The following is a 72,089-nucleotide window of genomic DNA, read 5'->3' as shown; positions in this document are numbered from 1 at the left end:
ATTCATCTATCCTAAACATTTATAATATAAGTAAGAATAAATTTTTATCGGGTCTAAAAAGAATGTAGTTATTGAGATCATTTTGTTTTAATAATATTGAATGCTTATAGCATTTGTTTAGTTAAATTTTACATTCTCTTAGAACCTTATTACCAAAACATCAGTCTGAATAAGGAATTCGTAACAAGGCCGTGCCAGCTTTGCAGTAATCCATTCTCTTCCTAAATTAATTATTTAGAATTTCCTTGATGGCTAAATAAACGCAATTAAAACTTTTAGATTTAGCAAGCGACTGATTTCTTTTTTAATTTTCCCTGAGCCCTGCTAATTTCGTCAGCACTGCGGGAGTCTGACGGACCCTCTGATTCAAGTCCACCCTTTGTTCTATTGAAAAAAGTCGAAGTATGCAAGGAAAAAACAGTAATTATTCTTTTCATTTTAACTTGTCTATTATTAAACGAAACAAAAATAACTTTGAATGTTTAGTATATCTATTATATATACCTATATATTTATAACTTTGTTTCTGTCCACATAAAATATAAAAGAGGATTAAAATGCCCTTCTAAGTAATCCGTAATTAAAAACAAAATAATAAATTATATGTTTAATATAATAATTATTGTTAATTACTTTTTTAATTAATTTCGACGGGTAACATAATTTCTTGGAGAATGATTGTCGTATACAAAAGGTACTAAAACTCTTTATATGTCTTGCGTTTCCCATTATTCCGGGATATCTTCACGACTCGTTAACTTGGAGCTGACGGGGCAGTGACACCTCAAATGCGATCGCGGCTTCAGATGCGTGGGGGACATAAAATTTTTTATAGACAAAATAAGCCTTCGGGGGATTATCACGAACAGTAGGCCGCGCCGGCGATCGCAAAACGATGGGACTCCACTTTATTGCTTGTTACGCACCATAAACACGACCGGGCCGATAGTGCCCGCCGAATTTATTTTTGATGTTCTGCATAAAAGTTGCTTAATGGTTGATACAGTGCGTAACGATATGTGTTTACGAATTGCCGTATAACGTTGTTCATGTTGTTACAAATTTAATGAGGGCCGACAGGAAAAATGTTGATAACCTTTTCATATTAAAAAAAAAAAAGTTTTTCATGTCATGTTTTCATTTTCTATGTCCATGTATTCTGAAGTTTTCTGAAGAACTAACCGCGTGAGGAGCGCCTCTCTTACACTTCTGGATAATCTTGTCACTTTATACAGTCAGATTCTGGCTTAGAAGTCTTCGAGCAGTTAAGAAACGATGCAATAATTAGTTCATTTGTTTTTTTAAGTTGTTAAAATTCTCTTACCAAATAAACATGACTTCTTTCATTAAGTGTCTTCAATAACAAACACAATTTCAATTAAGATGTCCAGACCAACATTCAATATTCTAGCAACACTAAAAATATAAATGCATTAGATAAATAAAAAGCGGCACGAATCCAATCAAGTTAGTAAACAAGGTGTAGGGTGGGGAGGTAGGGGGAGAGTGGACAGTGCATAAAAACATATTACGTACACGCATCCCGCAACGCAATAAAACTGTTTTATGTACCCTGTAAGTTCAGATAAAACATCCTAAAGTCCCCTGCCCGCTGACCAGTTTCCCATCCACTTTAGGGTCCTCAAATTTCTATAAACTCACTTTTATTTACGGAATGTATTAGGGAAAGGTTTTTATAAGTTTGACATGAAATATGTCCAGACCATAAATATGTACACTAGCGGTCGCCTGCGACTCCGTTCGCGCGGAATAAAAAAACGTAATTAGTAGCCTATGTGTTCTATCACACTATATTCTTTATCTATGACAAATTTAGTCGAGATTCGTTCAGCCGTTCTGGAGATATCTGCATACAAACATCCATCCATCAAAACATTCGTATTTATAATCTTAGTAAGATATAAAATGTAGCAGCGGTCGCTTCGCTATTTTAGCGAATCCGGGGTTACAAATTATATTTTTGCTTTTAATTTTGTGTGGCTATATTTTTGTCACTTTCTTTTAATTATTGTTTTGGTGCAGTTTCTCAGCCATCAAATTTAGTTTTTCGCCAATTTTGATAGTCTTGTCATTTATATAATATTATTGCAACTAATTATTATATAATATCGCAACATAACAACGTTAGTGTAAACAAAATAATTAAAACTGTTATAAATAAGCTTCATTTATGTAAATTTTATCAAAGGAAATTTAAATTGTTATCAGTTACAAACAACGACAATGTTGCATTGATTATTATACTTACATATGCGCTTTGATAAAGAGCATTATCATAGGTCAGTATTGTGCCTAAGAAAAAAAAGGTTATCGTGTAAATAAAGACTGAATTAACTATAGTATTAACTCTTATAGATATTTGTTTCGAACTTTAAGTAAAATACATGTCTTATGAAAATTAGCCATGTTAGAAATAATAGAAAAAGAAGATTCATGTTTTCGTTATTATTGATTCTGCTGGTAAAAGTTTTGCAACATTTATTGGATCTTCCTTGATTTGTCTGCCCCCAAAATTAACACAAAAAACAGTTAATTTTAAGTTTTAAGTTTGCGCACACTAAAAATATGCATTAATCTGCATACAGCAACACAGCGTTCAGTGTCTGTAAACCAAGCTGGGAGAATCTCAAACAATATAACATAAAATGAAGTCTTTGAATATCCCATGTTACGTAACTCCGTGCATTATCGGAAGCAGTACATCTCTTTAATGCTCGCATTAAACAGGAGGGCTTATGCGCTGATGGTTAATAAATATCGCAAACCTTTCGCCGAAGCAAATAATGGCTCCTTCCAAATACAAGGTATATCTCAAAAGCCCTTGCGTAGGATTAACAACGACCCAAGTTTCAAGTGCTACAACCAATACTGTCTGCTAATCCCAATGCTACTAATTTAGAGATAAGGGAAGGTTTAGATAGCGTATGTAGACTGTTATATAGGGAAGTGGGTTTAACAGAAGATTTAATTTGTTTAATCGTATAAGATGCGAACGAATTCGTTGACAGCCAGTTATAAATTACAAGATTGGTTTTAGTAGCTTGGAATTAATAAATTTAATGTAGGGTTTTTAGTGTTAAATATTTTTCTTGGAATTTTTACTATTATAGACCAAGTGATTCTTGTAATATATAGCCTGGAGATTCTGATCATATAAAATCTTAACTGGAAGTTTTAAGATGATTAAGTTAAGTAAGAGAGCGTTGGTAGCTCGGAGGTTAAGCACTTAACTTGCAATCTGCAGTTGCTGGGTTCAAATCCCGCCATGTAATGTGTTTTTCGATTTTTGATTTACATATACATTTATCCGACTTTCTTACGGTGGAGAAATTCAAATATATGCCTGAAGTTAATCAACCCGCACTGGGCTACTGTGGTTGACTATGGCCTAGTCACCCCTAACTTAAGGTAGGCTCCGAGCCTCTCGGTGAGGACGTAAAGTAAGCTGATGACGATTAGAAATAGATTAGACTATGTTACTCGTATCTAAGAAATAGATGGATTAAGACTCCTATGATGTTAAATTTTTTAATATGGCGAATAAGCTATCACCTGGTCAAATTACAATTAATCATTCAAATTGAATGTATCGCTGGAAGGTTTGCCGACATGTTGGTAATCGCGTCATTAACGCGAGTGCAATTTCAAATAATATCGAGCTGTCGGTCGAACGTGATTAATGTTCGCTTTGTGTAACAACTAACACTAGTTCTGACCGAGTACACGTCATCGTGATATTTGCTCTGCCTCGTTAGTCGTCTAAGACACTCCCACAACTTATTACTATGTATGACCAATTAACACGACCCACCAACTAGTTTAGCGAATTTAGTCGCAAAGAACGTGTTAACTTTTATTATATGAGATATAAATAGGTTTATGTCAACCTGGTAAGTTTGTTTATCAGTTTATATCACATGTTAGATTTTATATTGATATACACGTAATTTGATACTGGCTTGCTAATAATTATTGGTACAGCTGTCGGCCGCGCTGATAAAAAAAAAACTTAATTTGCCTTTGTTTTGACAGACCATGTTCTATATCCATGTCAAATTTCATCGAGATCCGAGATGCATTTTAGTTGTTGGTAGTTGACGACGCTTGCATGTCATTCTGGACGAACAGTTTAGAGATGATTCGAGAAGTAAAATGAAGTTGCTGCAAATTTTATGGTCAAGGACTTAGAGGATGGATTCTGCTTGAATGGGAACGATCTCTTATGTTCTTTTGTTTTAAGGTCCGAGGTTAAACCACAGGTTTCTTATATTGTAAAATAATTGGGGGGTACTTAATCTAGAAAATGAAAAACCGTTGTAATTTTTCAACTCTTTATTTATTTTTATAAATGTTTCATTGTATTTATCGTAGGTATAGTGTCATTTGTAATATATTTGAACGCTAATTAGCTTTCGAATTAGATAATGTGTAGTAGGCGTAAACGTACATAACTAAAACTGTAAGTAAAACAAAGAATAATAATTATTTATCGCTGCGTATGCGCAAGACTATAAAAAAAATCAAACAAAAAACTTAAAACTAAACAATGTAAGTTTAATGCGGTAAAGAATTAGTGAAAATTAAACGTAACTAAGTATTGGGGTTATTAATTGTGCATAAACTAAATAAAGGTAAATTATTACAAAATAAAAATCTTAACTGATACTTAAGTTAGAAGCTGCTAAACATAAAATTTGACGCACCAACATCGGCCTTACGCGGCGTGCGGTTTGCGATTTCAGGTTACACTGTTATGTTGGTAGACTACAATAATTATCATCTTGTCTTGTGAACCATTACTCATAATGTGGCCGAACAAGTGGACAAGTGTTGTGTTATACATTTAATCTATTTACCATATAGATAAATCGTAAAATTACAAGTTCTTATTTGTTCCAAAAGTGTATCTTATATGTCACATAATTGGTTTTTGGAGCAAATTAGAATGACAAAAGATTTAATAATAGGAAGTCGACAATTTGCACAATGCCGGCGATATGCGCCGCGGCGCATCGACGAGGCGACTGATTTTTAAAATAATTTCCAGTCGATAACATTCAAAACAAAATTGGACTAAACAACAAGGAATTTGTACTTTGGGAGATGTGATATTATAGAGAATCGACTAGGTCCTCATCAAATGAATATTAAAATACTTAATAAACATTGTATTCATAATATATAATATAAGCAATATAAAACATAACATAATCGGAAATACTAGACGATAATATAATTCTGCTAAATAACTGAATAATTCAGGTCCATCGCCAGAGTTGTAATGGCGGAGTCACTGTGCCGGAGCAGTGCCGCACGACTGCACCGCGTGACGTCCACTACAATACTGACAATACAGAATTGTCTAACAATATATCATTAATCGAATAGAATTAAAAAACTTGGCTAAATTTTGTACCGAAAAAACGTATCTAGCGTTAGTTATCAAAATGATATGCCTGCGAACAGCAACACTTTGGTAAAGATCACAATTGCAGAAACGCCGCCCGCTCCCGACCTTAAAGAAAAACAACGAAATGTTCATCCGTCGCGTTCGCGTACCCACTACACATTCTGCTATTGATCAGTGTTGGCCGCTTGTTCGGTATTCTGCCTTTATCCGTTATACATTAATTATAAATGTCACAACATCAAGCCGGTATAAAAAACACTAAGCCTAATATAACTACTACCTGCGAAAACTCTTTCAGAGCAAACTTACAGACTACATTCGTAAAGTAACACGCAGCCCGAGGGCGCAATATCAGGATCCGTATAAAATATAACATGTTTTTTTTTACCTCCTTAGTTTTATTACAATTTTCCGAAACAACTTTATATTTAGTCACGCTTTTCCAACATTACAATATAGACAATACAACGCTCGCTTTCCTTATCGATTATTCTCCTTTCCAATATCAATATCTTTGCGAAATGAAACTTTCCATTAAATACTTTCTTATATGCCAGTATATCATACTCAATCTTAAATACTACATTCTATTTGTGCCAATTCCTTTTGCATCGACAGCAATTGTACAAAAATATACGTTGAAACGTATCAAAGACTTTAGAAATTATATTTTTTTCAATGGTACATTAATTTTAACATATATAATGAATATTTTAAAACGTCCCTTACAATTAATTCAAGCACTTAATCCATACTTAAAATTATCCAATTGGCGTTTCCTTACTGAGCATTTCCCCGCGCATCGATTCCTCCTCATACGATCCATATTTCAGAAAAATTGTAAGTAAACAAGAAGAGATCATTGTAGTAAAAAAAACTTATATTAAACCACACTCACGTTAATATTAAAGTCTGTATATAATTAAAGATATACCTACTTAAGAAAAAAAGGGAAAATCCAGTACGCTAAAGTTTTCATTCATTCATGCATACTCTGCTAAAAAGAGGAAAAGTTAATTGATTTATGTTCGCAAAATAGATTTTGATACGGTAATTTTAAGCCGTAAATTTATGTTTAAGCAATTCTGAATTACCCAAACTTGCAATCAGGGAACCTTTTTTAATTATTATCTTTAAGGGCGAATAGAAAATGTTCGTTTTTATTTAGAGATATAACATGAAGATTAAAGTAATACTAAGCATCATCATAAACTCACGATAGGCATTAAGTTCTTAAATCTAGTTATACAAAACCTCGTCTTCTGCGTCAAATTAAAAGAGATATCTCGGTGAAGTTATTCCCCTACAGGACTCTGACCAACAAGTCAAGGGTTGGTTCTGATCGAGATATCCTAATCAACGCAGAGACGGCCACTCAATAGATTATCGCTGTGATACACGTGCGAGATCAAGTCTCGATTGTTTCTTATAAAAATACTACACCTACGATTCCAGTAAAAAACTTATATTGATGTTTACGATTATGAATTACACATATAATATCAATAGAAAAAGTTATTACTAAATTACTTGTTATCATTACGAAAGTACAAAAGTTATTTCCCTTCTCCGTCGTTATTACAAATTATGACACTCATACCCTGATGCACCCCGCGCTTTACGTAGTAAACGTTACACTAATTGCCACGCAATAACTTAATTATTATCATTAACCAATTCGTTAGTTTATCACCGATATAAACCAAGCCGTACAAAACTCTTCGTGTCATTTCATTCCAGATTAAATGAAGCTTTGTTCTTTTTAATGAAATTGCTTTAATAGCATTTCGACGGTTCCCGATGTTATATTTACGATAACATTTCGAATTCTGTAATTACATTGAACGCTTACTTCGCATTTTGTTAAGGTTTCAACGTGTAAGTACGTTTTAAGCTGGCAATGTAAAACCGAAATCTGAAAGCGTCGGCATCAAATTCGATCTGATCGGTTACTACATCGATCGAGCGCTACATTAAGCCTACAAACTACACGTGTTTTAATACAAAAGGTTAATTATACGTACTTACTACAATATGTGTAGAAAACATCGAGTATCAAAATATAATTAACACGATTTCGATTTGCATCTTTCACTAACCAACAACAGCCGTATACTATAATCAGCCAATGCGTTATTTTTGAAAATTTTGAGCTTCTAATTACGCTGGGTATCATTTCGGATGTTGAATGCCATATTGACAATAACTAGGCGAGCTTCATTTGCCAACTACGCCATGTTTCAACAGACTTGTTTTACGAACCTACACTTATTCTGTTCCGAATGCAGCCTTCATCGATATCTATCACATCAATTTACGCGCCGAATATTCCCAACGCCGTAATAATAACGCTAATAGTTATGGTACAATTTATGTGGCGTTTTAATGATCAACATAATGTTAAAAAATGGAATTATTGTTCCATACGAATAATATCACTTTGGCGCTCTAAACGTACGATGTTTTGAGTGTTGCAATTTTATGTAACAAAAAATTTCTTGCGATGATAATTTAATTTCAAAAATGTTTTCAGTGTGTAAAGTTTCAAAAATATCTGTTATTTTTTTTAATCTATTTTTTGTATAGAAAACTTTAGAGCGTTAAAGTAAAATTATTCATATTTCATGATTTAAATGAATAAAAGGAAGTACATATTAATTTGACGTAATTATACGCGTCGCATCGCTTCGCGCCTATGACCAGACCGTACACGATATTATAAAATATCTCGTCTTAAACGAGATCGATTAGCAATAAGTAATAAGACAATGAAAAGAATGCTACGATGATTTAAATTGTGACGTCACTCATACATTCCCATTCATACATTATTATTAAAGAAAACACTACGAATCTAATAGAGGAAGTAGGGGAAATAAGGTCGTTATCCTACACTCATAAGCGATAGAAAAACAGATTATTATGCCCGATGGCAGGCCTACGTCTTCTGCGTTCCTAGTACACTAATAGTAATTAAAGATACGAGATAAAGTAAATATATTAAAATTAAATACAAGATATAGTTTATACTTATAATAATTAACAATTTTCGCTCCTAAATTTATCAACGAAAGACAAAATTTCTTTTAAAAGCAATAAAACTTAGTTTAGGAGAATCATTCGAGGATTATGATTAGGATTTACAGCGACTATTTTGTAAAGATTATCTAGGTCAGTGTTATTTTTTTATATGTATTTTATTGTTTTATTTTTTTTTAATTATAAAATTTGCAAAAGTAACGAATTGTTTCTTTGTACTTTTAAGCAATTCACTAAATAACACCATATTAATTCAACACGTAATTCGAACGTTGGCATCTAAATAAATTGTTATTAATTACAAAATTTAACAAATTATGTGCAAATAAACTAAGAAATTTGCAACGTTCGTGTAATTACATTTAAAACTGAACAAATAACTCATTGGTTAAAATATGAAGAATCAAACATATTCGTATATCATTGCATAGTAGACTTTGGGGATTAAATAAGAACTATTGTGGGATAACATCCCGTCTAGAATCTACGTAACCCATTGTGCATAGGAGACATGAATTAGAAAATTAGGTAACGAAACTGGAAGAAATGTACCTTGACAAACCGCATGCAATAAAAACGTCCTTAGGGTTAAAGCGTGATGTTTCATAACCCTTAACTGAATCAGTTTTTTCCAAGCTATTTGACGACGCTATAATATCGATACGGACTACAGAAAAAGGATAAAAAAAATCTGTACCGTTACATGTTAATATTGCTGCTTAGTAGAAAACGGAAAACAAATTCACGAGACTTCTAGACCACGCTGCGCATCTCACAGGTTGAAAAACGCTGAAGGAAACTGTCAAATGGTGAGTTTCTGGGACCAAAATCTCCGTTTAAAGCACATTGTTATCTCTGTTTTGTTGATGACAGGGATATTTTTATATAGAGATTTTCGTCTCAGAAATTAGGTTTGATGTATGACAATAATAAAGGTATCAATGCACTGGTTTGTCAAGTTACTCGCAGAATAGGCGAATATAAACAATATAGTTTTGAATCCTGTTGAATGTAAACTAACTTACAATTACACGATAAAATTTGTAAGAAAAAGGTACTTTAAATAATCAAATAGCAATCTTGTGCCGCTATTATTTCTATTTGTAGTATCTAAAGAGGTATTGATAAATATTTTATTTTTTTAAGGTTACCAAATATTATTCGAATTTGTACCGGAGTGAGGGGAAGGTCATCGACCTGATATTTTATAAGGGCAAATGTAAACACGCCTTATGATAATGTCTACTTATTTGACTCTGTATTTGACTATTAAACAATTATGTCTCTATAATATGTGTCTTGTCTAAATTGCCGAATTGTAATGTCGTTTCACTTACTCATTTGTACATGGCCACCATCAGATGATCTGGTTCTTTTTTTTTAATATTTTCCTAAATATACCAACAACAGCTCGTTTAATTTTCTCAAATACTTTGTTTACATTTAATTAAATGCATATATACATTAAACTTCTTTTTTTTAAATATAATTCTATTTACGAACGAGCAAACTCCGATAAAATTAAAATTGTTTAACATATGAAATGTCATTACAATTCGGCGGTATTTCTTTTTTTTTTTTAAATAATTAGGGTAATCTTTGATAATGTTGAATTTATGTACTATCGATTTATGGCTAATCTAGAAAATATGCAATAATATATCTTCATTAAACATCTTCATCAACTATTAGGTAAGCGTCTGTGTTAAATGCATATTTACAATAGGGGTATGTATCAAATCTTAAAAGTTATTTTTAAGCAAAGGATACTAATAAAAATATTTATAAGGGTTACTACAACCACACTCGAAGAACTGGCCATCATGGTTTCACGTTAAATAGTTGTCCTACCATGCCTTTTATATACAGTATAGATATATATAAACAACTCTTTATAAATGTTGTCTGTATTATAAAATATTTTTTAATAAACTTTTGAAATTCGATCGTGATAATGATATATTTTCTTTTAATTTTAATTTAGTGAAACCATTGTTAGCCAGTTCGACTCCCACTCAAACAGTGCTGGATGATAAAGATGGTAAATGAGGTGTGATGCGGATGATGACGTATGACGAATGACGTGTCTATGATTAACTTAAACTGGTATACAAGAGGAGAAGGGGGAAGAATGGAGCATATGACAAAGGAGGTATGCCCCGAGTATCCAACTCTCCTTCAATGTATACCAATTGAGTTAGGTCTATGCAATTTATGATTCAGTCAAGAGCTAAGACGTCTTAGTACAGACGTTCTTAGACATTTAATGATGATTTCCTATATTTAGGCAAATTACATTTTGAATAAAACTAATTTTACAGATTTTAAAGAGATTCATTTAAACAAATTTAAATTTGCAAACATTTTTAGTGACACTGGTTATTTTTTTTATTATGAATACTGTTATCATTTAAAAATGTGTGTTATCATTTCATCATGTCATATTAAAATCTGTAGAATAAGTTTTATTAAATTAATTAAGTAAAAAAATATGGTAAATGGCAGTTTTAATTCATTTTCTTTAGGACCAATGCAAAAAATTTCATCTAAAAATTGTTAAGTCTTCAAAGAATTATTATTATTATTGCCTAACACGCGACATCTGTCACGCCGCCAACACGCAAACGTGTTTGAACGCCTATCCGCACCACTTTGATCACTTATCCCTAAACACGCTCTAAACTAGAAGTTTATCACTTTTAATCACGTTGCGAGTAAGTAATAAGTATCAAATTGTATCAAAAACCTTACCTAATTCATTCTTTTAATTTACGAATAGAATAGAAGTGCATTTCTTAAACTATATCAGTTTAATAAATGGTAAAGCGCTATGTTCAGAAATAAATACATAACCAGTTCAATTAAGAAAACTCCCTTACCTTAAACAGCCGAAGTCAAAGTTTTATATAACAAAAGAGAGTAAATTCTATTGATTAAAAATAAATTTAAAAAAAAAACATCAATGGTTTACGGATTCACGGAGTCAATTTCTTTTTTGATATGGCACTATTCCAAAAATTTGCAAATTATTATTTCGAGATTTCCGTTAACCATTGAAGAACATTTCAAAGGAAAACAAACGCAAAAGGACAGTATCAGATAATAGCAGTGTCTGATACAACTTACAATAATATGTATTAAAAGCTAATCATATTATTGGTGACACAGCAATCACTTACAATTAAAAACCTTTACCATAATTAAGTGAAATATTACATAATGTAAAGAAAAAAGTGATATAAAATAAACTAAGATGGCATCTCACACAAGTAGATGTTTGCCTCCTGGTTGAAGTGCCATTTGGTGGGAGGAAATAAAGGATCGTAAGAAACCTACGAAAATATTGTAACACTTAAGTTAAAAAGTTAAAAATTTTGCTAAAATAAAACATAACTAATAAACTAAATTGAACTAAACAACACTCCACTCAAATTCCCTATCAGATAGGGCGATCGATATCACTGAAAACGAAGGTAATCAATAATTTATAAAAAAAAAACTCCCCTTTATCTCCTTCAAAAGGAAAACTCCCGATATGGTTCAATCGAAATAAATGACACAAAAATGCAATTTCTGGCGCCACTAACCGCTAATTTCAGATAAAAATCAACATCTACCTTATTTAATCAACAAAGTGCAATAATAAAATTATAATAAAATCAATAGTACTCTCTAAACCGATACATAAAATTATTTCAATAAGACCAACTTAATTTAACAAAAAATATCACTAGAAAATAGTCCATTCACGTCACTCGCCACCGCTCGCCTAAGCGATCTGGTTCAGGTATTCCATGAAGTCGTTGGAAAAGAGCTGCAGGTGCCCAGGGTCGGGTACGGCGCGGCGCGGTGGGGCGCACGTGGCGGGGGCCAGGGGCACCGCCAATGGGGGCGCGGTCGGCGGCTTGGCACGGATGGTGGCCAGGTACCGCTCTGCCAGCGACTCGCCCACACTAATGGCGAGCGTCTCGGGGCTCAGACCTAGCAGCGACAGCGACTCCGTGATGCTAGCCAGCGCCGGCGCGAGGTACTTGGATTCGTCGGATTCGGGACGCGAGGCCATGCTAGTGTTGACGACGGGGCGCAGGGCAGGCGGCGAGGCGCGGCGCGGAGGCGAGGGCGCGAGCCAAGCTTCGGGCGAGGTGCCGGGGGAGGCCCCCGGCACCGCCGTCTGTTATGGCCACTGCTGGAAGAGCGGGAAAGCCCGTTTTGTGAAGCAGTAACCGAGCGGCTTGACGAAGTGCGCGTCGAGCACGCGGCAGTGCGGGCATGTCACCGGGTGCGAGTAATCGGAGTAGTTGAGGCGCTGGTGCGGGTGCAGCAATGGCTTGTAGCACGTATTGCACTGAGGACAACACAATTTATATTTAGTATGTGTAAACTTGTATGTCTTATTTTCTGTGTAATAACTTTCTAACTGGCATAGGATGTACAAGTAAATACAAAATAATTAAGATTGTAGGGCTCACGGGAAAAAATTATTCTGATATCATGTATTCCGATGGACTGGTTCGCATTTACTATGATTTCTGCTTAAAACTTATAACCAACCTTCAGTCGCTCAGCGCAACATGGGGTCGCCATGAAGATGTCGTACGAGTACATGGTGCCTAGCACGAGAGATGAGCCGTCCCATTTCTGTCCGCAGAAGCGGCAGCGTATGGTGCGCTCGGGATCGCAGCGCTCTAGGCAGCCCATGCACACGCACGTCAGGTATTGCGTACGACCCTCCACTTTCACCTGCACACAAAAAATCGTACTATTGGAAACAATTCCAGGCCTATTTCAAAATTTTCGAACAGCACTTTGGTGTTATTTGACCGATTAAATCTACCTTTTCAGAGATAGTAGCTACTGTTGTCCCTCATTAAATCAAATAAAACTTATAAAAAATTAACAAGTCTAAAAAAGGACATCCGGGGAAGCCTGATGACCGCCAAGGGCCTGCTAACTCTAACATTAAACAAGTATCCGTAAGCTCACAAATTCAGTCTTCTAATTCACTGAATAAACAGCGCGAGTCGAGAAGCACCCGTCTCATGAGCCGCCATGTTACTATGGACTTAAATAAACTTAGCGGGATCTTATTTAAGTTTACGAGGGGTAACTTTGTAGCAATTTAAAAGGGAGGAATTAAAACGAGATACGTTTTATTGCTGTTCCCAAACAACACTATATAACACGTAATTAAATTAACTTGTCTAGTTTGTCAAAGTTTGCAACTCGCAACTCTGAGCTCTTAATGTTCTGAAGTTATTCTTATTAACCAATTGATTTGATTTTTCAAACACAAAAGCAAACTTTTTATTGAAATGAAAAGTTTTAAATACGGTGCATTTCAATGTATTTAATAGTTGCAATGATCTTTGAAATAACTGGTAAGTTGTAGTATATTTCATAATTATTTGAAGTTTTCTACTTGCTTATATAAATGATGAAATAATGTTTAAGGTGTGTACCTCAACGGCGCTACTCGTATGTTGTCGCGGGCTCAGGAAGAAGGTGCCATCAACAAGTGGGTAGCGGTCGAAGACATCCAGAGTTTCCTTGCATAGTGCGCACGAAACGCGTGGCCGGTGCTGTCCTGCCAGCGTCGAGAGAATGAACAGACGAGTGTCATCGTTGCCATGGTTGCCTTCGTCCTCGATCTGTAACAATAAACATTTGCGTTCAGTATATAAGCATTTAAGGCGTGGTTTCGCAAAGTTGTTGCTAATTTAATAGCATACAGGCATTTATCAAGCCTCGTTAGCGGTTATTTTATATATCACATAAATAAGCGGTCTAGAAATCATAACTTTCAAGCGCAAGGGAAAACGGAACGCGTTTAGGGTCGAACTCGAGCTCTACGTAAGCTCGTCGTTGTAAAAGCGAACTTGTAATTTCAATATTTCATATCCCCACATTAACATATTGCGATTAATGCATACACCCACGACACTCACCGCACCGACTCTCCCTTCATAATAACGCAAGTAAACGTCTGCATAAAGTTGAATAATGAAAGGCTGAAAGGCAATTACGCTGAATTCGGAGTCGAAGTCAAACAAAAGGCTCGCACGAGCGCCGCCGAGATCGATCGTGAGCGCTATTCGTTCACGTACGAGCGATTTGCGAAAGCGAATAATAATGAAAGTTTAACAACGTCCCCACAGCACTGGCTTAATTAAACATATTACCGACTGCTAAAGCACTCGGCGAACAGACGACCCGAATCCAATCCATGTATTGTATCGACAGTTTCGCTTTGACATCGTCCACATTTACGTTAGTACTTTGCATCACATGTGAAACATATGATGTTCGAATTATGCACGTGGTTTACGCATTGCATGCGTAACGCATACTGCAGACGACGACTCGCGCATACCGCGGCGTTCGATACTAGCATTCCTATTATTCTATTATTAGAATGACGTCGTGACACCAGGAACACATAAAACGTTGCCGGCGAGAGCGTCGACCCGCGCAAACAAACTTACTATGATTTGCAAAAGCAGCGTGGCTCGGTGCAGTTTGCCAAGAGACGAGCGGGCGGGGGCGACCATCCGGCACAACGTTGTGATATCTGCTTCCCAACTCGTCTATTTCTGTTAAGAGCGTTTATGTGACTTAGAAATGATGATTCCACTCGGTCGGCTTCATTTGCAAATTGCGATCATTGCATGTCGGTCGTCAATTCGAAGATGATAAATAACTGGCCGCGAGTACCGTCTGGTAGAGACACGTTTGATTGATTTATTCCGACGAGCGGCCGCTATCGCCGCGGATGCTTTATGATTGATAACGTTAAACAGCAGCGCTCGCATCCTGACACGACACGCAAATTTCGTACTTGATGATTGAATGTAATGAATTACGGAGTAACATCATTAGAAGTATGCTGGAGTTTGCGCCTTAGGTCTAATGGGTGACAATTAAATTGTTAAGCGTCGCGCTCGCGAAAGTTTAGTAAGGTCGGAGATCGCGGCCAACGAACCCGGCGCGGCGACACGGTGCCGACTTGCACAATTCACTGTCGTAGGTACTCCGCGATTGAAGTGATCTCAAAAGCGCACTATATATTTACACAATTCGATCACGCGTTGCTTGTCAATCGTTGCCTTTTATGGTTGTATCCGATCGAACGCCGATATAAAATGGTACATAAAAACTTTCTTACTACATCCAATGTATTCGTGTTGTACTAGAACTAGTAGATACGCAGCTTTCGTGGACACAGTTGCACAAATGGAATAGAAAACGATGCAGTCTAGTCTGCGGCCAGTTACGAGCACACGAGGCTATTTGATCGGGCCAGACGATCATTCCTTCCTCTAATTACGTCGACCGAATTTACATAGTGTGGGGAAACTTGGCACCCTGTAAACTTGAACGTCTCCGTGTTCTGCGAATCTAAGCTGCAGAATAATATAAAGCTTTCGAAACTGATTCGCTTAAATCTATAAAGTTTAATTAAGTCAGTAAACAAATTAAAAGTCGATTCGCCGTCGCCAGAATCCCGAGGCGAGTATCATTCGTAAGTCTGTTCGTTTGTTTCGCTGTTCAAATAACAAAAGCGCGTAGAGCTCGTTTCGGAAGAGGAGAGGAGTGAAGTGCGCTTCAGAGCTCGTTTGTACTCGACGTGCCGCAAAACGAATGTATACACATTAAAACTTTTCGAATTGAAGGTGACGCTATAATTGAAGAGACGGCGAGGGTGCCTCCCTAAAACCGGTGCGCTTTTGCCGCATACGGACATGGAAATGTGCAACACGCCAGGGATTGTCCTCCTCTTTGTCCCCGCGTCTGCTACTAGTGCGATTGTATTTCTCATAATTAAAATCCACGATCGAGTTTCTTACTCGTCGCACGGCAGAGGTCTTTACTTTTTGTTTTCCCTCAACGAACGACGACGGTAAGCTATTCGCGTTACATTGTAAACGCTCGGTTTCCATTGTTCTTTGCATTTGTCCTCCGAGTATAATGTTTACGAACGAGCTTTTAATATAAAACATCGCCGGCCCGAAGGTTGAATAATGATAATAAATCCGGATCGTTCCCGGGGGCGGCTTATTTTTAATTAGGCAAATGAAACTTTTCCTATTATATTTCGCCGTCGTCGGCACTCGTGGTGGCGAGCGACTAGTTCAAATAAAAATTAAATACGCGAAAAGCTGGGAAGGCAGTCGGGAAGCCGGGTTAAAAATGAGAAGCCTGGCCGCAAATCCAATTAGCCGCCGCGACATATCCAATACGGCTGATCCGAAGCTGGTTAAATATGTTATTGAAAATTTTATGCTGATTTGAATAATAGAAATAAGGATATTTTTCGATAGAAGCTTTCAACGAAAAGCCGCCTTCAAGGGTAACGGAGTGTTTTGATCGAGAATGACAAGCGTCGACGCAGCACGAATAGCAATTTTTCAACGATGGCATCTGAAACAATAAGTCTGGGAGCGAATGGTGTTTGCGGCGCTCGATACATTTATCGTGACGTCGGCGTTACGTTCCGCCTCGTGTTTGCCATTGTCTGAGAGCTTCACGTTAATACTCAACTCTTTGTATCAACAAATGCTTTCCATTTCAATATAATTCAAACCTTTATATAAATACTGAAATAATATTCGACAACTCGCTAAAAATATTTGAGATATTAAATTTTATCCGGGCGATATTGATTCCAAGTTTGCTAAGAAATTATGGATTTATATCGCAGCAACCATTACTCTCGCCGTAACTCGTCTGAGTCTCATCAGTATTCGAACTGTCAAAGGATCCAGCGGTTTATGTAAATCTAGAGCATTTATTACTGTGGCAACTTTGTAAATGTCGTTACATCGGACCGGGTTCAGGGAATTTATGAAGCGGACAATTTATTAATATTCCCGAGATGGAATATACCATAAATATGAATAGCGGCGTAAAACTGTTGGGAATGAGAACATGAGTGGTACGCGTATGCTTGAACATACCTGCTTCTAAAATTCCTGAGACAACGCCACCTATGTGTTGAGGGGAAGGTGTGAAGACGTAGCAAAAATTCGTTATTCCTTAGACAAGATATTTTGTCGCGTGAATTAGCGTCACGTCTCGCACATTCCGCGCGCCAAGCGATGTTCGCGCTCGACTCTTTACATTGTGTTATAAAGATTTTTATTTAAATTGGTGTCATATAAATAACCATATGCAGAAAAAAAATCTTGTATAATTATGTGCAAGGAACTTTTGGAGGTACGAAAAAGAAAAGTTAAGAATAATAAATAAAAATCTAACGAACGTGAAATGAAGATTTCATGCCTATTTGCTTTCACATTATGAATGTTTAGATTGAACGAACGTTTTAATATAATACATATTCCTCAGTATCAGACATATGGAGTCTATTTCGTGATGAAATGAGATTCTTTTGATTACAGACTCATTAAAAGGTATATTTTATTGCGACAATCAAAGGAATATACATTGAATCCAATATAAATGCAGGAATGTCTTCGAACCTCGCAAAGACAACTAAAATAACATCAACTAGTTTCTTTTTAAAGTTTTGATGGGATTTTGATGAGACTTCCAGTCTGTTATACTGCACGAAACGACATTTTTAATAAAAACGTCTATCAAACAATCAAAACGTTTCGTCGCGATCGTAGAAGCTTTAAAAAGAATTGATTGTACAGTTTGTTTGTCCAGCTGCAGTTTGCATTATAATATCTTAGAGTGAATAATGTGAACAAACAGCAATAAGAAGCATGTCTCTATATACTTAGTTTAGTATATTCCGGCGCAGTCGCGACGACTCACAGTGGTTACATGGAAAATTACTTATCCTGACTTCGCTTTATCGTCTGTCGTATTGTTATGTTGGTAACTATTCAACTAACGCGTCATTAGTGCTACAAGATAATGCGTTGCAACAGTTTATGGCTGTATTTTTATAAGAAAATTACTTTAAACATAAGATACAGAATTGTTGCTACTAAGTAACCTTAGTAATTGATAGAGTTGCTACCGTATATTTTAATTAGAGATAAAAATAATTTTATACTGTGCTTCTATACTCCAGGATAATAGAGACAGACAAAGGTATGATGTTGAATGAAGGATGAGACAAGAAGTCACGGGTAATTTTATTTAAAAATCAACAGAATTGATATTTTCATTTTTTCGTACAATTTACCATCATGTTTTTTTTTATAGGAGAAGGGGGCAAACGAGCAACGAATCGCCTAATATTATTTGATCCGACGCCCATGGACATCCGCAGCGCCAGAGGAACCGCAGATGCGTTGCCGGCCTTTAAGGAAGGTGTACGCTCTTTTCTTTTCTTCTTTTGTTTATTAAAAGTAACTTGCCAGAATATATATTTTTATTACGAACAATACAACTTACAAATTTCTAGAATATTACGTAATTAACGCACCGAATCGCAATATCTCAATGTTTATTACTTGGCATGAGTCTTGTACGCATCATGTAACCAGCCCATAAATATGTAGTTTTAATAACAAAGTAGCAAATCGATAAACAAAAATGATTCACGGCCAGCAATAATGGCGCAGTTGATGCAGGTCGCGAAGTGCCTACAGTGCAGCGAGCACGTCCGCATTTTGTTTACAAATAACGATACAGTCATCGTCTGGGTACGGCGTAAGTATAGGATAACAGGCACGTGGGATTATATTGTAAATAAGAGGGTTCTAAATATAGAATTGTAATTGTTATCAACTAGAGTACAAATGAAATTGTTTACAGTCCTGTTTGAGATAACGTATTGACGAGTATCGTGTTTATGAGGAGAATTATATGTACTGCCCAGAACAATTAGAGGTCAGTATGTACTTAACAAGAACTATATTTAAAGTTATCTATATCTACTCATAATAATAAAAGGAGTGTCTGTATATAATAGTAAAAAATATCTCCGCTTGTCTGTCAAGGCCACGTTTGTTCCGAGACATGGATGGGAAGGTTGCTGATGCACGCGGGCATATTATAAGCTACTCACGTGACCATATTTGTGTTGGACGTAAAAAATAAAAATTAAAAAAATAAAGTCCCTGCATTACCGCTGCTTTACCGCATAAACATAACAAAAAAGTCCTTGAATACAGTTTCATTACGACGACATTTAAAATACCTACAATGTTGAAGCAGAAGTCCTTCTGCGTAATATTTAGATGCCAGCTCATTCAGACAAACAATCGTGAATCTTCGCTGTCACTTGCGGTCTTGTTTGTTTTGTTTCGAGTGGCCCTGACTCTTAGTATTACTGCATAACTACATACATGACACAGAATGTGTTTAAGTCACCCTATTCACCGTAGTTAATAAATGAACATTACTAATTTATATTTTTAACCATTCCTGGAAAAGGGAAAGGGAATGACTATGGATTCTTGGTATTCATTGAGGACATCTATAGGTAGCCGTGTTTGATTTTTTAAACGAATAAAAATTTAATAATATAGTACTCTACTTATTACAGAGTATTTCCGTGTCCAAAGCATCGTATGTGGGCGATACCGTGACAAGCCACGTGCATTTCCCAGCTGAGTCAACATAGATCCAGATACGAAACGTGTCCATCGTTTATAACTTTCTTATACTTTATAAGTTTCAGTTGAGCATGAAATATATAACGTAACATATATATAGGTACATGTATAGGCCAAGCAACGTAATCTATGTCCATGGGAAATAAAATAAAAGCATTTTTCATAAATTTATACGTAAGACAATATTCTCTTTTGCGATGTAAAATGAGAGAATATTAAAATTTCTTCTTTTTAGATTAGTATAATCTTTGAACGCGACTCCGTTCGCGCGAAGTTAAGCAAAAAAACTTCATTAGTAGCCTATATGTTCTTCCACATTATGTTCTACGTATATGGCAAATTTCATCGAAATCCGTTAAGCTGTTCTGGAGTTACCTTATAACAAACATCCATCGATCTAACCTTTACCTTTTTTATCATAAGTTGACAAACGAGCGAGCGGACACCTGAAATCGCTCAAATAGCGAAGTGACTGTTGCCCATAGACATAACCAATTGCATATGCGCTGCCTACCTTTAACTGACGGAGGAGAGGATGCACAGAAAGGAAATATTTTCCGTTTCCATGCATCCTCTCATCTGGTAAGGCCACTTCCACTTCCTATCCTTTCCTCATAAGAAAAAGAGTGGGAAGGGAAACAGGACTAAATTAGGCCTCCGGGGCGCACACTCATCAGACGAAACGCGGAATTGATTCCACTTCACGCCTGTCCTTTGTGAGGTTATTCATTTTCATTCCATGCGGACAAAGTTAAGGCGATAACTAATAATTAAATATTTATAAATAAATACATTACAGTCGTAATATAATTTTATATATCGTAGTGCATGTCCAAATCTAATACTAACTGTGCATGTCAAACAAACGTTAAAAAAAGTCATACAATTTCATATAAATATGCAATTATGCTATAAAAGTAATACTACAAATCCTTGATAATGCTGGATTATAATTTTATAGAGTTATTACTGTTTTAATAATTAAATTCAGCTTACAAATGTCTTAATATCAAATAAAAATATTAATAATCGCTAATAAAATCTTGTATAATATTTTATTCAATTATCAGAGTATATAAAGTTAAATATACGTTCGCAGATAAACCGTTAAGCAGTCGTCTGTAGTTTCAAAGTCTGATATTTAATCAAGCGAGTACACAAAATTAATTGGCTCGATACCCAACCCGATTGCCAGATCAACCTAATCGGATTTCAGATATTCAATTTATCTTTTATTGTGCAAAGAGGTTTAACGCTGACAATTTTTGTCTATGCCAAAACTCAATAATACTTTTTAATCTGTCCAAAGCTGAACGATGTTAACGAAAATAAACAAATACTGCTATCATTTTTTATATTTTTTCACCTTTAATTCCTAGTAAAAGAGCTTAGTTTATTCAAGTTTTACATGTTCTCAAGTTTCTAAGTTCCAAAACTTATAAAATTTGCGTAGAACTCATTGGATAGAGCAGTTTACCAGTTTTCGACCCTTTTATTTAAATATTGAATGATGTTGAATGTCATACGACTGCATGGTCTAACTACAGTCATCGCTCTCATCCTGTATGTATTCAAAAAAAACATATTAAACTCACTTATCTCTCTTCTTCACTTATTTCTTATCTCATCTCAATAGCAAAGAGAAAACCATTAAAAATTAAACGTGCATTTCACAAAACTGGTACTATCTTAAGGTCATATTTTAAGACAACTCAGAGATTACAGTATCAGCGTGAGATAGGGGCATAAAGTAAGTATTTGCCATGCCCGATAACCCTGCACTAGAGATGTCACCCGAACCTCCCTTATCAGTTGCGATGTTTTGCAAAGTTGCGGACGGTTAGCCTTGTACCTTATCAGTGCAGCGAGAACAGCGTCAACATTGATAACGGAGAAATTAATAAATAACTGCCATAAAACTGTAAACATTGTGATAAATAAATTAAATGTAAACTACACTAGTTAGTAAGCGCGGTTTCGTCCATGTAGAATTATTAATTAGATCTTTTCTTTTTTATGTAGATATATTACGAAAATATTTATCATCTTTTAGTTTCAGACTTGATAAAAAAGAACAAATTAACCTGACCTGTTAAGTTAATAATATTTGGAATTATTTTTAAGTACGTGAAATCTGAATGAGTATAATTTAAAGAAAAACTTATCTTACTAATATTATAAATTCGAAAGTTTAGATGGATGGATGGATAAATGTTAGAAGGTATGTTCAACACGGCTCAACGAATCTTGATGGAAGAACACATAGGAACAATTATACGCAAACGGAGTCGTAGGCGACGGCTAGTAATATATAATTCAAGATAGATATTATTTACAAAATTAGTAGGTATAAATGGGTACTGTCAACGTGACATACGACTTGTAAACAGGAACATGTTAAAAGGTAATAATAAGTGTCTGGTTTGAAGTTTATTGGATAATTGTGTAAACCGAGTACGATCGAATAAAATACTTAATACATTCAAGAGGGCAATCGTATTTGATTCAATTACATACATTCAACATACATAGATTACAATTATACTAGATCTGTTAATAATTTATTCATGTTCTCAGTTAAAAGCATAACATTTGCATTTAAATTCCTCGTTATTTTAACATCTGTAGAATACAATCTCGTTAATATGCATTTGTTAACTTTATATCAATGTGAATCTAGATTACGGTATTTATATTTTAAATTTTATATAAATACTTATTTACTAAGTCCATATATGATTTGAAAATTGTTAACTATATACTACAACTAATGCGAATGTTTAGTTGTTTGACGCTATCACCAGAACGGCTGAACGTATCTTGATGAAATTTAGCATATATACAGAACATATTATGTTTTTTTAATTGCGCGCGGACGGGGTCGTGGGCAACAGCTAGTCTGTAACTAAACATTTTATTTTGTCAAGGAAAATCATACCATGAGTTTTTTTATTCCACAGAACCATCTCCAGTCACTTAAGGGCATGTTGCGTATCTAATTCGTATTTCAAATCGAAAAGGCAATTTTTTATGCTTTAAAAGCGAATATGCGTTATACGGGTGATGAAAGAAACACATTCTTCACGCTTTATAACGACTTGTGCGCGAAAAATCAACAAGGCGATACATACGGACAATTTGCTTCAATTACTTTTGCTGAATTTTTCAACATTTTTGGGCATATTAAAACACGTGTATCATACGTATAAAATGATTATACAAATTTCGCTCTGTTTTTTTTTTAAATAAAATATTAGCAGATTTTTGTTTATTTATTAATATTTCTTGTACGATTCCAATTAAGTTTTAAAAATGTGCTAGGACATGGTTTACAATAGTCGAATGGCGAATTCGAATCCCCGACCTGATGATCGGAAATCCGTATTATCCCTATCCCTTAACCATTAGGCTATTGACGCTTTAAAAGTTTATGTCATGATTGGTAAAATGTGACTAAGATTTACAATTCAAGGTTTTTGATAAAATGTAGATTATCAAAAATAAGGTAATTCGTGATACTAAGAATGGGTAATGATTAATTACACTTTCTTCGTAATAATGATTTAAGTATCAGCCTTTTATCGGACTTTTACATCACATAATACCGATAAGAGTATTTTTAGCCGACTTTAAAAAGAAGGAGGTTTTCAATCCGACCGTATTTTTTATATCTGGTAAAATAAAAATAAAACTGTGCTTGTATCATTATGATATGTAATCAAAAGAAATCTATATTGTTAAACTAGCTCTCGACCGCGAATCAGTCCGTGCGGAATAAAAAAAAACATAATTAGAAGCCTATGTGTTCAAGACTGTGCTCGACATGTATGCCAAATTACAGTTAGATTCGTGTAGCCGTTCTGGAGATACCTTCAAACAAACATCCATCCATCTAAACATTCGCATTTATAATATTAATAAGATGGTAAATGTTACATCGTTACTCGTATAAATATTGTATTGTAAAAACCACAACCGTATGTCAATGTATGTATATTTGTATGCACAGATAAGATCTTGTTCACAACATGCACGGCAAAAAATGTCGCATTAAATGGACACAAAAAGTGCCGTGAGCGTGAACACGGATTAACTTGTCCACTCTGGGTAAATGTTAATCTACACGCAAATGACATTTTCTGCTTTATAATACAACTTTTTGTACAAATAGCTGTCGCCCGCGATTTTGGCCGCACGGAATTAAAGAAAAAACTTAATAATTAGCCTATATGTTCTACTAGACTATATTTTACATCTATGACAAATTTCAGCATGATCCATGCAGCCTTTCTGGAGATTCCTTCTAATAAACATCCATCGTCAACATTCGCATTTATAATACTAGTTCGATTATATACAATGTTAACATACTGCTTGCTTTAAAAGGTTTAGCTTAAAAGTAAATTACACTCAAATAAAAAAAAATAATGTGTAAATATAAGAGAAAATTGATTAAGTATGACGTATTTAACCTACAGAAAGTTTAAATAGCTCTGATAAGCGAGGTGACACCTACGCTTCACCCACGCACAATTGTAGCAATATTTATTTTAAATATACGTAATTGTACTTAACGGAGACAATAACAATATCGTTTTAATAAAATAAAATAAGATATGACGGAAATATTAAAGAAAATAAAGTCGCATTTGCTGATAAAATAGAGGCACTATTAATATTAGGAAAGGGAGACCTTTAAAAGACAACAGTATGATGTTAAATCTGTATATAACATCTAGCGAAACATTTTGTTAAGTTTTACAATAACATTTTAAAACATCTAGATAGAAAATTCGAGTTAATTTATAACAGAATAAGCCCAATAAAGCTGTACGAGATATAAATAATGGCCTGAATATTATACACATATATCTACACATGAATAGTTTTATTATTTAGTAAGCGTCAATAGCCTAATGGTTAAGGGTACGGATTTCCGATCACGAGGTCGGGGGTTCGAATCCCGCCATTCGACTATTGTCGTAAACCATATCCTAGCACAAGCCTAGAGCTTAGTTGGAATGGTAAAAGAAATACTAGTAAATTTACAAAAAATCTGCTAATATTTAAAAAAAAATTATACCAAATTGGTTATCCAGAAAATATTCTGGTCATTTTAAAAACAAGATATTTTAATTGTTGTTTAGGTATAAATTATCACATATTCTACTAATCTTAGTCACGCAAAACCTATTTATACGTACAATCATTTAATTAAATTCATGAATCATACTTTGATTATTAACAACCAGGCTAGGCGAACACCGCTACGATCACGTATCGTTATTAGCAGTGCGACAGAATTATTTATACAAATAGATTTAGTCTGTGGAATTCTCATAAGTAACGCAGTTTTATCTGTAAATGCATGTGCATGAACGGCAAACATAAGCAAAGGTGATAAGGCGGCCGGTATCGCGGTCGCTGGGGATAACGGCCGCTCCAAGGCGAACCGATCGTAACATACGCTACGACCCTTACATAACAAGCTAACCGTTGCGACTGCTCTGTACTCTATCGATTCAAACGGCATAGCGACACGTTCAATACTCAGATATTAGTTAACTTAAGAATATAAACAAAAATCAATGCTTGTCCTTTATGCGTTCTTACTGCTGTATTGAAATTTTGATAGGATATTCTTAGTACGCTTGTGACACACACACCACGGCCTATTGCTCTTTAAATTTAATTTTATGAGGTTTTCAATATTTTATTCACATCTTACAATAATATGTACGAAGTCACTATATAAACTTTTATAACACTACCTTAGTCTTACTGATATTATAAATGCGAAAGATTAGACGTATGGATGGATGGATCAATGTATCTGCAGAACGGCTCAACTGATCTCAATGAAATTTGGCATAGATGCAGAACATAGTCTGGAAGAACACATAGCCTACTTAAAAAGGTTTTTTTCCGGACGGAGTCGAGTGCGACAGCTAGTAATAAATAAATTATACTCAAACCGCCCGGATTCTATTTCAATTCCAGCCAATTAACTAAATAACAATGAGAGATAACTATCAAATTTAACCAGACACAAGCGATGTAAACAACTGACAATATGATATCCGTATTTTGCGATCGCGTAATTATATGCATGTTGCAAATAAAAACAATGCGGTTTGGTGAATCTTTAATACTATCATTTACTAAAACCAAAAATAATTTTGAACAAAAAATATAAATATATTAAAATTAAAATTTATACTATTTTTAAATTAGAATTAATTTGAGAGGTCCAAATGATGTAATAGCTGTATGTGCTATTAAATTGCCATTTAATTTAGTTAAGCAATATTCTATTATAATCCAATTATTACTAGTCATTAAATAATTATTACATTCATTCAAAGATGATGCAATAAAACTATATATAAAGGGCGTTCGTTTTAAAAAAAAAAAAAAAAACTAATTTTTCCCAAAGACTTTTTTCAAAATTCGAATGTGTGACGGGTAAATTCTTTAAAATTACAGTCAAGAAAACAAATGAACAAGGTTTTCCATGAGTCGTTAATGAATTAAACATTAATTTATAGGTTGCTTAAATTGTGCAGTATATTTCACTCCACCAAGAAACATCCGACAACCTTATAATAAAGAGGATAAAATTAATAGCAAATAATTACTTACAAATAAAATGTCTTTGACACGTAATACACGAATGAGTTGAGCCGCACCTTCAACTATTTATATCGGTCATTGTACTATACGAAAGCTATTCGTTATGTAACTAGTTATCACCGACAACCAAATGCATAGAGATAAAGGCTCAATAGCTATTCATTTAAGTATTACCGACGAGCTAGATAACAATTAGTTGGCATTGCTTACAACGTTTACTGTCGGAAGTCTCTAGAACAATGCAATCGGCCATTGCCCGTGCGCTGTTGCTAAGTGCATAATCGACTCTACTATTTACCAACAGTGCACACGTAATGCAGCTATTCGGGCTCACTGTTGTACGTGCTTTATAAACAAATCGATTGACTCAACACCTGTTCAATTGATCTGAAGTAACTCTACTGAAATTGTTACTGACGACTAATATTTCTCAAACTATAGGATGTTTCATTTTCAATCTATTAGTTGTTACTTCCTAAAGGTATTAGGTTTTTAGCTCTGAACTTTGTTTTATTTTTACACGTAGACTGGAAATTTAGATTACGATAGGTTGTAATTAAAATTCTTAAAGTAAAACGCGTCCTTTTGACAGCAACCATAAATTATAGAAACTAATCTACATATATTTTTCCAGTGTCAATAATTTTTATCAGAATTTTACGTACACCGATGTTATGATGAAAAATCTGAATGCTAAAGGGCATTTATAATTATCATTCTTATTAAATAAATGTAATGAGAAATTTTAAATAAAAAATATATATCTATCTATCTAACAGAATAAACAGTTTAAACTTCAACATCTTTATTAATTCATCGACGACATTCGGTTTCCATTGAAAGCCAATAACTAATTCAAATAGTTCCACAATTATTCTAAGGATTCGTCATATTGATTTTGTTCCGTTGTTACACCGGATTTTCCCGCATGCATGACTCAAAACCTTCCCGTACCTTTGTACCAAAGATCCTATCATAAGTTTTTCATGAAACTTAAAATGCATGCATGTTCGGATTTTAATCGTAACAAAATTCACATATAAATCAGTGCCTATGTTACTAATATTAAATGCGAATGTTTGGATGGATGGATGTTTGTTATAAGGTATATCTGAAACTGCTGAACTGAATCTCGATAAAATTTGGCATATGTAGAACATAGTCTGGAAGAGCACATATGTTACTAATTAAGTTCTTTGCAATCGGATCGACGGAGTCGCATGCGACAGTTAGTATACGTATAAAATAACTGGTTTATTTAAAATCTCACACTATTATGGTAAGCAGTCAACCTTCAATAAAATATAACCATTGCATCCGTTCTCATATTAATAAATCATATTATTAACTTAATAAACCGGATGCATTTTAATCCATCTTCATAACGGGTATTTTGAAAATTATAATTATTTTTTTAATAATTTCTAATTTAATATAACATTGACGATGGAACGAAAATTATATTTTTTATAAGCAACTAGCTGTTGCCAGCGACTCCGCTAGGAAATAAAACTATTGGTCGCAACGTTATGTTATACATATTACAGCGTAAAATAGTACTCCAAACTGAAACATATGTCAGATGACGTATATCTTCGTTTACGATGGTCGTTGATTCTCTTAATCCGAAGTATTAACGGAGGCGACCAGCTATGAATTATAGCCGCATGACCACGCTTGGTAACAAGATTCTGGTAAGCGTATTCAACATTTGATCTATAGTACTAGCCTCTTATAATAAAATAACTAGTTGACGCACTATTTTGTCCGCATGGAATTAAAGAAAAAAACAATAAGTAGTCTATGAGTTCTTTCAGATTATGTTCTACATTTATGCCTTTCAGAGACATCCATGTAGCCGTTCTAACAAGCATCCATCAAAACATTCTCATTTATCACATTAATAAGAATAGAGAGTAAGATTTGCTAACGAATGAAAAAGGAAGTAATTAGATTACAAAGCTCAGTCTAGCTTTTGTGTAACAATTGAGAGTTTAACAAGATGAAGAGTGATTAAAATTTTAGACGTGTTAGCGAAGGAGTCGTCGAGAAAAGTGCTCATCGTTTCAAAATAGGCACCTTTTTATCTACAGCCATCCTCGGGGATGTTAAAGGGTTTTAAGAAGACAAAATCGCGGAAAACGAAGTAAACCCGACTGCTAAAGCTGAAACCAGATTCGAGCGAACGCGTCTGGAGAATGGCGTAGATTTTCGAGATTGTAAAGGTAGCGACGTCTCGTAAAGTATTTATTTACTGTACACGGTATAACACTTTAGTGTCTTGTTCACGTCGCTTTGAGATATTACGCTTTATTCATCCATTTAAACAAAATTTAACTGAACTTTAGACGCTATTTTATTAATATTGTGTAGATGTTTACGTCTAAGACGTTTTTAACTAAAGTAGTAAAAATCCATGGTCGAGCTGCAGGTGCTGCAAAAATTTGTATTCGTGAGGACAATTTTTATGTTTCATTTTTACTCAGTCCAGTTGATGCAAAATCTCAAGATTTATTAATCTACGAACATATTAAGATAGAGTGCTTTAATTAGTGAGGTCAATGACCTGTAAGTAATTCATAGAATGGGCGAGCGAGGTGCGGTGCCGCCCGATATGGCAGGTGCGTTATGTAAGCGCGGGCGCAGGTATAGCCTGCAAATGCCACCGCGGCTCCGCACCCGCTCGGGCCAAGGTCTCGCAACAATTGAAAGTATACGTGTCGTCTATTAGTCCCTTTTATTAACTATAATTATTTAGGCGCTGATACAAATTTGATTGTTTTTATGGTGTTGTAGAAATGCCTAATATCGTGTTTTTAGCGGTAATTGTTAGTGAGATAATATACAGACTACGGATTTGAATGTACTGACAAATTACACTCCACAAAATACGCTACGTTGTCACGGACGTTAAACAGCACCTAAATTTTCCGTAGAAATAAAGGAACGATTGTAACAAGAATGTATGAATGCACATGATCAGCGTGGCCGGGAAGGTTAAGGTCTTTACGAGTTTAAAAGCGCGCAATTCCAAACATAAATTAGATAGTGCAGTCTAAGTATAGGAGGACAGAAGCGGGCGACTACCGGGTGGTTGGGGACGATGAATACGGAAGAGAGGGATGGTGCAGGCGAAGGGGTAGCCGGGGTGTTGTGGAGGGAGGGCTGCATCGCGGCCTGCACACAGACATCGTGCACACAGACATCGATCGATTAGCGGTCCTGCCGCCGCCCCACGCCACCAATATCGACCTTTGCTTTTCCGTTTTAAACTGCCCAATTGTTGCAATACAATTTATTTGTTTGCCATTGAAATGATGAGTCATCTAACCCTTTATAGTCACGTTGGCTTGTTTGGTTGTTACCAATTTAAAATGAAATAACCTTTCTGTTTATGTTTTTACTCTGATGGTACATTAGCTTAACAATGTTTGCTACTATTGTTAGTTATTTCTGCCAGACTTAACAGCTATTGTTGATTCAAGAAAAGAGATGTTATAAGGTCTACGTATAAGTTTAGGGGAAGTGGATGGCTGCATTCTCGTAGTACCACTTCATGTCAATTCCACAAGCAACAAGTTTAAACTTAAGGTAGAAACTTAGATTGCATAGCACTATGTAAACTTTCTACTTATTTTTTTTTATTTATTTACATAAGAAGGGTACAATATACATAATTACAATAAAAATGTCTATAAACCCAATTATTTATATGTGTAAATAGCTTAATATAATTAATGTTTATGCAATATTTTATCACAATTATAAACATTTTACGATAACCTCTCAACGGCAAAACACTATGGACATAATAAGAGCGTCATTTTGTTTTTATTCAAGCTTGTATCGCAGGTGTGTAGAATCTAATTACTCGAGGGCTGTGTCTTGTCTCTCGGCGTTCAACTCACGTCTCGCCGGCCGGTGATCACTTATTTAACTCGGAGGTGTCGTGATTTCATAGAAATGCATCGGAGCGAGCGTCGCACATTTTTTATTTATGAAATTTTCTTTCGCAATCGCCGCCGTAATGGAATAATTTCGATATGCCTGATCAATATTCAACTTAACACTTCTTGTGTACATTCCGCATTTATTATTCCACTGAGATACGAGATAACTGTCAGAGGGATCATAACTAAAGTATTCCACAAGCAAAAACCTCAATGTAGAAATACAGGCATGCTATGTTATGAATAAAATAATAAATCTATACCAAATACATTTAATAAATAAATTATTTTAATACGATTAGGGGGACAAATAAAAATTATGTAATTATTGCAATATTATGGAACGTAATATCGGAACTTCTTTAGTATTATTTTATAAGTCTGAATGCGAATGTTTGGATAGATGGATAGATGTTTGAAGGTATCTACAGAACGGCTGCATGGATATAGCTGAAATTTGGCATAGATGTAGAACATAGCCTGCAAGAACACATAGACTACTAATTAAGTTTATTTTTAATTCCGTGCGGACGTTGTCGCGTACACATTTATCATATATGACATGACGATGGTGACAATGTTCATGCGTATATTTGAAACCGAAGGCGTTTAAGTGAAGTTTTCTAAATTGAATTCATATTTATGCAGCTGACTGTACTGCTAACATATTATGCGTTCTGTATTAATTAAGAAATAAATGAATGTTCACAATTAAAATGTCGCCCTTTGCGATACTTCACCATCAATTAGTTACAATTTATCTAGGACCTGCCAACATCAACCGTTATACGTCAGCGCAATGACTGCCATGTAAGGACCACGATACAACGATATATAATTAAATAATTCTTTAATTATTGTAAATATTTACTGTATTCATTTTAGCTAATATTAAAACAAGTCATGTCTGAATTTAAAAACTTTTATAATATATTATGTTTGCCTATCAGATATAAATAGATGAATTCGTTGAGAAAAGGTTTTTAGAATTGCATTTTAAAATGGACTAATTACTTATAACTCATTTTTATATTTGACTAGCTGTAGCCCGCGAATACGTCCGCGCGAATTTGTAGTCTATATGTTCTTCCAGACTATGTTCTACATCTATGCTTTTCAGCGAGATCCATGAAGCTGTTCTGGACACACCTTCTAACATCTATCCATCTATACAAATATTCGCATAATATTAGTGTGATTGTACGTTTGAAAAGAAATATCATTTACTTACCAAGAATAGAAAACAAAATACAAAAACTTTATCTGAAATGAAAGCATGCGTGTAAAGGAAAAAAAGTATTTGCGACAGGAAATGACTGGAGTAGTGTAATCAGCAATAGACATAGACAAAATAACTCTCCTGATAACAGGTACGCTTATGAGTACTTTACTTTCATTGTAAATGTATGTTAGAATATTCTTAACTTAGTTCCTTTATTTTCTAATACTATAATTAAGGGTTTAACTTAAGTCTCAAGAGAGCGTTGGTGATTCAGAGGGTAAGCACTTGGCTTGCAATCTGTAGGTCCTGGGTTCGAATCCCGCCATATACTAAGGTGTTTTTCCGATTTACATATGTACATATATCCGACGTTCTTACGGTGAAGGAAAACATTGTGATGCAACCTGCACATATCTGAGAACAAATTCAAAGATATGTGTGAAGTCAACCCACACTAGGCTAGCGTGGTTGACTATGACCTTATCACACCTGGCTTATGGTAGACTCCCCCTCGGTGGAGACTTATAGTGAGCTTATGATTTAAGTCTCAATATATTACCGACAAAATGAACCGCACTAATCAACTACCAAATAAATAAATCCTAAAATAACATATTCATAATCTTAAGAACGTAAACAACAAGATCTTTCATTTCGTAGCTCAAGTCTATTAACAACTTAATTAGCTTCGTGTTAATAATACAAAATTCAACAAGATATCTCTTGCAAGTAGCGGTATAGAAACGCCAGCCTGAACAAAGCTTCGTCTCTCAACAATGTGTTTAGTTTCCAGATTAGTGCAATCCCGACCGACACCTAAACACGGATTTTAGATAACATTCAAACTCCAACCGCACTGAATATAAATGAGAATTTAGAACGCCAAAACCCGTCTTAGGGTCTTGTGCATAATTACTAAATATTATCAACCTTTAGTCGCATTTGAGACACGATGATCGCTTTAATTGATATTTATAATAGTTTGTAAATAAATATGAGACAATATATTTAAAACTTTATCTATTGTGGTCCGAATAAATGTAGTAATTCTTCACTCGGTTTGAGTCTAATAGTGTACGATAGGCTCACCACGTATGAACCTAGTGATGTATGAGAAACTTAGAAGTGTTTTGAATTATTTTGCGTCTAATATCATCTTAAAACATTCTACACTTATAGGTCTGTATGTCTGTCCATAATAAGTTTAAAAATCAATTAATTAAGTTTAATAAACACCTGAAGCTCATTGTACTTTATAAAAAAGTAAGTTGACAAGCCGAATTTTGTACGAGTCGGCAGATTTTCTAATAAGTCTGTTTGTACTGTGGAGAGGGAGTGATTTTTTTTGCGTTGTTTGATATCGGGGCAAATCCGGCAGCGAATAGGACGGCCGCGAGGGTTGCAGCGCGCAGACCGGCACGCGCCCCGAGCCCTCGCGCCCCAGCTGTTTGGTTCTATTACGATTTCAATGTCAAGTCCGATCAATACCGGCCGGGGATGTAAAATTTCGGCCGCCTTCGGCGCGTTCCGGGAGACGATGCCGAAGCCGCGGCCATACTAACCTACCGTAACTCGGGGTGCGTGCTCTCTAGACGATCAATAGCCGAGCAAGGACCTGGCTCGATTTATAAATAGCCTCGAACTTCACCTCGACCGCTGCCGTTTTCCGTGGGCGAAAGTGTTAAAATACGTCCCGGTTGCGTCACTAAAGCTTGCGTGCTTAGACACGAAAACTCAGTTTAACATTTATTCATTATCATCTATGTCACATAGGCGAATAAAGTAATGCAGCATAACTCTCATTATTTATATTAGATGCACCAACGCGGAGGAGGAGAAAGTTGGAATATCTTAACGAAACATGACAATCGAAGGCCGATGCAAATATTTGACTGAATTTCAATGCAAATAGTGCCGCCGCAGTCGGCGACGCTTGAATATCGAAAAGAAATCGCTGGAAAAATGTCCGAGACCAACTTGAATTGGAAAAACAAGTGCATTGAATTTCATCGCGAATATATTCTAAAGGCGCTAGAAATGCCAATATCCAAGCGCTTTATACCTCATCAGTATGCATAGCGAGGAGTTTGAAACTAGAAATATCCAAGATTGAATTTCCTACGCCGATTTAAAGGCCATAGATTAAAAAGTGTGTAGTCGACAGCAGAAATTAATGAAAAAAATACAAATTGAAGAGATTGAAGTTAAAGTGTAATGATGCTAGTACGCTATTGGGGAGAGTAAAGCGCGGGAAAGAGGCAATATTAAGGGACGAAAACGAGCGCTTCATTACTGCAATGCCGGCAATAACAATACGGCTAACAGCCCGTCTGCGATCCATTCAACTCCCGCTTCTACTTACAATTTTTCACTGTCAGTTGTAAAGAAACTAAGAAATTTTATACACTTTTGACATAAGTATCTGATAGTTTATATAATTTTCAACAACATGCAAACCGTAGATAAAGTACTACGATTAATCCACATTGAAGTTATAAGATAATGAAGACGTAGAGACTGACATCAAATACTAAAACTACCCAATTTGGTTTGTAGAAATTCTTGTTAAACATAAATATTCAGTAGTAAACGAAGTAAGCGTTTAATAAAAAAAAGTTTGAGCGACACTGGCTTTGTACGTTGATTTGTTTGCATGCTATTTTCATGTAAATTTAATCGCGTCTAGTCAATTAAGTCGCTGTGAGTAATGCCGTTTATAATAGGCACGGGTAAGTACATTGGATTCCTTCATACCTACAATAGTTGTTTACAATAGAACATTGTGTCGCTGAAATGTAATGTTTTAATATATTCCATCGTTGCCAGTCACAACGCAATGTCGTAACTTAGAAAACGTGAGGGTAGGTCACGTTCACACTGATAACATTTTTATTTGTCTGCTAGCTGTCGCCCGCGACTCCGTCCGCGGAGTAATAGATAATTAAATTAGTAGCCTATGTTCTTTCAGACTATGTTCTACATCAGATCTTAACAGATGTTTTAAATAGTATTTTTATTATAAAAACTGTCACTTTGTTTTCTTTACAGTATTATGTAACAGTGTAATAAAAGCCAAAGAGTAAATAAAACTGTTCTTGATTCCCGAAAAAAACTACTTTGGTTAAACTTATGTCATATCATTATTAAATTAACTGCAAAGATGAAAGGCGTTTTTATAATAAATCAATTACAATTAGCTAATTCATAAAGATGAAAATGTTTACAAGAAAAGGTACAGGATGTTTTCGTAGGCGTGAAGCCAAATCCAACTCCGCTATTTATATTAACTTTCTCACGTCGAATGGATTCGGCTTGTAGATTTTTTTCGTAAGTTTAATTTGTCGCATTATAACTGAAAAAAAGAACAGTCGTCAACAAAAATATTCACATATAAAAAGTGAATCGGACTTTTCCAAACGCTATGTCTATCAGAAAGTTTACTCCATTAAATATGTGGTTATATAAAGTATAGTGAATCAATAATTCATTTCCATAGTTATTTTCAACAATATTAAAAATATCGTCATAAAGTATTTTACATTTTTTTTTATTTAAATTTAAGTAAGATGGCGTGCATAATTGCACTTTATTCAAGCGAATACTGACGTCTTACAATTATGCTTCTTGTATTCAATGATTTTACAATAATTAAAAGGCTTTCAAGATGTGTGCCTGATTGCTACGAGAACTATAATCAAGACACGGCTGTCTCGCCGCTGCGCGCCGCACCGCTCGGGGCGATTTGTTTAGCCAATGCTTCGGCCACACCTTGCAATTATATTTTGATTATGTGGATCGTTTAACAGGGTAGAAAACATGTAAGCCAACTAGATAAATATATAAGCAGTTTTATAACCATATGGTACGTTTAATTTATATATATCAATTTATTATACAGGTCTGCCAAAACCATTGAAATATAGCATTTATATTCGAATAATTTATTTCATATCTAAAGTGTGTTATGCTCAGTATTTTAACAACGTTCGATAACGAACACTTGATATTTAATCACATTCTTTTAGCATTTTGTTGCGATAGTATATAATAAAATAGTCATGTTATAAGTAAGGTTCCTACCGTATATCATAGAAATTAGACATGAAAACGTCGTCGTCAATTATAGAAATAAAATTTAACGTTAATAATTGAATAGCAGGTAGCTAACACGATACGCAATCGGTCGACAAGCTGCCATTAGTATTTGCGATTCTATGCGCTGGAGATTTGCAAGTTGCATTGCGCCGGAGCGACGTGCTCTGTATGTAGGACGCGTGCGTGCGTCGACCCCGCGGCCGGCATCAGGGTCACAATCCCACAACACGCTACACACACAACCACGCATATTCTTGCATAACCCCAGTCACCATAAGCCCCCATCGAATCAACAATGAATTTACGATTTTAACAAACCGATTTTGGCTCCAATTCAAACATATGTTCCCTAAACATTATTAGCGTAGTTATCGAGATAATTTTAGTGGGCAACGAGTTCAACGACCGCTCTAGTTCTATTCTAGTAACCAGTCGCAAACGACAAGTAGTAACAACAACGTTGTTTCGTGGAAAACTGATTATTATCGTTGGAACTAAAAAGCAATATTACGAAATTTATTCACACAAAAAAAAAGTTATTTGCCTCTTTTTAGTCATAATTAATTGGAACAAAAAACACGTAAAGGACAACCAATGGTACGTATAATAAAAATCTCAAGAAACAAAATGTGGATAGATAGTCGTTTTTTCTAAAACTTCTATATTCTTATAATAAAGATGTTTTAATGTGATGTCAAGAGATTTTCTAATTTTTTTAAGGAATTTGATAGAAATCTATTTAACCAATTATAGCTAAAAACCTAGCCTTCGACTTAGTTTAATCATTGAAACTTTTTGTGTATATTTATAAAAAGTTTACGTAATTTTAAGTAAACAACTACCGGAAATAGCCTAAAATAGTCCGATTTGGAGATTACCTGGTCCGTATAACATACGCGCATTTTCGGATAGATAGCCAAAAAGTACCTATACGAAATACGATTATTTTATATTACATACTCCTTATTAGAGATAGCGTCGGTGGCTCAGTAGTCAAGCACTTGACTTGCAATCTGCAGGTCCTGGGTTCGAATCCCGTCATGTACCAATGTGTTTTTCGATTTTCCGATTTACATATGTACATTTATCCGACGTTCTTACGGTGAAGGAAAACATCGTGATGCAACTTGCACATATCTGAGAAGAAATTCAAAGATATGTGTGAAGTCAACCAACCCGCACTTGGCCAGCGTGGTTGACTATGGCCTAGTCACCCTTAACTTAGGGTAGGCTCCGAGCCCCTCGGTGGGGACGTATAGTGTGACTGATGATGACGATGATGATGACTCCTTATTATTAGATAGATCTTTATATGTTTAGATAGATACTATTCATAACTCCATAAAAGAACTTGACAGTATAACATGTGTTTTTTGTACATCTGTTTTTAATAATGTTAAAGACTTTGTTTATGTAATAAATAGTAGTTTGTAAAATTAGAAATAATTATTTAGTGGACTACTACTAGGAAGTTAGTAGGAAGTAGTTATGATAAGAGGCGTGTGGAGAGGCATTCATCTGTCATATCTAGTTGCACACGCGATCGCCAGCCGCGTGGGTGAATGGCGTAGGACGGAAACTTGAATTGCACCCAGACGCGTACACAAGCTACAATTCAATAATAAATTACACAAATACACTTGCATATTGACTTTTAAGTATATACAGAGATAAAACTCAGCCTCTCCGCAATAACTCATCTATTTTATAGTTCTAGTTATTAAAAAAATACGACAGGAATAAGTCCATTACATTAGTAAGATACGCAAACAAGGATTTTATCGATTCGATTCGATACATCGCTTACAAAAACCGGCTCTATACTAGTTACCGTGTACGTGAAAATAAGTACTTGCGATAATTAAAAAAAAACTCGATTTAGAGTTACACGAAATGTTCACGCTTACAAAGTTCGCACGGACTTTTCCTTTTATAGCCAATCCAAGTTTGTGTCGAAATATATGGACACTACTAAGAATATGTGCAAGACACATCAGTTGCGCCATCGTATGTTAGTAAATTCCGATCGACTTAAGGGTCTGCTCAAAAGCGATTACTTATCACGAATCTCTGGATCGAAGTAATAACGTACGCTGTTCTTACGAAACGGTTTGATATTTGAAACTAGTTTGTATTGCGCCAGTGTATCGTAAAGTTCTGCAAGTTTTTCTATCCTATGAAAGTTGCCTCGACGGAGCTATCGCGCCAGCCCTATTGTATCTATTAGCCGCTACTTTCTCATTTCTTGCCGTTTACGGTCCGTTAAGAAAATCGAGATACATTTGTTATGCCTGTTTGTAGCGTTGTTGAGGAATTGCTACATAATTGTCGGACTGTCTTTTAAATTTATTTTTATCTTTTCATGAAATAAATTTGTAATTTGTAGAAATATTTATCAAAGTGAATTTAGCCGCCCGAAATTTCATCTAAATAAACACATAGTTTCTGTTAAGATTTCTAACAATGAATCTATTTTATTATAAAGTGCGGGAATAAATACATCGAGTAAAAACATTAATAATACGTATAAGGAACCTTGAGAGAGAGATCGGGTGTCAGCGGATTCTGTTACGCGAATGACTGAGAACTCTTCACATCGTCGACCCATTGCATAAAAAATATACATATTCACAACGTAAATATAAAAAATAAATTAACATTCACATAGAGAACAAAAATAAATTCTTATTGTATATGTTTTAAAATCTCCAATACAAGTTAATGTATAGTCATATTCAAATAAAATGAATACGTTCCTTGCAAGCACCGTGCAGTGGGAAGACATAAAAGTCGTTTAAAATATAATAAAAATATACTTTTATCTTTTGATACGTCTCCTTCCTTAGTGAGTCTTAGATATTACAAATTTATGTCTACCTCCGCCTTTGACTTTATCAATGCGATATTTAAAATTTTATGCAAAATAAGAAGTAGATTTTGCATAATTGTATCGAATTATGGGTGAAAAAACTAACGCCTTTAAAATTAATAAAAAGTAAAGTATAACAGTTATCAATATCTATTAGAACCTATCTAAAAACTTATTTAAATAACTATTGAATAAACACTTTCTAACTAGCTTCTACCCGCGACTCCGTCTACGCAGAATTAAAAAAAAACTTAATTATAGAATCTATATTTTACCTGATTTTTTTTCTACATCTATGCCGAATTTCAGCGAGATCGTTGAGGTCATTTTGGTGATCTTTTGGAGACCTAACAAACATCGACCCTACCACCAACCATTTATATATATATTAAAATTACCTCAAAATAGAAAATAACAACGCTAATATTTTACAGATTTTCATATAAGTGTCAGATTTTGCTTTTTGACTATCTATAATATAAATGCCCATTTATATATGTGATAGAATTTTATCTGTCGTGTATGTGAAATTGTGATTGAATGACCACGTCCCATGGCGGAGACCGGTCTTTGCGATCAATATGCCGGTAGACAAGGTACCATAAATAGCAGCATGGTAGCTGTAATGACTCGATGTCTCGCGAAAACGTGCCCCAACGTCGTTATCAATCAAGCTTAGTTTCATACCAGTTTAATCCAGGCATTCACTGATATGCTTATATTTTTCTTGACTTTCCAAGACTTTCAAGATGCCAAGATGGCAAGAATTCGATTATTATCTGATATTATTTTAAAGAATAATAATTCGACAGATTGTTTGGGATAACTTTATACAAAAACTATTAAAATACCAGTTGTCGCTAGCGAAATTGTCCGCGCGGAGTTAAAAAAAACTTAATAAGTAGCCTATGTGTTCTTTTAGACTATGTTCTACATTTGTATAATACCAAATTTCATAAAGATCCGTTGAGCCGTTCCGGAGATAACTCCAAACAAACATCCATTCATCCATCCCTATATTCGCATTTGTAATATTAGTAAGATGGCATCAATAAAAAGCATGAATACTAAATTTTTCTTAGCGTTTTATCGTTTTATTTAGATTTTATCAAATTTATTAAGAGCGTAAGGATAAAATTAGATTGAATTTTATTAATTAATTTATCATGCAAAACAAATATTAAATTAAAATAATCGATTTTAAATGTTCTGACTATTTAACACACTATTAGTCTATCTTTTCCTCGTAAATACAAAACAAAATATACTATTTCCTATGAGCTATACGATTTCTGATTAGTAATACACCAATTTATAATATAAAATAGTATGTTAAAATAACACGTTTTTTTTTTAAATACTTGTGTTTTGAAGGAACATAATTTATTATTCAAATAAGTTCTTAATACTATCAGAATTGTTCGTTGTATTGCAAAAAAGGCAATTTTTTTTTTTGTTCAATTATTTTCACCAATAAAATTGTCAACAACAGTAAATATATGCGTGTTCCTAAGCATACATAGTACAAATAAACAAATATCATAAAATAAAATTGCATTGCTTATTTCATACAAAATGTGGTTATCGTCCTAATTTTATTTTTATTCTACATCGTGTAATGACTAGAAATAAGTTTAGATTGACCCTTACATTATTTTATTACAGATAAATGAATAGGTAACGCAAGCAAGCAACAAAGGTTGGCCTTTAACATAAATCATTCTGTACGAAGCAATTTTCATTGAATTAAAGCACACAAATAAAATTTATGATTTTATTAACCTTCTTCGTGGTTGTGGCGTTGGAAAACAATAGCTCAATCTATGATTCACATTGCAGATTTGCTTGTTACAGAAAAAAAAACATCGTCGGACAGCGTAAATTGTTGTGGGGAATTAATTAAAGTTGTAAAGCAAAATGAATTGTTTGAATATCCGAACACAATATACGGTTTTACGACGACCGACGATTAAGTTGTAAGCCTGAATATCTTTTTTAAAACCAAACGTTTTAATTCCCGAGGGTTTTGATTGTGAACGAACTTTTTAATACGGAGAGACATTCTTCAAACCAAGCAAGTCTTCGTGTTCGTGTGGTTTCTTCAAAAAAGGAAAAATAAAAAGTTGTTTGAGTTAATTTCGTTCAACACAATCTGTATAGCTTAAAAACTATGCACTTTGCAATACGTGCCATGTTAAACAACGCAAATCCGATCATTGTCCATCAATTCAACCTGGAGCAAATCGTAAATTGGTCCTGGCATGGAGAAACAACCTCTCCGTTCGAGCGACACATTGCATTCGGGTGCAATTTTTCGCGCGCCAAATTCCAAAATGGCGGACAAACGAAACGGCACAAAGCGTGCACATACGAAACAATTACTCAATCGGCGCGACAGTAAAAATATGCACTTACTGCGCTTACTGCAACAAGCGTTGGGCAGCAATAAATATGAAACAATCGCGGGTTAAAAATAGACGGGCGCGGCGGCCGGCGGTCGGCTGGCGGTGCATTGACCGTAGGTTGACATACAACGGGCTCAAGGCCCACAGAGATTAGATACCGGCGCTGCATAACAAACATATAACGAGCGACAATTGCAAAATAATTCGACGTGAGCGCAGCGCGGTGGCGTGCCATCAAATGCTGGGCTTTGTTCGATTATGGTCTGCCTTTGGCAAGGAAAAACGCTACGACCGACACGGCTCGGCTGAACCGCGTTTGTCTTGCGTTACAAAATTTTTGTAAATAATAAATTGAACCCATTTAGGGCCAATCATAGTTTTAAGAAATTTACCAAAAATAAATCTTTACCCATTTGCAAAAAACTTTTAGTCATAATTTTTAATTATATATTTAATAGTATCATATCAAATGCCATATTCTTTGCATATAAAAAAATTATAACACATGTAAACGGGTGCGTGTTTTATTTGTATAAATCTAGCCGAAAGCGGACTGGGCGCGGCGCCGCGGGTTTCATTCCTATAAAGCGCCTACTACCGGCATACTATTAAATTACAACGAATTTACGTTTATTCGTTTACGAAACTTATATGTTTCACGGTGACCATTGTTTATTTAAATAAAGGATAATCCTCAAGATTTGACAACTTCTTAGGTTATTAGGTATCGTAAATACGTGTTTCGTAAATTCTTTAATAAGACAGATGCGAAGATTAGAAAAGTTAAAAAAATCTACAGCGTCGATCAAACATTAGACAAAAGTCAGTAATACAAAGCGAAGTCCTTATGCAGAGAAATTGATATATATGAATTACACGAAAATTTTCAAAAAAAATGTTTAAATTAGCATTGCTTTGTCACCCTAGTAATCGTCGCAGCCATACGGGCGCCTCCACTGACAGCTCTTTATCGCGCGGGGCGTCATCCTGGGTCTTTATGGCGACACCAGCGAAGGTAAACTTTCAACACGGGCCCGGACTATAAAAGTGTTTTATCGTTATTCTAAACCAAATTTATCTTGTTAAGATAAAACTTTGTGACTATCGTTTATAAAATGTAATATAATTTTTGAATATAGTCATAATGAATTGCTGTATGTCTGTTTAGAGTAACCTTAACTGCTAGAAGATAAGATATATCGAAATGTTACAACTCAAAAATACCAAAAAATGTATCTACTAACTAGGAGACAAAAATAAAAAAATCTTGCAAAGGCGCAAAGCTAAGAAATCATAATACTTAAAGATGTCCTACTTCAGTTAAATTTAAAAAACGCAAAAGCTGTAATAATTCTTATTTTATGCATCTAAATGCTAATCTTTATGTAAATATTAGAGGCAGTCTGTCATTTGATCAGAAAAGCTTTGAACTTCATTTCAAGTCATTGTATTTTACTTGGAGTTTGAAATTATGATCGATGTTAGCATTACAATAGTTTTATGTGAGCTCTGGGACTTAAATCGCAGGCTAAAGTACGACGGACAATGCGGCCGTGGGTTGAACAGGAAAGCGACCGATAAAGTCCTGTGTTCAAATCGTAAACTCTCAGAGGACTTACTAATATATGCTTCAAACGAGAAATGCCTTTAACTTTTTAAATGCTTTTCATGCAACATGAGACAAAAAAGACTGGCCGAATGGTCCACAATATTTTTTTATAAAAAAAGAGTAAGTTATTTTTAAAAGTCAAGCACAAAAATTGAAATGAGAAATGTAAAAATTATATCAAGCAGACGATGAAAGTATCTGAAAATCATAACACAAATACAAAACAGAAAAAGTAATCAATTAGAATACAGCAAATAATAAACAAATATCCATCAAGCAGAGAATCTATTTGCACCACCAAAAATAAAACAATAAAAAACATAAAAATAAAACAAAGTTAACTTCGCTAAAAACCGTGAGACGTAAATGCAGTTAAATTGTGAACGTCTGTTGTAAGTCTGCCGCTATTAAAACCTGTTATGTAACTTTAAAATTACATCTTATAAAACAACACAGATTATCAAACATTCAAAACATAACTTATGGGCGTGGAATTAAAAACAAAAAACGGAGTTAGCATCCGATGCATTATTCAAATCTGATTCTATTCATTCACATCCATACAGGAGTAGTTACATGATAACAACCATACATCCATCCAAACAATTACATTAGCAATAGTCTAATACAAAGAAAGTTAAGTATGTTACTTAAACTATAATAATAAGCGCTTACCTTAATTTGATAAGAGTTGACTTTATGCTTCGGCAAAAGATTGAAGGTTGAGAAATCGAGTCGCCTGGAGAATATGCCGTTTGCGCCAGCGCCGGCTCTGTAAACAAAAAAAAAACCGTTGAAAACAAGTTGCCATTTAAAAAACACTAGCTGTCAACTAAAAAAAAACAAGTCAATTAAAAAAAAACTTAGTAGCCTGTGTTCATCCAGACTATGTTTTACATCAATGCCAAATTTCAGCGGTATTCGTTCAGCCGTTCTCGAGATACCTTCAAACAAACATTCGTTTACCAATGTAACATTGTTTTTATTTCCGTTAATTACTATCTATATTAAATAAAGTCTTACTTGTCAAACTTGATAGATATTTCATTATCTCATTGATATTTTATCTGATTACCTCAAGGTAAGTCGGTGCAATAAAGTAATAAGATAGGAACGTTAAAAAGATAAAAGCTCGCTTGATTAATATCCAAATAAAACTTTCCAAATACACGTTTATACAATTTAAAAGTGCAATATATCAAATAAATGCAATTATTATTAATCAATAGATAAATCTATTTTGTATTTTTAATTCAAAATCAACCCAAAATATATTTATTGTAACATTGAAACTGATGAGTAACATTTCAATATCATATTAAATAATTCAGTCAGTTTTAATTCCATTTCAAAATGCAAAAAATGTCAAAAAAGAAATCTCGAAAATAACCCATGACAAATGAAAAGAATGATATCAAGACATTTTGTTGAAGCTATTAGAAAATATATTAAGCAAAAACCGGTTGTAGATATACTAAAATATTGTTACATTCAAGAAAAACACGCGCTGCATTCAAATCGTGTTGATCGAGAAATAAAGCGTGTTATAAACTCATCTCATTACACGAATCAAAATCCAATTTGCTATAGTTCAATTTGCGAACCGCTCGAGCGACATTTCGTGACGGCGGATTCGAAACATTTAATAAAATACTAAAACACGACAAAATGGCAGCTTTAATGTTTCAAGTCGCACCGGGGATTTCGGGGCAAAGACAATTATATCAATTGCTTCAATATAAAAGGTAATTTTTATTTAGCATTCATATATCCTTTGTCTATCTATGTAATGCACTTATTTTATTTTAAACCAACAGTTTGGTACGTCTGAAATTTTAAGTCGACGCACGCCTAAAGACCCTTGTCGTAAGTAATACATAAACATCGTAACTAACATATATATATACATATATGCACATATGTATGCGCAAATATGTATATAAGAACTCTAAAATTCCGTAATCTCCACCTGTCCCTATAAGTTACAAACGTGTATTTGTTTAAACAAACGATGTAACAAAATGTTTAAATAAATAAGAAGATCTATGTATAAAGATTTCTTTCTATTTTATTGACAGCATACTGGCCTAAAATATTTACTTAGTTTTGTCTAGTTAAAATTAAGCCAGTGAGCCCATACAGTCCATGCCAGTCCAGTGCTACAGTCCTACTGTACTGTCATAACATAAACCATATGTAAAGACAACAAAGTAACCATTTAATATACATAATTTTATTATTCAACGCTGCAAATGTACTAGCGGTTTAGCAAAAACGAAACGCAAGACGTCAAGGTTGCGCGAAAAAACTTGTTTTTTTTCATTGTCAAGGCCAACCGAATTAGATACCGAGTCTCGTATCTCACCGGGGCGTGTCAACGCGGCGTTCTGTTTACATTCTCGAGCCGATAACAAAAAAAAAATATAGCGCGATAACAACTTTGATGCGAATATTTTATAGTTCTCGAACTCTTTATTATTTAGCATGTAATCATTTAACTTGTTTTCGAACAGATTCGACTTAATTATATAACGTCAACTGTTTGTTTTTCAAACGATTTTGTCTACTTGTGATGCAAATCTCGCAATCTGTTTTTTAAGTGTGAATCGTTGAATTTTAGGAATTTTCCTGTACGTGTTTTTCTTAGCTTAGTGTCTGAGAATATAATATCGAATATTTATGTTTTTGTAAAACTGTATTTTTTAGAAATAGAAATATTTTTTATAATAATTTTAACATTGCTTCAGAACCTGCAACCTATAACTAAGTACTATTAACCGTTGAGAGAAAAAAAATATTTGGTCGAGTGAACGTGTAAGGGTTAGTCATGAGAACAAGGCAACGGAAGTTCGCTCGGTTTAATGTAGGTAACCTTGAGGGCTTACAATGCCTTAGTTATTTTAATGTAATCAACAAAAAAAGGCACAACAGACCGCGCGCCCGTTACATAAGCACGTAATAAGATATCAAGTTAAACTTCCTGTGGTCTTGATATTTGATATCTCGAACAATTCAGTGTAACTTTCTAACTGTTGAACAACAAACTTGGATTACTCATAACAAAATTATTATAAACAACATTTTTACAACAAAAAATAATTTATAGATATTTAATGATATACTGTTAAATAGAACGTAAAAGAAAGAAATTAACAACCGGCCAGTCATTTAAAATTAAACGATTGAATTTAAATTAACATACGAAAAATTAAAATATTCCGTGCCACTGCGCATTTGTTTTTTAAATACAATGTAATAAAAGTGCTTGCTTGCGAGACAAACGTTTTTTTTTTCTTCGAATCGATAGTGTAGCGAATGCAATATGGCGAACTTGGCCTTGAACGCGGAATAAAAATAGCGATGTTGTTTCGACTTGACTTTATATCAAAATTGCGGGCGGACCGCGCGCCTCTGTAAACGAATGATTTTATTTTATTCTGCGCCCACGCAGTTTTGTTTACTACACAATATTTAGCATGGAACATTCTTGATACTAGATGAGTTTTACTACAGAAATAATCATTTGTTTCTCTATGCCTATGCCATATTTACTTTTATTCTAGTTGGATAATTGTCAGTGTAGTATTACGACTTCGAAATAAGTAAATTTCAATAGTGTACCAGGTAATTAGACGAATAGTGTCATAGTAGTAAACTATGGTAAACATCGGTTGTTACTTAAGAGTTAAAAGCTATTACGAATTGTAATTTGACGGATTTAAGATGTCTTACATAAACATTTGCTTAAAACAAATTAGTCGTAGGATATTATGAAGCATGCAGTTTCTACATTCTTGTAAACTGACGTAAAATAATGTCATATTTTAGATACCAATTTAAAAATTACGCGAATATTTTAAATATAAACAAAAGATTGACACATTAAATTTGGAAGGGAGAGTGTAGCAATCGTAAAACCTTCCCTAGAACTTGAAGATAAGCAACATAGAAAGGTAGGAACTACTTCTACTTACTAACATACTGGCTAATGTCTGTGTCGATTAAAAGCAATGGTCTTGATGAATTATCAATGTTTATGTATATATGTATATAAATTCCTCTAACGTCAACTGACACTGAAACATAAAAACAAAACCTCATACATGTTGCGACCTTCCCTGCAGCAAAGTTTTAAGAAAAATATTTACAGAAGCAAAGCAAATTTAAAGCCTAACCTTTAAAACGTAGATAAATATACATTGTCACATTGCAGTTACACGAATAAACAAATTCAATATTTTACAAACGTAAAACAAATCATTAATAGTATGCTGAGACATCGTTAATTATAAATACTAAGGTACAGTGGTCGAGGCATGCAGCAAATCTGTATCTTGTAGATTTACGATGTCTTTAAACTATCGTTTTATTGTAAGTAAGCGTACAAACGATGTTTAAGTTAAGTTAAGATAATCTGTACGTCCATTGTGGATTGAAAGTAGCTTGTGTTGGTGGGAGTCGCGCGGGAACCGGTCCGGCGCTTTCTCATTGAGCTCAGAGCATTCAGCCCACGTAGGCCCAGGGTGCAGCCGGCAAATAGAACTAGAATATCGTGATTGGGGGTCAACACTAACAAACGCCAATGGCTTGAAGGAATGAATTGTCACTGGAAAAGTTTTCTAAGCCTCACTGTAGTAATATAAATCCGAAATGATCTTCTTTATAAAAAGATTTGGGTAAAAATTTAATAATTTTTTTTAATGTTTTTTCTAAGATTATGATTTTGCAATAGTTGACGAATTTATAGAATAATGTGTGACATAGAGGTAAGTCGTGCATACAACAAAATGTATGTAACAACCGTCAAGGTGCCTTTGTGGCGCCATTTGAATACAGAAAGAACGTGCTTCGAAATTTCCTATGATACGCCTACACAATCGTCAGGTATATGCTGATGTTGACGCCATGTCAATACATCGCTTGAATTAGCCAACAAAACGCAAATGGAATTTAAAAACTAGTTTTGGATAAGGAATAAACCAAATATAGGTAAAATAAACAGCCATATGCATTTTAATTTGTTTTTTACTTTACAATAAATATCTAACCAACAAACAAAATAAAAGATCTTGCACAAAAATGTATTAAATGTCGAATGCAAAAGATTCTTATCTGCCTCCAACTGTATAAGGTAACAAAGTGTCTTACTGTTTTGTTTTTTTATAAAAAAAAAAAAACATGAATTCGCGAGCAAGGTCAACATGTTAAGTACCATTAATACCTGTCAGATATGCGCCGTTTATTTTGTTTAATATAATAATAAAATATAATCAGCAATTCTCAATTGTAATATTTTATAATACGATTGCCGAATGATAAATTTAATGTTTACATAATATTTAACAAAACAAATGCTAAAAAGCATAATTAAAAGTCAATAATTAATTGTGGATAATAACTTAATAGTCACAAAAAGAAACCACAGGCTGCATGCATTTTAACGTCCATCGCTGTTTTAAAATTAGTCACATCAACAGTGCCGTTTGCGGTGGTGGATATTAACTATATTAAAAAAAAACATATATCTATAAAACAGAACTACTTAGGTGTCGAACTGTGTCCTTCCAGATCATGTTCTATGTGTGTGCCAAATTTTATCGTGTTCAGTTCAGACCTTCAAAAAACATCCATCCATGTAAACTATTGCATTTATTATTTAAGTAAGATAGTAAGAAGTAAGGGGTAAATAAAGCTTAATATTGTTCAAATATGTAAAATTGACTGAAATAATCGAGCATAATTATTGTCCATTTATAACTTGAAGTTAACAATAGTCTATAGTATTTGAGTAAACAAGCATAAGATAATATTTCTTTAATAATGCGTCACGATGCAACCTGCCCAGACGATAAAGGCGGGCGAATTCCAGCCGCGTTGAGCATTGTAAACAAGCAAAGACCTTGGCCTCGGCCGCACAATGGGCCCCACTAAATTCGATTACCTAACATGCTGCGCAGTTGTTTTGCTCACGATTTTTAACCATATAAAGCGAACAGACGTTCGCCCCTTCATAAAATGTTTTTAAATTCGTGAATACGGCATATAAGCTTTTTAGATTAAAGATTTAGATAGGTTATTTCAAGGACCGGTTTTTTTTTCTATGTTAAATATCATAGGGCCTTAAGGGTAGTCGAATTTGCGTCGTAGAATTTTACAATCCAGTAAACACACGTATTTTAATATGTTGAAATTCGATTGAACCAATTTTTTTTGTATAATAAAACATGAGTAAATTTTAAGAACGTATTGGCAACTAACATTTATAAAGGCCGGAAGCTAAGTTCTAAATATAAATCAGAGTATAAACATTGACTGTGAACTTCCGAGACCATAGTCTCTGTTTATAACATATTGTCAGAGACAATGACAGGGATAACGATATATTTTATACAGATATTTTTGTCTCGGAAACCCACTGTGAGATAACAAAGGCGGGTTCAAGGTAACATAAGCCCTCATTAGGATTCCAGAAAGTGTTCCGCATCGCTCGCATCACAAACAAAGGAGCCGATCGCTTTGGTATCGAATAATTTCAAGGTGGAAATAAATGTAGAATTCCCTCATTAATGCCAACGAATCAAAATATTTCTTAGAACGGAGGCGTTGGTTAAGAAACGGAATTTGCTTACAATGTTACAAAACGTTTAGGTTTACTTCTAAGTATTGATAAAATAATTATAAGTAGTATTGTTACTTTGTTGAATTTGACTGTAGCTTTAAAAGTAAACAAAACATTAAATTTGTATAATTTAATCTCGACGTGTTCAAATGTTACATGATAAACATATTGTTATTGTAACTATGTACATGAAACAACAATTTTCGTGACTAACATAAATAAGACAGAATATTAATTATTGGTAAATAAATTATTGAGTAATCGGACGTAATTTTTGATGAATAAAATTGATTATTTGTAAGTGATTTTCTTTAACAATTTAAATAGAATCGATAAATAAAACATTGCATAAAATATTATTATATTTAAATTTTCTAATTTGATTTTTGAGATGCAGAATATACTTTTTTAAAAAGAACATCAATTAAGAAATCTCTGGGAACACAATAAAATGGAGAGAAGTAATTTTGTGACGTCAAACAAAATAGTCGAAAACAATAATATATTATTGAAATCGAACCAGTTTTCGGCCATTAATTATTTAAGAAAAAAACGAAATGCCACATTTTTTACCTGTCCTGGCCTCAATAACAAGATGGCTTCTTTTAGCGTTTAAGCTCGAAATAACGTATGTTGATTCACAAAGCGAAAAAAAAATTATACATTTGATTTTTAAAGGTAAAAATTTATTACAAACTACCTGATTCTGGACAAGTTGCATTTGCATATTTTTCTTGCTCTTTATAAATATCACTTGTTTTACATAAATAAATAAAAACTATAATATAGATGCACTGTTATAACTATTTAAGCTCTTAGTAAACTGTTTCCTTGTATGGAAAAGTTTTGAAACTTGAAAATGTCACAAGCTCTTGTTTGGTAATAAATATTGTAAAAGCGAAAGTTTGGATGAATGGACGGATGATTGTTTGTTAGAAGATATCTCCAGAACGGCAGCATGAAGCCCGATGAAATTTAATAAAAATATAGAACACAGTCTTGAAGAATTAAGCTACCTATGATCCCGAAAATATGTATGGTTCCCGTGAGATACGTTTGATCCAGATATTTGCTCGATAACTCCGCAACGATTTAACACACATTATTAATATTTGGCACAGATATAGAACAAATGTCGAGGAATAATTTTCTCCTATTTCTTATTTCTGCACAGACGAAAGTCGCGGGCAAAAGCAGTAGGGGAAGCCTTAGAGATTATCATTTTGGTCTCTAAATCTCTCACAAATCTATGTTTATAAACCAGACACCGCATAAAAGGAGTCAAACATAGTCTTATTGGCACTTGACAAGAGCCGAGCGTTGTAATTGCACATTAAGTTAGCGCGGTTGATACTTGAAGCGTTATGTTTTGCATTGCTTACAGCTTAGCCTTCAACTTGCACTCTTGAAACGTACAGACCACAAATGTTTCTGGTAACACGGGTTTCCATTGTCGAAATACTTATATCAAAAATAAAAATTGACCAAAACAAAACCGTTGTTTAAACTTTGGCAAACATTCGAGTAATGCCAACGTAAGAAAAAGTAAAGTAAGATATTGTTTGTTTACACGTGTTTTAACCCATTGACTGCTGGTGATATTATAGATGTCAATATGATAAAAAAGTTTGTTTTTCCCTTAAATATGTATCACCGAAACCGCTTCGGGGATCGCATTTCGGGACCCTACGCATAACCATATCCCAATAATTATGATTTCTGGTAATGTCTTATATCAGCAAGCGATAAAGGGTTGAACAATACGTTTTTCTGTATGGTTACATACGTATGTTATGCATTTTTTTTCATGTTTTATTAAAGTAAGGAGGTTTTAATTATTTTTTTAAATGGAATAATTATATTAATTAAAAACAATTTCTAACAACAAAATATCATGTCTACCTACGATTATAACCATAGATTGCGACTAAAAGGTGCGTGCATTTAATAACTATTTACAATGCAATAGTACTTAAGATGGCGGTACTTCACGTTGGTTATAATTATCTCTTCATACGTTTCATAATATAGATAACACTGCAAACATAAAACCATGATTCAGTAGACCAATTGATATACTGAATTGTTAACCGAAATAAACTAGACTGTGTTAAATAATCGTGCATTTGTTTATTAAATTAAATTGTTGATCGATTATATCTTTAAGATAAATATGCTATTTTCACTTTGGGTTTTAAAACCTGATCACTACATTTCGATATGCTTCATTTTTATTTTGATAATCTGAAAAATCTGTTGGTAGCTAAGATCCTGTTTGAGATAAAAGTATTTTTTTAAATATCTAGATAAATATTCATAACACACCAAGCTATACATAACTAACTTTCACAATCGTTTTTTAAACGATAATTCATTTAAAAAATTATATACATAATTAGCTGTCGCCCGCGACTCCGTCTGCGCGGAAAACAAACATAACTAGTAGCCTATGTTTTCTTCCAGACCATGTTTTATATTTATGCCAAATTTCATCGCAATCCATTCAGCCGTTCTGGAGATACCTTTAAACAAACATTCATCCATCTAAGCATTCGCATTTATATTATGACTAAGATAAGATAAAAAACTTTAAAAAAAACTAAATAGGAACATTTGAAACATTTTTGCAGTTCATCATAAACAAAACTCATTAGCCAATAATAAAATACAATGTACTTATGTGTTACAGAAGTAAATAAGTCTTACGTAACGAATGCACATTGCAAATTATTTTTTCAACTGCATTCGTGTTGAGGATGGTAAGTTCCATGAGAAATGTTACGATCGTGATAAAATAACTTCTATAACAATGTTACTATATTTTATATCTTCACTAGCTGTGCCCGCGATTTCGTCCGCGTGAAATACTTTATTTGTCTTATGTTTCTGAAATAAAAAAAGATCTAAAAATAAAAGTAGCCTAAGTTACTCCTTATCACATAAGCTACCTACCAATAAAAGTCTCGTTCAAAGCGGTCCAGCCATTTCAGAGATTAGCCGGTACAAACAGACAGACAAAAATCGTAAAAAATGTTATTTTGGTACATCTAGTAAAAAACGGTTATTTCAATATTACAAATAGACACTCCAATTTTATTTATATGTATAGATTTTAAGTCGTCAGTGAATAATACAGACGATAACGTGTCACGATTAGAATTATGTTACAATAGAGAAATGTAACAATAATGATTCTTTGAAATGGAAAGAGGGATTTTGTACTCCATTTCGTGACCTATAGATTCAACTTAACCGTTGGCTTAACGGTTAAAAGAATAGAAGGTTATAGGTTCGATTGCTAGCCAAGGCGAAAGTAACAGTGAATTTTACTAAAATACATAAATAAATTTGATTCTTTTTAAGACAATAAGACAGATAACAATGTTTCTATGTGTTTTATTAGTTGAATCCTAAGGTTGCAAAATCAACATTTCAAAAAAAAAACATACGTTTGTAACTGAATCCAATTAAAGCAATATTTTCGACGTTTACCTAAAAGGTAGGTTTAAAAATATTTAGTAATTTGTTAATTAAATTTAATTAATCAATTAAATAAAGCTACTTATTTAAGAAATAATCTTAATTTACTCAAACCTCGACCAAAATCACGTACATTTTATATATATATATATATATTAGAAAACGTATTTGCGTAATTTATAAGAGACTAGCTGTCACCCGCGACTCCATCCACGTGGAAATACAAAAATATAATTAGTAGCCTATGTGTTTTTCCAGACTACGTTCTACTTGTATGCCAAATTTCATCAAGATACCTTCAAACGAACATGCATCCATCCATCTAAACATTCGGATTTATAATATTATTAAGATAGTAAGATTAATGTTATTAATAAAATGCGGCTACTGACACACATAGGTTGTTAGCGACATGCTCTAGCGCATAATTTAATAGCAGTTACAACTCAAGGACATTTACATATAAAACTTAGTGTCGCCCGCGACTCCGTATGCGCGGAATTAAAAAAAACCTTAATTAGTAACCTAAGTTTTCTTCCAGGCTATGTTGCTTAAATTCTATTCCATGCCAAATTTAAGCGAGATCCATTAAACTGTTCTGGAAATACCTTACAACAAACATCTATCGAAATATTTCAATATTAGTAATATTATATTACTATTAATATTATTAGTATTAATAATATTATAATACTTACCAGTAACCAAAACAAATCAAATAAATAAACAATGTCTTTGACAAGATCGCATTTATTAAGTGAGAATAACTAAACAAGCAACAAATATGTTCGGTTAAAATTTATTATTAACGAGTAGTCAATGCGTAAATACCAAATGTAAAGTGCGATTGTTAGAATTGTAAAATTAATATTTAAATTTATTGTTGAAACTATTGTGGCGACAGAATTTATTTCAATAACCGTAAATTATAACTCAAATGGCAACAACACTATACACTGTCATTCGGACTTGATTTAAATTAAAAAAAAAAACTTACACGAGGATAAAAAAAGATTAACGATATATGAAGAAATAGACAAAACACGCGTAGGCATTTTATAACAATGCTTCGACAATCGAAAAAGTGAACCAAACTGAACTATCAACACAATGACAGCATTAATAAATTCTTATATCATAGTGACAAGTCAACGCATCCATAAATCTAATATGTAATCTGTTCGCCAAGCTCAGCCTATCGCAACGGATACTAGGAGATTTAGTTGCATGCATTGCAACAGAAGGGCCATCTGCGACGTACATTTAAATTAAGTCCGCTGCCAACCCAATTAGCATTACTGAGGCGACACTTTATGAGGGTTAGGCTAAAAAAGAGTGCATTTGGAAATTTAACCCTGTCTGGGAAGCCACAGCGAATTTAATCAAAAGACGACAACCACTCCCGACAAGGGTAACGGGGAGGTTTTTTTTTAAAAAATTAGACTTCGTTCCTGGAAAAGTTAGAACAAAAAGTATCCATTTTCAATGACTACCTTATATCTAATTAACAGTGTAAAGCTGGCATTGAAATGAACAACTTATTATATAAAAAGCAGTAGCTGTTTTTCATGTTTTACATTTTTATTACTGCTATTTTTGCTGTGAATAAGCTTCCGACCAATTAAAAAATCTGCAAATAATTATTTGAATGATGTCAAAGGTGATAGAGAAGCGGCTCGCTTGCTAGTTTAATAGACAAAATTGGACGTATTCAAAGAGGAAGAAGAGAAGACATGTTGTCATTTGACCTTTGGACAATGAGCGCTTGGTATATGGGCTCAACGAACTACTGAACTTTACGTATAACGGTTGCCATTACAACTAAACATTCCCCGCGCGCACCAATACTTACCTTGTGAATTATCAACTGGCTCAGTGCCATATTTCAATACGATTGTTATTTAAATAAGTTAATTTAATATCCGAGCATGACACGTTAGTTATGCGTTGTGTACACAGACGCATTCTTCGTGAACGACCTCAATTAAGTCGCTTTATACGATTTGTAATGATAAGTTCATGGCAATAAAGTGAATAAAAGAGCTAATTTTAGATTTATGATATAACATTGCCTTTATTGTGAATACAATAGGTATTTGAAACGTTAAAACATTGCACTTAATTAAATTGTTTACTCGGACAGCGTCGCGTTTATTAATGCACAAAGGTTATTTAGAAGACCATTTGAAAACTTGATGATGAAAAAAATTCTAGTTAGTTGAAAAATTAGTAAAAAAATGGGACCCCCTGCAAGTAAAATCTTTCGATCAAAAAATCGTTTTCAAAATCAAAGCACCAGGGGCGGAGTTACGCGGTAACACACATAAAAAAAGAATATACAGACGAATTGATACCTGAATACCTACTAGATAATAATAGACTAAGTAATAAACGCATTGTTACACCGGAAATGTAATTCTTTGAATCTTTGACGAGAATAAAAGAAAATCTTTTACTCATGATTGAATCGTTACAGATCTCGTGTTCCTTTAATTCACCTCATTACTCCAACTCGATATTTCTAAGTAACCTCTATCGAATTCGTCGCTTGCGCATGCGTTTAGATCGCGTGCAATCTTCGAAAGTGTACAGATAATGAGAAATGCAGTGACAGCGGCTCGGCGCGGCAACATCGCATCTTATATTTAGCCCGGAACATAAAGCTTCGCTTACAAATTTAATTGCATCGACGATCGCCCGCCGCGCGACGCAAATAGCATCGCCTCGGCCCTGAACCTACCCGAACTTTCTCCCGGTGCAGGCAATGCTTGCTGTTAGGCTCGCGTTCGTGCTTTTTACTTCCCTCGTTGCTTAATGTTTAAAAATTAGTTCCATGAAACACTTAAGCTTAGTCACTTACTTTTAACTTAGATTCAATCATTTATTCTCGAGAAAGCGTTCGAATTAATACATTATTGTCAAAAAGCATTCACATTTTATTAGGAATATAAAGCATACTTCCGTAATTCTTAACAACTAAGAATCTAATATATGCATGATCTATGACAAGTTATTTGACAATATGATCAAAAAAGTCTGCTATAACTTAGGTGGTATCAACAGTAACATTGAACAATAAAGGCAACTATGAAGCTATTCATACTAACAAGTCGCAGTCAAGTCTTGAAAGTTTCATTGAATACTGACATGCATTGTATAAACGCTGGCGGTCATTGCGTCCGTCCGTGGCAGAACTTGCAGGAGTCATTTCGAGTGTTAATGGCTAAAATATGCATAACCCGCTTTGAATTGTAGCCAGTCGCCAGACTTTGCAATGAATTTGGTCAGCAACCAAACGCGGATCAGTTAGCAAACTTAGTTTAATAAATTATTCGTATTTTTCAAAAAATACTATCGACGCTCTTACCGTTACGACATACCATTACCATAAAAATAACAATGCTCATATAATTTTATAGTTACGCGAGAAAAATGGACGCAAGATTTCATGTATAGCGCGTCGAACAAAAATGTCGCATCAGACTTACAAGGTTAAAATTTGCTTAAAGTCACAGACAAGATGACTTATATGCCTATATCCGGTTCAACCTACATCACAAAATATAAATATGAAAACAATTTAAACACATGCACGCACAAAACAACTAAAAGAAAATGCAATTATTAAAGATGCCAACTGAAAGTCGACAACAACAAGACCCATATCTACATGTGCGTCAAAACTTAAAGTTAACTGCGTCATACTGAAATCGCACACAGGGAAGAGCGGTGCGTCTCCACGTCTCCTCGCCGTACAGCTAGTAAAATACACTCGAACACATCACCCGACACCACTGTGCATAATCACGGATATTTGCAATTCAAAACGTGAGGCGCGCCACTTTTTGAGCTTCATAAAAACGCATTGTGCGCACACAAAGTTTCCACTGCCGGTGTACTCCCGACTCTATGGCGTGTTAGTTGGTGCAAGGTCGCACTGGTCACGTGACGCACTTAAATCGCGTCGTAGTAAAGCGGGAAGGGTGCAGGATACCGGCGGATATTCAGCTGCAATTTACTGCGGACATGCGCCGTTGCGTCGATGACGCAATAAACTTAACTACGAACTAAAAGGGTGCAACAAAGATTCCTCGGACGATTAAAAACTACTAAAAGAACAACATTTTAATGAAATGGTAAACATTTCGCTGTTTTATCTACGTTATTTAACTTGTTTTAAATCAATAGTCCGATATCTCCGATTTAATCATTTCCAATAAAAGGACCGTTCTCGCAAGAAGGGATGAAAACACAACCAAATAAGATCATAGGTAATTTATTTATGTGCCAGTTCCAAGTAAATATGTGCAGTCAATATGTGATATATTCATGTATAAATAGACAGATTATTGTTTTAAAATCACCCTCCTACGTACGATGCATGCCTGATACGCACTAAATATTCGTTAACGATCCTGCCACCCTCTGCGTCATACGAGGACGGAACTGAATAGTAATTGAAGCACTTCATGCAGTTGCTTAAACTGCGCATTTGGCTAACGTCGGAGAAAGCCGTTTATTTACTTATACGCACTCGACAATAACTTACGTCAGAAGTTTTTTATTTATTATTATTTCATATTAGAACAAGAAACCCATTTCTTAATATGAATGAGAAGTTTTCGTTTTTAGTTTACAATACATTGTAAGTTGATGAAATAAAACTCTGATCGTCGATTTATTTTATTTGCTTAACTGCGATCCTTAAATGAAATCATAAAGTACTTTATTTTGCAATAACAAACTGCGTAAATATGGTACAATAATACTGTACACTATCAACTTTAAAAAGGGCGTTTGTTTCCAAAGCTTTAGATAAGAGTTGTGTGCTTAAGATATCTCAAGAGTGAGTCAAACTGTTGATACATTTGTTTGGTTAGTTGAATACAATCAAAATGTCTATATTTGTGTGTTTGTATCATGTGACGATACCCTTTAGCGGCCTCCCCTCTTAGTCTTCACGCGCCACTGAGCGAAGTGACTCATGGCGACGCCTTGCTTTGCTTAAGGAACTGTTATTAACAGGCTAAAAATAACATTTTTTTTTCTTAAATTAAATTAACACTCGACGTTTACAAGGAGGATCTAATTGAATTTAGCTGCCAGTTGTTTTTACTTAAGGAATGAATGTTTTCATTAAAATATGGTGATAATAAATGGATTGACATTTATCATGACATTTGAGGCTTATCCATTGTGTAAACATGAACTTCATACAATAAAGTACAGATAATAAATTATATACAATAATGGATTTAACAAATAAAAAAAATAACAAGTAAGTACTAGTAAATTGATTTATTTTTTTGGCTGTCTAATATCAGATGCATTACTTGAAACAAATATACACATTTTAACTTCTAAATGTTGGTTATGTTAACATAAATGTACATTTAATGCAAAGAAAGCAACTTTATATTTTGTTTACCATGAACACGCATTAACCAGCCTGCCTGTTGCGTTTTAAACAAAAAAATAGTACAAAACGTGCACGTGTGACCTTGGCCTTGGCCTTTCGTTTATCCGAGCTTTTTATAGGGGCGAGAGATCGCCGGTTATAAGCCAGTGCTGCGCCTTAACATAGCGTCATGCCAGTTTCACACGAGAGCAAAACAATGAGGCTGAACAGAACATAATGCAATACTACTATTATTTGGACACACATAGGTACAGCAAAATTAGTACTGTTCTGCCTGGGTGTTGTGGGTTAAAACAATAGCAGTACTAATTCGTTTACTGCTCTGCGTAACTGTTTGGCCCTCGTGTGAAACTATCATTATGTTGGCGTGGTGGGCTCGTCTCAAGGTTACACACATACGTGATCAGACTGCTTTTTGTGTCGCAACAATTTCGCGAACCGAATAGTCGTCTTCCTGTAAACATATAGGGGCAAAATTTGAACATAAATGTTTGTCTTAAACAAACTGTTCTATAGTTACGGTGTATTTCAAAATGGTCTTGTTATTAAGTGACAGCTATGGACCAAGCATAGTGCCTTGAGGAACATTTATCTTTTCAAAAGTGAACGATTTAAAATCATCAAGTCATCGCAAAAATCAACATCAATTTGATGTTTTCTACTTTGGTAATGTTTTAAAAATACTCCTAGACCAGATCGACCAGTGTATAAAACAGAGGTATTTTATCTGACAAATGACAGTCTTTTTTTCATCGTTTTTTTTTTAATTCTCTCCGGCCCTTTAATTTTAGTTTACTACTAAAACCATGTTTCGTACACATTTTTAAATTGTGCATAGTTACGTTAAGTATAATTTGCTACAATGTAGGTTTAACTCTCAAATGTTTACGCGACTTGTAACAGGAAAAATGTAGTTAATTAGTGATAACAGCTCTTGATTAAAAACTTTAGGTATAATTAAGATACCTATAGATATATCGTGACTCAGTCCGTAAATACAAATTTAATGAGCAGTGTATTTTTTAATTCATGTATACTTACGAGACCAAGTTTTGTAACGAATGAGTAATTAAACTTGCTCACTATGGTAATACGCTTTATACGAATAAAAACATAATTAACAATAATATGAATATTATTCAATTTATTCAGTTATGTATACGAATGAAAATTAACATTTATTTATTAATTTTAAAATCTTATATATAAAACTCTCGTATCACAATTTTCGTTTCCATACTCCTCCGAAACGGCTTGATCGATTCTCATGAAATTTTGTGAGCATATTGAGAAGGTCTGCGAATCGGCTATTAATCTATTTTTTAATACCGCACAGACAGAGTGGCGGGCTACAGCTAGTTAATAAATAAAATAGTTCGTGACTTTTTAGCCGACTTCAAAAAAATGGTTATCAATTCGTCTGTATGTTTTTTTATGTGTTACCGCGTAACTCCGCCTATGATGCTCCGATTTCGATTTTTTTTTCTAGAAAGATTTGTTTATGAGAAAGTCCTTAAATACTAAGGTAATCGATCATCTTTTACGTATAGTCAAATCTTATTGCAAAAGTCAAGGATATCAAGTTGAAAGTAAATTAAAATTGATTATTCATGCCAAATTACTGTATATATATTATTATATTATCCTAAGTAAAAAGGCAAATGGTTACAATCCTGACTTCATCTTATGTTTATTTATAAAGTAATTGAAGACATCATTTATGTGTTTATGAGTCACATTTGCCCTCAAGACCATTTCAGTCGCACTGTATCATTTATTGAGATAGTGACTTGTTTGCAGATAATCTACACTGTTCGTGTTTATAAATTGTATTTTATATTTGTATTATTTTCAAATAATCCAAAAGCGTCAATAGCCTAATGGTTAAGGGTACGGATTTCCGATCACGAGGTCGGGAGTTCGAATTCCGCCATTCGACTATTGTCGTAAACCATATCCTAGCACAAGCTTAGTTGGAATGGTAAAAGAAATATTAGTAAATTTACTAAAAATCTGCTAATAAAAAAATTCCTTACAAAAAAATCTCTATACCTTCTTAATATACATTTACAGGATAAATTTTAAATTAATTGTTAATCGATATAACCCTAAAAATCAACTAAAAAATTTAACAACAGAAGATTTTTTTTGTCCAAAAAAGTCGACTTAAAAAACATTATTAAATAAAATGCACTAAAAAGTAACAAAATAATGTCATAATTAACCTCGAAAGTAACGATATTCTCTTATTTCTTATACTATGCCTATATTGTACAATTATTGTTCAACTAGGGAGTTATCGACGACCAAAAAAACACACAGACGAATTGAGACCCTCCTCCTTTTCGAAGTCGTTCAAAATCTATCAAGATTTTTGGTTACATTATTTGACATTTTTCTTATTAGTATTTTTCCCTCTCATGAACTTTGGCAATACGTCTCGTGTACATGAATTTTGCAGATGTCAAACCATCATGATTACTTTGTGTGACATAAAGGTCTCGTTTATAAGAATAATATCATTCTGAAAACAAAAAAAGGCCTGTCGATTAATGCCTTCCTTAGATGGCTCCAATTTTAGAGAGCTGATCGTGTCTACCAAATTATATCGATACGTTACTCACTTTGAATTAAACAATACTATCAGATTACATTCAATATGACTACAAAAGTGATAAACATTGGATTTCAAGAATGTGTGAGAAAAGGACATTTACATATCTTTAATATAAATATTTACACATATTTCATTATAGTAGGAAAAATATAGAGTTTATTATAAAATAGACATGAAATGTAAATATAATATTAATTTGTATCACTGACAATAGCAATTGTCATATGTTAAGATTTAAATTTAAAGTTTATAAAATCCTGTATTATGATAAAGAAGTAATACTTATTCTGTATATTGTTTGGCGGGTCTTTTTTTATATAGCTCAATGTTTTTTTTAATTTTTTTTATATCATAAGGTGGCAAACGAGCGAGCGGCCACCTGAAATCGCTGAAGTAGCGAAGTGACCGTTGCCCATAGACATACGCAATTGCATAAGCGTTGCCTACCTTTAATCGACGGAGGAGAGGATGCACAGAAAGAAAATATTTTCCCTTTCCCTGAATCTTCTCATCCGGAAAGTCCACTTCCACTTCCCATCCTTCCCTTATAAAAAAAAGGGTGGGAAGGGAAAGAGGACTAAATTAGGCCTCCGGGACGCACACTCATCAGACGAAACGCGGAATTTCTTCCACTTCACCTCTGTTTTCTGTGTGTATTGCAATGAAAGAATGCAAAGAAGCTGATTTTGAAATCCTGTTAAGATTAATCGTTGGTTTCTGAGACCAAAATAAATGTTTACCACATATTATCTTTGTATTATCAGAGATGTTTTATTAAAGGATTTTGGAGTCAGAAACCAACGCTAAATTATATTTCACTAATTATTTTATGAAATTATACCCCATTTTAATCAAACATTAAAAATTTCGTTTGACACCGTGTTTGATATCGATATTATTTATACCAAATGAATATTTGCTGTCCATTCTTGACATTAAAAAGGTATTTATACGTTTATATAATAATCTTACAAATATTTTAAACGCGATGTTAAGATGGATGGATGGATGTTTGTTTGAAGGTATCTCTGGAACAGCTGAACGGTTCTAGCTGAAATTTAGCATAGATGTAGAACATGGTCTGGAGGAACACATAGGCCCTTTATTATTTTTTTTTAATTCCTCGCGGACGGATTCGCGGGCGACAGCTAGGTAGGTATAGTTTGGATTCAAATTATATATATAATTAGATGCACCCAAGCAGCCTAATAGAGAGTAATAGATACACTAACTGGAAGCAGAACACCTCGTCGCATATTAACCGATATATTATTTAAAGTTCTTATTATGTATTCGTAACTTATATGTATACATAAATGTTTGTCTCTTCATAGGAAGGACAAATCAAAATCCAATAAGCATTTTTAACGATGGCCATAGTCACTGTAAAATAATATTTTTATTTGTTATTTACGGAAAAATATTTTTAAGTAATAATTTTATTTAGGTAGAAATATTGCGACTACTTTTATAAAGTAGCCTCGAGACTTTAGACCAAGCTGCCTCTACCGCTTTTACTTTTGAAATAATCCTTTACATTTAAATTAACTGGAAAGTTCTAGAGATGCTCCTTGAAAATCCAATACTGCCGCGAACTTTTTTTATTTTATACTATATATAAAAATATAAATACCTCGTCAATGCAATCAAAGAGTCATATCCCTAAGTAGTACTCACGAGGTTATTTTTCGTGTTACTTTTATGGGTCAAGACAACGGATAAATAAGAGTCGGACGTCATGCAGTCTTCGCCCACGATTCAATAAAGCTTGACGCTATAAAATACCTACAGCACCTACGCTTATTGCTTGATTAGAGATACAATTCACGTGTTGCTGTATGGTAAGATTGGAATTTCAAGGAAATAATTGTTCTCTGTCTACTAACGGCAATGATATCTTTAGATAAAAAAAACAATTGTTTTGAATTTAAATGTTACATTTTAAGAACATAGTTTTAGACATTATTAGGTAGAATAATTTGGCGCGAATGACGTGCTTTCGTTACAAAATCCAATGTCAAAATAGTGAGGGGACACAAACGTCGATATTTTAGTAAGGCTAGTGTTGGGTCAATACACTGCCACATTTTCGGATTTTCTTCCTAACAATAGTAAACACGGAATACAGTCGAATTATTCTTGACTTCTATATCTGCGTTACCTTGCTACTTTAGCATAACTGTCCATTATGCTATTGCTTTCGCGTAGTTTATGAGTAAAGATTAAAAAAAAAATCTTTTAACAGCATGAATAGTAGAATACAAAATATATGCTTTTTTTTATAACAGAAGGGGGCAAACGAGCAGCGGGAGCACCGAGGTGTTCAACGACGCCCATGGACATCAGCAATACCAGAGGAACCGCAGATACGTTGCCGGCCTTTGCTTATAATATAATAAGCTCTTACGACTATGACAATTCGAGCTAGGCAGATAGCTATCTCCCTTTTTAAACACTATTTGTTACGTAGGAATTACGGATGATTAAAATCGCAAACATTAAAAGGAATTCGGTTTGTGAATGTCTGAGCTCAATAATAAAATATCGATACGGAAATTGTGTGCGGTCCTGTTTATATTGTGAACCGATCCTGAAATACCGGTCGCATGCCGAGATAAATAGCATTTCGTTTGGTGCAATACAAAAAGGAGCCGACCGTGAGAACTGGTTTTAATAGTTGCGGTATTTAAATTTTGCATTGTAAAATTTCTTTTTTATTATACATGATTATATGGTTTTTTTCTGAGTTGCCTATTATTATAACCAAACAGATACCACATCTAGAATTTGCTAGATATGAACACCAAATTATATTAAATTGAACAATACTTTAATACAAAATATGCAAACCCAATCACTAAAATATCAAGTCAATTTGTCTCTCGAGACAAAGTCTGACAAAGACAAAACACTCATCTTCTTCTTCTTGCTCTACAGCCCTTTGTGGGTCTTGGCTTGGTCCAGCAACTTTTTCCGCCTCGGTCTATCTATGGCCATGGACTTTCAATTTGCTATACCCATTTTTTTGCGTCTTTATTTACGCCGTCTATCAATCGGATTTTAGGTGTCCCTCGACTTCGACGAGTATTTTGACATTAAAATTTGTATTGTTAACCAATTTAATCAATAATAAACTAGTATTTAAAATATCAAATTCGAAATAAACGAAGTAATCTTTAGACGCGAATAATCGACGATTGTCGAGTGTATTTTATTTATGCACATAACAGGAAGTTTGTCGTTTTAATTAAGTCGCTAATAAATTAATATTTATAACACAACCCCATTCAAACTTCGTAGGCCAAGGAGGAATATGCAAATATGTCTACGATACCGCGATATAAGCTTAGCTTTAGGTACACCGTTTATTAGTAAAAATAATCTTTATTAGATTTTCCAAGGATATATCTTTATATATATAATTCTTCTGTGAGTGTGTATGTCACTGAACTTCTCTCAAACGACTGGACCGATTTTGATGAAATTTTTTGTGTGTGTTCAAGTGGATCTGGGAATGGTTTAGATTCACAATTTTCATCAAATATTAAGTTCATATTAATTTATTTAAAATCAAAGACGTGTAGACAGGACAACGTCTTTCGGGTCCGCTATTTACATATAAAATAAAGTTAAAATACGTCAGTCTGTAAATTCGTCAGCAAGATGGGCAGAACGCTCAATTTGTGAATTGCACATTCAAGGGCGTATTTATAGAAGGGCCCGACGCAGGGAACTTCCGTAGGGCTCTTTTTAAACCATGCGCAACGTACTGCACACAAGTACCTTAGCTGCAACTTCGTAAAAATATAGAAGGAATAAATTATCTTCGAACTACGAGTGCATTTTATAGAAATAATTTTATCGTCAATGGCGTCAATCAATCAAATAATTGGACAAACATATAAACGAGTAATAACTATAGGTAGGTTTGGAAAATAATTATAGACATTTTTGTGCGTTTTATTGAAAAAAAACTTAGTAATCTTGTTTTTCTTGTAAGTCCTTATCGTATTTACTTTAAAAATGCATGAGCGAAGATAACGCTGTTATGTCATGCGATAACCGGTTCACGTTCTATTAATACATTTATGTTATTTAATTCAATCGTAAAAAACGATTACCAATTTCTTCTGGGCAGCGAAACAAAAAAATAATAGTTTCGAAAAAATCTGAATAGCAAAAAGTTGCCAAAACTTTTTTGCATGCAGTTTTTGAAATGTATACATTTTAACTAATTAATCATTAAACTTTATAAAAAATGTTTTAATTATATATTTTTCTGTATCAGATATTATTTAAATATGTTCCTGTAACCGATAAAAGTAAAATATAGATGTAGATAATAAAAACTTGGGAACATAATGAACTTTTGTACGGAGAAACCGCAACAATTCGGGATAGAGGCAGCTGGTTGGTAATTTGGTGAAAATGCATTTTTGGAATACGAGTGTGTGTACGGGAAACGGAAACCAGCTGTGCGCAGAGCGGTTAATGTACGGGAACCGGTCAAATTGCATTTTTAGGGCTCCACCAATTTCGGCGAGTGCTCTGCCCGTGCATGGATTAAAACACTTAAAATGCAGGATAGATAAGAAAAATATAACACTCCTACCCCTTTGCAATATTGGATTTTGCAAAAATATGTCGCCTCCACTTGTCTACAGTTTAGCGAAATTTTTTAAAATGTCTTTCGTAACACTTCCAGCCTTCCTTTAATTACTAAATAAGTTTTTATAGCTCTTTAGATATGTTTAGTTATGATTTTAACTTCATAAAGATGACCAAAAAAAATTCAACTTAAAATCAGAACAGTTGAACAAATTTTCAAATGATATCAGTGTCAAATCGAAGAAAATAACGTTTTTTAAAACTCCAAAAATCTCACTAATATTATTTAATATACTTTAGGTGATTTTTTTTGTTTGATTTTTTTTTAATTGTTAATATTTAATGCCCACACGCTATGCAAATTAAATATTTACGAACATTACAAACAAGGGGGAGATATTGATATAAGTGCAATAATTGTTCTCTTACAACGGGCGTGAAGTGCGAAAAACTACTCAGGTTGCCTATTCTAGTACTTTTAGCTTTTGATAAATAATTGTCGTAAAAATACGACTCTGTAGCATCACTTAACATAATGATATAATAGTCAAATTAAAAGTGAAGTAAAAATACTTTTGCTTATGACTTTTTTTTCTTTTTTTAGTGTTCAGTATTCCACTTTAATATGGTTTTGATTTCATTGTTTAAATTTTAAAAGTTCAGTCACCTATTAACCATTTTATGTACAGCTTACAATATCTTAATATCATGATTTCACCGATACTGTTCCAAAATCGTGCAAAATATGTCCGTAAGGACTTTTTTTAGTTAAATGCATTGCACTTATGGTCATAAATCCATTACAATCGTTCCCTACTTACATAAATAAATACTTGTAGTAGTTTTGGATAGTATTTGGTAGTCAACTATCTCTCAATCCGGGGCAGAGCTGCGACGGGGCCGGTTTCCGAACGAACTAGCCGGCCCGAGACTTCCAACCAGTTTCGCGCCAATTATGTACCGATGTTATTCGTTACGATATAAACAAGCGACAAGAAACGCATTCAGCACGCCGTAGGCATCTTATGTACAGTACATATTAACATGTAGGTAATTTGGTAGTCAGTATGTGAGATGCGAAGTCTTGGCCGATAAATTAATTCCCAGAAAAGATGAATCGATTACATTTAAACCATCTGTTGTTTGTTGTAATATTGTAAACACGTCGCGAGTTACAATGACAAAGCTTTGTTGTAAACAACCATAATGTCGGTACCATTTAAATTATTTATGTTAATAGATGGACGTTGATCATAAATAGGCATCGACGATTATCGCAGTGAGTTAAGACCAGCCTGGAAGAAAAAACAGAATTAAAAATACCTACCTGACTCTATCGGAAACGATTTCTGTTTTGGAGTTCCTCTTCGCCGGAGTAAAGGGCTGAGGCACGGCGTGGGTAGGGCTAGTGGAAGGCTCGGACGGCGCGGAGGGCGGAGAGCAGGAGCCCGAGCTGGAGAGGCTGAAGGCCCTGGAGCGCACGTCGTTGGTCGCCGGCGTCCGTCCCGAGCGCGCTCGCCTGCGCCTCTTCTTCTCCTCGTCAGCTCTGATGACCGCACCCGGCGGAGCCCAATCTAAGTCTTTCTTCAAGTGTCCACGACCACATCTGCAGCCGCAGGCCTTGAACGCCAAATCGTAAGCTTTCTTCGTCCACAGATTCTGGTGGCGCTGGCGTTCAGACCACGAGCGTGCTCGGCCGCATGACTTGAGATAGGCGAGCACGCCGGTCTCCCATTGCTCGAAACATTCTCTGTGCATATACCGGCCGACGGTGCAAGTGTCGTTGTTGCACAGCACGCGCACGGCATCCTCGGCGCGGACGAGGTCGCGCGGGCGCAGGCACTCGCCGGGCACGCAGCAGCCCTGCGAGTAGTCCTCTGCGTCGCGCTCGCCAGTGGCGCCCTGCCGACGCGGGGCCATGCTGCACTCGCCGACGAAATCGAACGTGCCACGGAAAGTAGGAGCGCGTCACGCGAAACACATGCTTACAGGAGCGCGCGCGGCCGACTAATAACCGCGAGTGAACGAAAGCGAAATTTCAAGAGCGCAGCGCGTCGCCGCGCCGCCGCCTCGCCACCCGCTGCACGCGGGCGCGCGCCTGACCTTGCGGCGAACGGGAGGGGCGCGGGACGCTCGGCGGGCGGCGCGGGCAACGCGCGGGGGTGGCGGGGGCGCGGCGTGCAACGAAGGGCGGGCCGCAGCGACGCCGCGCCGGGTGGGGAGAAAGTGCCTAGCGAATTTTCACTTTCGCGCGGAAGCGGTAGCGGGCGCGCAAGCGATAGAAGTAGCGGGTTGCACGCCGCTGCCGCGCCGCCGACGCCCCACGGCTCCGGTTGATGCAAGAGGAAGCTCTATTCATTTAAGCGCACTCTGTATTTTTATTAAACTTTTGTGGAATCAAAAAGTTTTCGTTTTATTACGTTCTGCAATAAATCACAAATAAGAAGGCATTGTTGGGACTTTTTATATTTCATGTCTCCCAGGTCATCTTAGTCGAATACGACTTAGCTTTATACTTCATGAGAGGACAGGAGAAGAAGGTAGGTAGTAACCTAAGATTTCAGTTGCTACTGGCAAAGGCTCGTAAGGGAGTTTTGCAACTTAGTTTAAAGAGGATTTCGGGTAAAGTGCATCTTATGCACGCCTCCACCTCTCTTATCTAACAAAAAGGTCGATTCACAGCCACAACACATTTCTAAATGTTTGTTTTTAGGTTTTATCGAAACGTGTAACCTTATCATATTAATGGACAATAAAAAATTCTCCGTTATTTACGACTTTAACTAAAGCAAAGAGATATTATTTATTTTGTCATTAATTAATAGCTACATGCTAGATATTAATTAACTTTAAATTACGACTATTATTACATATCGTAACATCAACCACCTGTCAAAACTTTACGCACCACTTCTGTCTTTGTATAATAATTATGCAAATCGCTTAAATAATAAAAAAGCAAGCTGCCTTATTTACGTATAGCTTCGTGCTAAACAAGTTTTTAGAGATGCATATTCACCGACGAAATTAAATCAGGTGTTTTAAAAAATCCATTACGTAATCGTTGCCAAAGCTTTTTGCGTGTTTATTTACTGTCGCTAAAACCGGTTATTTTTTATCGCTATTAATAATTAAATTTATTTTTTTATAAGATTATATCTTTATAGTGTTTTTTTTTTTGTTATATTTAGTTAACAATAAATAGTTAATCGTTATTACATAACATGATTTTCGTAGTGGTTATAGAAATCATCTAATATTCTTTATGTGAAGATCTCATAAAAAAAATACAAAGGTTATGAAATCATTAAAATGTCAATTACAGTACTTTCCATTGTAAATCTATAAAGCATTAAAAATAGGGACATTACTAACCCACAACTGAACAATCACACCCGAAAAAAAATCACTCCCAGCTCTTTTAACGTTTGGTATTGTATTAAAAATAAAACCTTGCATTCCTGTACCATTCACAGGCAACCAGATCGAGTCTCGGAACTCGCACGTGTGTACATTGGTAGGGTGGACGTACCACAATGGGCCAACACCGCTCCTTACGAACCGGTTCAAGGCTGGAGGGCCCGAGTGCTGGGAGGGTATAAAGAAACCCGCGCAATGTGTGACCCAATTTTATTTCTACCTACCGGCCAGGTGATAGGTGCATTTTAATGTATAGGGGAGTCTTACACGTGTATCGACTCGGCCGTCACTGACCAATTTATATTACCATTTTAAAAGAACTTAATCGGCGATTAAAAGCTTTATTACCGAATAATAAACAGCAAGATATTCTTTGTTTAATGAAGGTAAGTTTGTAAGGGAACAGCGAGTGGACTGGAACGAGAATCAACTGTATTATTACAAGTCTTTTGTCTGTCCATCTGTGTGACCTCTGAATACCCATTGAATATGCGTAATAAAATTATAACTCATAAAAGTTTTTACGCTTGGTCTACAAGTTTCCTATTCCATTTTCTAACAATGACCACGATTTATAATATTATACAATGGAGAAGTCTTATTGGAATACTTTTATACATAAGGTAAGTGAATTCTACAAGATTTTTTACAAAGATATCCAAATCGGATATTCGAATCTACGCTAAAAACATAAAAATGTATAAACATAAAAGTCAAGTGATTTTAATTATTAATTATTGGTTTAAATTACAGTACCTGTACCTATACCTTTTGGAAATTATATTTAAGTACGAATTACTAAGAAAATGATGAAATATGAATAATATATTTCGATCTTACCGATAGAAAAAGTTATGTTTATGTTTAAGTTGATTATCGATAAAACACGAATAAAATGACATTTTCTAAAAGTGATTCCTAGCTAGATCGATTTATCGCCCCCGAAACCCCCTATATACTAAATTTTATGAAAATCGTTGGGGCCGATTCCGAGATTCCAATTATATATACATATATACAAGAATTGCTCATTTAAAGATATAAGATATTAACGCAATTTATTGTGTAAATAAATAAGTACATCTTAAAATTACATAATAAATTGCGCGTAATCATTATATTAAACTTGAACAAAGAAATATTACACGTACAAAAAACAGCGTCAGTTGCAAAACTTTACATGGGATCCATTTCCTTTCGTCGAGCGGATGCGAAGACGAATACTAAAAAAACATATCTATACAAACCCACAGTGTAACTTCGTTTGCACATAATGGTCGATGGTTCCGTACACTCACACACGTCATTATATTCTTACAATGATTTACAGATGAGCCAATGTCTAGCCATATTCGTGCTATGGATTGTTATTCCGACAGAACCAGACGCGACTGTCATATTGTTCAATGACTCATTACGATACGATTTTTAATAGAACAATTTATACACCGGAGACTTGATATGCACTTGTCAATATGGATGACACGTAGAGCTTTGTCGCAGTTTTTTTATAGACTTTTCCTATTTTACTAATATTATAAATACGAATGTTTAGATGGATAGTTGTTTAGAGATATCTCCGGAACAGTTGCACGGATCTTGATGAAACACAGATGGATAACATAGTCTGGAAGAACACACAGGCTATTAGTTTTTTTATTTCGCGCGGAAGGTGTCGCGGGCGACACCTAGTATGTTCATAAAAGTGTAGGTATCATTATGTGCTCACTTTATTGATGTTCGCAAATAATTGAAAATCGTTTATATATTTATATGCTACATTATATACATGCATTCCTACTGTTCGAATTAATCAATTTATAATTCTTGGTATCATACATCTTACAATGTTTTTGAAGGTGTTTTAAATTAAAAATATTTTAATATGAATAATCGTTAAAAGAAAATAATAAGCGTGTACGGCATGCAAAGGTGCGTAATGCGAAATTCCAAAAAACCGTATAACATTCAAAGTGAGTTTTTGTTTGACCCACATCTAAGGTATAATTGAGGTATAAATTGTTTAATTATTAGTTTTATAGGTCACTGCATATAGTTAGCAGGTGCATCGGCGCGTCACCTGCCGTCAGGGGTTGTTCAAGGCCTCGCATTTGCGCGACTTGTTATTTTATTTTCGTTGTACCACCACATCGTATGCTTGTACATCGATTACGTTTGAAATGAACACGTTTTCGACGGACGTTATAATTTTTTTTTATTCGTAACTTAAAGTACCGCTAATAAAAATACGGCGTTCTGGTAATCGTGTTTACGTTATGAAAGTAATTTTATATTGAAATGAACAAAACAAATGTTTGATAATTTTTTTTACAATTTAGGCAGAAAACATTTCTTAAAGAACGACACATACTAAAATTTCTATAATAACAAATTATAAAAAAATATCCATAAAACATCACCAACGTGCAGAACTGCTATACTTGTCTCAAGGGAAGAGTTAAATTTAATTGCTTCAAAGTTATCGGGATTCAACTCATTGGCTTATAGTTTGTAGGTATCTCTCAAGCATTAATGTCGATAGCCATCGCAATATTAAATAAGGCGGAAAGAAACAAAAAGGTTTTATTCCTCAATTAATGTTTTATAGCAAAATGCAAATGAGATTTCGGGTTGTGCAGATGCGAAAGTAATAAACATTCATTAACTTTACGTTTATTACCTCATCCGTGTACCGATCGGAATCTCTTAAATACGTAATGATGTAGTGTAACTACATAAAAGCATCGAATTATGAATACCAGACTGTACACGTTGACATTTAAACAACGAAGGCCAGTTCTTACAATTATTTGAAGAATTGTTATTGTGTTTGGCAGTCACTTCCTTTACCTTTGTCTTTAGTGTCATGAATCAGTTGACTCTGTGTAGGTACTTTATTAGGTTATTTTGTGAAATCGTTATGCCAAGTCAAAAAGAAAATAAAAAAGAAATAAATTGACGTATGATTATAATTTGAAAAATTAAAGACCGAAAATAACATCGATTGATACTTGCCGATTAGCGGGACAGTATCGAATTACCACATCAGCTCCTTATACGACAAACGATTTTTTATAGCAATAAAATACCTCTGATCGATGCACGTTCTTGAACAGTGTCCGTTCAAGTAACAGTGTAT

General features: G+C 34.4%; 1 protein-coding gene across 1 annotated transcript; it reads right to left on the bottom strand.

The window, feature by feature from the left end:
* Window positions 1-12,624: 12,624 nt before the first annotated feature.
* Window positions 12,625-67,599, bottom strand: heca (hdc homolog, cell cycle regulator). Its single transcript, XM_013323402.1, has 5 exons — window positions 66,858-67,599; window positions 43,463-43,559; window positions 13,930-14,118; window positions 13,022-13,210; window positions 12,625-12,815 (listed from the first exon to the last, which is right to left on the bottom strand). The coding sequence occupies exons 1-5, from the start codon at window positions 67,448-67,450 to the stop codon at window positions 12,645-12,647; spliced, it is 1,239 nt and encodes a 412-aa protein (XP_013178856.1). The 5' UTR covers window positions 67,451-67,599; the 3' UTR covers window positions 12,625-12,644.
* Between the last annotated feature and the right edge of the window lie 4,490 nt (window positions 67,600-72,089).

The sequence above is a fragment of the Papilio xuthus genome, unplaced genomic scaffold (genome assembly GCF_000836235.2).
Source record: "Papilio xuthus unplaced genomic scaffold, Pxut_1.1 DF828952.1, whole genome shotgun sequence".
NCBI lineage: Eukaryota > Metazoa > Arthropoda > Insecta > Lepidoptera > Papilionidae > Papilio > Papilio xuthus.
Note: the sequence above shows the minus strand (reverse complement) of the source record. Positions and strands in the feature narration are given on the sequence as shown.

What these genes read in the sequence shown, in the direction of transcription:
- heca (XM_013323402.1), bottom strand. Translation starts at nt 67,450, where the DNA reads ATGGCCCCGCGTCGGCAGGGCGCCACTGGCGAGCGCGACGCAGAGGAC. An exon ending in TCAACTCTTATCAAATTAAG is followed by an intron (nt 14,119 to 43,462) that starts GTAAGCGCTTAT and finishes TTATTGTTACAG; the next exon opens with ATCGAGGACGAAGGCAACCA. An exon ending in ATACGAGTAGCGCCGTTGAG is followed by an intron (nt 13,211 to 13,929) that starts GTACACACCTTA and finishes TTTTGTGTGCAG; the next exon opens with GTGAAAGTGGAGGGTCGTAC.